We start from the raw sequence: 69,133 nt of genomic DNA, 5'->3' as shown, positions 1-69,133 counted from the left end.
GCTCCTGCCAGCCGGGGTCCCACCGCCGGTCCCACTCAGCGCCCGCTGCTGGCCTGGGTGAAGGAACCCCAGGCTGGCAGCGGGCTGAGACCCCGGCTGGCAGGAGCTGGCAGCCGGGACCCCAGAGCGGTGGCGGGCTGAGCTGCTCACTTGCTGCTCTGGGGTCCCCACTGCAGCCCCACTCCCCTTGCTTCCGGTTGGAGTTCCAGCGCAGGCCCACTGCCAGACAGGGTCCAGGCCTCCGTCCTACCAGCCGCCCGCTCCACTCACCTCAGCTGCCGACCTGGGGTTCCAGCCGCTGACCTCCTGCCAGCCGGTTAACAAGTGATCACTCAGAAGCCTGTGTGCAGCTTAAAGTATCCAAATCGGTGCCAGACATTGGAAAACTCAGCACGGAAAAGCAAGGGCAAGGATCACACTAAACTGATAAGATCCGCATTTTAATTTAATTTTAAATAAAGCTTCTGAAACATTTTGAAAACCTTGTTTACTTTACATATAACAGTAGTTTGGTTATATAATATATAGACTTGTAGAGAGACCTTCTAAAAACGTTAACATGTATGTCTGGCCCGCGAAGCCTTAACTCAGAGTGAATGAATGAAGACTCGGCACCCCACTGCTGAAAAGTTGCCGACCCCTGGTCTGGACATTTACACCTGGCATGGGTCCCAGCATTGCTGGTCACACGTCCCTTTCCCTTTCCCTTTCCCTTTCCCTTTCACTTTCACCCCCTCCCCAAAGCCTGTGATTGCTTCTGGGAAATCAGCTACTAAGGGGAAAAGGAAACAAACAAAAGATGAAAATGACAATCCCACTGATGAGCTGTTCGCGCTGAGTACACAGCTCAGAGGGCCCCCTATCAGCTGTGGGGCCCAGAGCTCACCAGAGAGAGGTACAGCTGACACCTGCAGTCACCTTCCACTCCAGAGATGATAAAGAAGATCAGCTTCCCCGTGGCTCTGGGGCTGGCATCCCTGGGGGCTTTATCAGGGCAGAAGGTTTGTCTGGATGAGGGGCCGAGGGGGTTGGGCGCTGGCTCTGGGGTGTCTCAGGCCGGGGCAGGGTGAGGGGCCCCGGGGGCTGGGCGCTGGCTCTGGGGTGTCTCAAGCCGGGGCAGGGCGAGGGGCTGAGGGGGCTGGGCGCTGGCTCTGGGGTGTCTCAGGCCAGGGCAGGGCGAGGGGCTGAGGGGGCTGGGCGCTGGCTCTGGGGTGTCTCAGGCCGGGGCAGGGTGAGGGGCGGAGGGGGCTGGGCGCTGGCTCTGGGGTGTCTCAGGCCGGAGCAGGGTGAGGGGCGGAGGGGGCTGGGCGCTGGCTCTGGGGTGTCTCAGGCCGGGGCAGGGTGAGGGGCCGAGGGGACTGGGCGCTGGCTCTGGGGTGTCTCAGGCCGGGGCAGGGTGAGGGGCCGAGGGGACTGGGCGCTGGCTCTGGGGTGTCTCAGGCTGGGGCAGGACGAGGGGCTGAGGGGGCTGGGCGCTCACTCTGGAGTGTCTCAGGCCGGGGCAGGGTGAGGGGCCGGGGGGGCTGGGTGCTCGCTCTGGCTCATCTCAGGCTCTTGGTCCCCCAGTGACTGGGATTCACTTTCAGTTGGGGTTTTATCCGGGTTGGGAGGACTTTAGGGAGGCTTCAGACACTGTTTCTTGAGAGAGGGATAGCTCAGTGGTTTGAGCATTGGCCTGATAAACCCAGCGTTATGAGTTCAATCCTTGAGGGGGCCACTTAGGGATCTGGGGCAAAAATCAGTACTTGGTCCTGCTAGTGAAGGCAGGGGGCTGGGCTTGATGTCCTTTCTAGTTCTAGGAGATAGGATATCTCCATTATTATTTTATTTATATTTATTTTAACGAGGCACCAGTGGTGGAGGGAGATGTGCTGGGTTCTTCCCCTCTCTGGGGGCAGGCAGTGGGCTCCTAGTTTGGGCAGGGGGAGTAGGAGTTGGAGGCAGGGGAGTGAGAGGTGATGGGGACAGGCATTGCACTGACACTGGGGGAGGTGAGAACGGGGTGTGTCCCCTGCCCTCCCCCCCGACCCCATGCAGGGATTTTACCCCATGAATATCTTATGCACAAGCTTTAAAATCTTTAGCAATATGTGGGGGCCCTCAACCAAGCAGGATGCTCAGTACAACGGGCCAGAAGCAGCAGGCTTAGTTCTTCACACAACTCACAGTCAACCTGTGGAACTCCTTGCCAGAGGATGTTGTGAAGGCCAAGACTATAACGGGGTTCAAAAAAGACCTAGATACGTTCATGGAGGATAGGTCCATCAATGGCTATTAGCCAGGATGGGCAGGGATGGTGTCCCGAGCCTCTGTTTGCCAGAAGCTGGGAATGGGCAACATGGGATGGATCACTTGATGATTCCCTGTTCTGTTCTGTTCGTTCCCTCTGGGGCACCTGGCACTGGCTACTGTTGGCAGACAGGACACTGGGCTAGATGAACCTTGGTCTGACCCAGTCTGGCCATTCTGATGTTCTTAACCCCCGTGTTACTCAAGTCATCAGCATTAAAAGCAAGACTGAGCAATTCCTTCCAATCTGAAACCCCTTTTCTGTCCTTCAGCAGCTCCCTGGGTCTCAGCCTCCAGCCTGAGAGTCCCTGGCTCTGTGTAGTCTGGGTTTGTTTCTTTTTAGATCCTGCTGCTGAAGCCTCAGGGATGGCCCTGGCTGGAGATGGGACACTGGGCGGGTGGGCCAGGGTTCGGAGGTGGCAGGGAGCATCCTCTCTCGCAGGGGTTTGGCTGGCTGGTTCCTGCTCCCACGCTCAGGGCCTGACTGAGCACCACATGTGGGGTTGGGAAGGCATTTCCCCCAGGTCAGCTTGGCCGGGACCCTGGGCAGTTTCTCTTTCCTCCGCAGTGTGTGGCCTCGGGCCTCAGGCATGGTGCCTCTCGGCGCCGCCTGGCCTCTGCCCATGGCACGTAATAGCCTGGTCTCCTGGGCCTGCCAGACTTTGGTCTCATTTCCGTTGTTGGGTTTAGTGGGCGGTGCTGGGTGGGTTGGTGGCCAGTGAGACCCGGCAGGACCCTTCTGGCCTTAAATGCTGTGTCTCTGTGGGCAAAATATCGGCCCCGGGGGCGTGTCCAGGGTCTGGGCACCCGCTGGCATTTTCAGGAGCAGCAGCACCGGGCGCTGGCTGCGTTCGCTGAGTGTCTGCCCAGGAAGGCAGCTGCTCTTCTCTGCTCTCTTTAACAGCTGCTTTGCCAGGAAGATGAAACTGTCACAGAGGGAAAGAAATGCGCAGAGGAGGAGAGAGCCACAAGGAAAACAAAACCCAGGCCTGGACCGACTCCTGGGCACCAAAGGCAAGCAGCAAACTGCAAGGTAACCTCAGCCTCGGCGCCCGTGCTGCCCAGGCCCCAGCTGGTACCTGGCTGCAGCCCAGGATGCCCGTCTGTCTGGCTAGCTTGAGGCTTTGCAGGAACTGTGGAGGCTGAGATCCTGGTTGGGCTTTGCCTCCCCCACCCCCGCCCGCGGCCAGGCTCAATTCCAGATGGGGGCAGCGTGTGAGACAGGGTGAGGCCAGGGTGGTAGCGATGGTGCACCAGCCTGGTGGCCAATACACTACAGGAAAGGCCCCTAAGGAGCATGTTGCAGAGGAGGGAGCTGGTTCCAGGACACAGGCTGCAGGAGCAGAGCGTGACTGACCTTGGCGACCAAGGCGCGAGGGGCCCAGGTGGCAGCCCAGCCTTGCTTACGGGTGCAGTGACGTTACCCCACGCCATGGGACGCGAGCAGCTGGGCCCTTGCGCAGGCTGGTCACAGCCCGGGGCCGGAGAGAACTGAGCTGGAATTGCAGCTGGCTCCCTCCCCCTTTCCCAGCCGGGTGGGAGGGCAGAAGCCGCTCAGTGCTGTGTGCTTAGTGCTGTGTGTGCAGGCGTCTCTGCTCTCCGCACAGAGCGCTGCTGGGCTGATACGCTGGATAGACGCCTGGCGGCTGAGCTCAGTGCCCTGAGGCCAGGCTCCTGCACGGCGCACAGGTGGTGAGCGGGGGCAGGGGCACCAGTGAGTAGCATCAGTGAGTCAGAAGATGCCCCGTGTGTGCCTGTCCACAGAGCCACCGTGTGGCCTGGGGAATGAGCGCTAATGCCCACGGGGAGACCCTGTTCCCCTCCCTCTCGGGCTCCTTGCTGGCCTGTCTCCCCGTCTGCATTTTCATTTCATCGCCCCGCCTCGTGCCCGCTCTGGGAGCAAGGGTCCGTCACGCCGTACGTTCGCAGTCGGCTCGGTTTGTACGTTGTGACCGTGCTGCCTGTGGGAGCCAGCTGAGGTCACTCAATCAGGGTGAACTGCAAACAAAACGGGGCAGACAAACCCCAAAAGCTGGTGGATATTCCAATACTTAGATTTACCAACCAGCCCAAAACAGCTTCTACAGTACCTCACTGGTTACTCAGAAGTCCAAACAATGCAGTTCCCTTAAAGTGCCCAGCCTCAGGCCTCCGTCCTGACACACCTGTCAGATATGATGATGATTACTGAAAATCTTATCTCATCATATAAAAGAAAAGGTTTTTCCAACCCCAAAGGATCAGCCACACACCCAGGTCCATTATAACTTAGATCTTATCCAAAATACACGCTTATAGCCAATTCTTATTAACTAAGTTAAAATTTATTAAAAAAGAAAAGAGAGAGTGTTGGTTAAAAGATCAATATACAGACAGACTTGAATTCAATTCTTGAGGTTCAGATACATAGCAGAGGTGAGCTTGTAGTTGCCAAAATTCCTTTTAGAAATAGTCCAGAGGTTATAGTCCAATGTCCATATTCAGGGTGACTCCAGTCAGTGACTGGGGATCTCAATCCTTATGGCTTAAGGTTTCCCCCTCTTGAAACCCAAAGCAGATCTGAGATGAAGAAGGATCGTGTCCCAGGGTTCTTATACATTTCCAGCAGCCTTTCGGCCTGAGAAAACAATAGGCCTAACTCTCCTTCTCCCAAACATCCTGGCAATTAGCACAGGGTAATTTATCCATTAAACAGTTCAGATACAGGTTACCACAACCTTCAAAGAGACATAGAGACAATAATACTATTTCCCTCAAGTGTCTTCCTAAATATTAATACTCCTTTTTTGATCTTTGAATTAAAGCTATAGCAATAGACAAAACTTGTTTGCTTATATTACAAGACCTGAGCAAACATCTACCCTTCTACCTCTAACAATGCAGACTTACATTTCAAAGCTCTATTCATTTACCTATCTTCCTAACCAGTCTCTAAAGTTCGACAATGGGTCAGGTCAGTCTGGGAGGTAATTAACTCTTTCTGGCCCTGTCATCTTTCAATGAGTTATCATATTACACTCGTAACGTCACATGTGTTATAGCCCAGCTCACTGCACACCTGGCCCTGGAATATTCTGGCCAGAGGACTGACCCAACCCGTCATAGACAGACGTGGTGCTACAAAAGAGCTAAGCTCCCACAGCTGATGGAAATTATCAATGACATTTATTGGAAAGAAAAAGTTAGACAGAAAAAGGTGAATGAAAGTTCGGAGTTGTTAAAGAAGAGTTTCCTAGCTGGGCAGTAAGTAATGATTTCACAGCTGCAGAAGAGGCAGCTCCTGCTAAGAGCTCAGCCTTCTGACGTGGGAAGTGAAAGCAGCAATTAGAAATGAATATACTGTGTGTATATAACAATGGGGAAAGGGGAAGGAGATAGCAATCACTATTCATTAGAAGTTATGAAGTGAAGAAAATTCATAAGGGAAGCTAAAGACATCAGGGGATAATCCATGTCTGGCAGGACTGAAGCTAATAAGGAGTTATTTAAGTATACACCAGACCTGTTATTGGGTCTTGCGGTATCACCCACACCAAGTGTTCAGCCATCAAGAGCCCCCAGAAATTGTGAGATTGGCATTAAAATCATGAGATTTTTATAAATAAAAAGTTCAGCCGTCTCTGTCCTGCGTTCGGGGCTGTCGAGGGCACAGCCCCGGCTGAGCATCTGACCCCACAGTGCTGTGTACAGGGTGCTGATCCCGCCCACCCACTGACCATGTCCCTCCCCTTTCAGTGCATCCTGACTGGCTTGTGGAGGAATGAGCTGGGCTCCCAGATGCAGATACAGCAAGTGAACAGGGACGGCACCTTCTCTGGCAAGTACCACACGGCCGTGTCGCTCGCTCAGAGACCCATCCAACCCGCGTCCCTCAACGGGTCCCAGCACTTCGACGAGGCGGGGCAGCCGACGTTTGGCTTCACTGTCAACTGGAAAAGCTTCTCAGGTAGGAGGCCCCAGGGGCTCCAGCGCCCGGTGCGGGGCAAGGAGGGGAACTCGGCTCCCTCCCAATTCCTCCTGGGTCGGTCCCTGGCCCCTCCCCACTCGTTGCTCCCTCAGCCTCTTCTTCCCTCTCCCGACTCGGCCCGTTTCTCATACTGCCCTTTGCCTGGCACCGCCTCCTGCTCCCGTGCGTCCGGTAGCCTCCCTCCCTGCCTCCCTTCTTCCCCCTTTTGGGGCTCTTGGCACCAACCCTTGGCCTGGCCTCAGCAGTAACGGCGAGGACGTTGGGAACAAACATGCTTGGCCATCTTCCGCTCCCAGGCCAGGCGTGTTTCTGGACCTGCCTTCTCTAGCGTAACTACAGAGCAACATCGGGTGAGAGGGCAGATGAGTAGTCACGTGGCTCGGTGCGCTATGGGGGCTCAGACACTATGGTGAGGAGCACTAGCCTACCCTGCTGGCACGGGGACTCTCTTACTGGCCCGGACACGAGCTGCGCTGTGCTGACAGGGCCTCGGCGGCGTCTCTCATTTAGACCCTAAGCTGCTTTGGGCTCCGTCTGGGGGCCACACACACACACACACACTGTGGGGGACACAGAGGGCAGCTCTGACTTTCACCCGAACTCCCTGGCAGACTCAACCACCGTCTTCACGGGCCAGTGCTTTGTGGACGAGAACGGGAAGGAAATTCTGGAAACCATGTGGCTGCTGCGAGAGAAGGCCAAAGCCCCAAATGGCTGGGAGGCGACCAGGTGGGTGATGGGACACAGACTGCCCAGGAGTGAAGGTGCTGCCTGCGGAGCCGGGACAGCAGGGCCTGGCCCCGTCCCTGCTCCGAGCCCCCTTACTCTGAGCCCCCGGGAAGTGGTGGGCTGGCAGTGAGGGGGAAGCTGCCCTGGGGAGCTCATCCAGCTGGTAGTGCCTTTCCCGCGTGGTGCTGCTCCATGCCCCTCCCCGCACACAAGCTGGGGTGGCCGCGGAGCCTGCTGGTGCCTTGTCTTTCTCCGCCGGCGCTGCCTGTCTCCTCTTAGTGTGAGCGGGGAGGGGTGGGGGGCTGCAGGGGGGCTGCCTGCCCTGGGGGGCACCAAGGGGAGCTTTGAGCAGGTGGCTGCTGATGGGTCCCTGCCCCCAGTGGCCCTGCTGAGCACCACTGGGACGTGCAGCCTGCGGAGCCCTGCCCACCCCCGGGTGCTGCTGGGTGGCTCTGAGGCCAGGCCAGTGCGGGGTGCCCACAGCCACGCTGCCTCCCTGGGCTGGGTGGCTGGGTGCCCCCGTGAGGTAGCGCCTGTAGGAATTGCCTGCCAGCCCCTTACCTGCCCCTACATGGCGCTGCTGGGACCCCCGTGAGATGGAGCCTGGAGGAGGGGCGTTCCCCAGACAGCGGTGCTCAGCACCCAGGCCGGGCGCCCTGGGGATGGGGTGTCCCTCTTTGGGCTTCTCTCCTCAGGCTCATGCACCTTCTGCCCCTGCCTCCTTCCCCCCTCTAGTGTATGGGGCAGCCCCGAGCGCAGGCCCCTGCTGGGCCAGTAACCACAGCTCTGCGCTTCCCCGCAGGGTCGGCACAAACGTTTTCACCCGGATCAACGGGCAGAACGTGGGAGAATCTGTGAGGAGCGACCTGTGACCTGTGACCCCAGCAGCACCATGACCCCACTCTGCAGCCCCAGGGCTCCTGGCCCTCCCTCCCCCGAATCTCTCGAGAGCGTCTCGCTCGGCCTCAGGGCTGTTTCCTAGGCTGCAGAGGCGCCATCTCTGTCTCCATCTCCCCTCGCTCTCCGGTTACACCCACATCCCAGAATCGCTGCCCGCGCCCCCGACGCTGCAATTTAGTTCCTTTCCCAGTAAAGCTCTAGCGTGGGAGGCAAATGAGTCTCTGGTGTTTTTATCGCTCTTGGGGTGAAGCTGTTGCTGACCCGTGATTCCCACCTGCCCCCTCTGGATTCCCTGGGAGGTGCCGGATTCTCTCTCATTAGCTGGGACCTTCCTGAGACGCCCTTTGGCAGTTTCATCCCCCTGGTTCGCTCCTTTGCTCACTGGACATTCAATAACAGATTTAGAAGTAGCCATCATTCAACAAAAAAACTTCAAAAACAGACTTCAAAGAGAAACTGCAGAGCTAAAATTCATTTGCAAATTTACCACCATTAATTTGGGCTTGAATAGGGACTGGGAGTGGCTGGCTCACTACAAAAGCAATTTTCCCTCTCTTGGTATTGACACCTCCTCATCAGTTATTGGGAGTGGACCACATCCACCCTGACTGAATTGGCCTTGTCAGCACTGGCTCTCCACTGGTAAGGTAACTCCCTTCTCTTCATGTGCCAGTATCTCTATAATTTTCACTCCATGCATCTGAAGAAGTGAGGGTTTTTTACCCACGAAAGCTTATGCCCAAATAAATCTGTTAGTCTTTAAGGTGCCACCAGACTCCTCGTTGTTTTTGTGGATACAGACTAACACGGCTACCCCCTGATACTCCTTTGCTCGCTGCCCGTCCCTCTGCCCAGCAGCACCAGCTATTAGCCTGGACTCAGTTCAGCCTCGACTGTCCTTGGTGCTCTGACCTGGGAGCCCCCAGGCGTCCCTGTTACCCCGACTCCCACCCACTTTGCTAATGAAATTTCCCATCCGAGGCAGAAACTGAGGGAACATCTGGCCCTGCCTGAGTGGCCAGGTCAGAAAGGGGTCAGGCTGCGTCAGGCAGCACCGACAAACGCCCGGGAGACTGGGGCATGGGGATTTCTGACCCCGGTCCGAACCCGCCCAGCTGCAGAGACTGCCCTGTGCTGGCAGCGCCGCAGCCTCCTGGCTGAACGTCCAGCGCAGGGCAAGAGGCTGCAGCGCGCGTGTGAGTCTCTGCACAACCTCGCTCCACAGGCTGCCAGGAGCTGTGCTCCATTTTCCGTCACCGGGGCCAGGGTGTCCACGGCACTGCCAGCCCCCAGCCTTCGGGCTCAGGAGCCACCCCAGCCCCCCCAAAATCATGATTGACTTAAAAATCACGGGGTTTTTAAACATAACACTGTGTTGTTAAAACTGCCGTCCAGTTATTGAGCCATTCGGGGAAGCTGCCAGCTGCCGTCCACATTGTGTGATCATCTCAGGTTCAAAATTCCACTTTAAATGCACACCCAAAATTGCAGGTTGCAAAGAAAACCTTCCAAACGTGAACAGAGTGCAGAGCAGTGCAGCAATGCTTGCCTGAGTCTGCAGGCAGCCTGACACAACAGCTCTGAGGTGTGGACAGCTCCATGCGGCTCATGCGGTGTTAACTCAGGCGGGCAAAGATGATGATGTAAATGTCAACATTATGAAGTATTTCCCTGCATGACAGAAAGGGAGGACCAGAGTGTGAAGAGCGACACACTCCCTTTCTGGAGACTTGTCTATATGGGAAAGTGACAGTGGTCTACACTAAGGTGTGAATTCAAACAGCTCTAGTTTGTATGGCTGTAACGCCTGCGCGGACGCTCATATTTGGACAGGCACGCCTTTCTTCAGTCCCGTTTATTTTGTTTTGAAAGAGGTTTAAGATTAAGTGAAAACAGTCGCTCTTAGTCCGGAATCAGAGTGTCCACACGGGGAGTTATACCGGTATAACAGGCGCATCGGTTTAACGATCATGGTGTAATTACATGGGTAAAATGCTTCCGTGTGGCAAGCCTAACTTGACCTGTAATAACTTGGGTTTCCTGTCATAGCGCCCCCGGGTGCCTGGAGGTGGCATTGCAAGGGGTCCTCAACCCTTGTACCTCTGCAGCCCATCTGCCTCCCGTCAGGTCTTCCATGGCTCAGCCCTCCGTCCAGGCACCTAAAGTCCAAGCCCCTTCCGGGGTGCCCAGAACCCCGAATGAACGCCATCTTGAACAACCGTCCCAAATTAGCCTAAACAAAAGGTCCTTCGCTCCCTCCTGGGCTCTACCCACGTCTTCTTACTCTTACCAGCCCGCTGGCTCCCCAGGCTTTTCCAACTCAGAGTCCACATGCCCCGTACATCACACTGATCATCCACCCCACCGGGCCTCCTCTTCAGGTCCCTGCTCCTGTAGGCCCTGCTCAGGGTCCCGCACCGGAGCCTTCCCTGCTCCCTGTGGGCTCTCCTAGTCCCTGTTCCCTGTCTGGAACAGTGACCCCAGGACAGCCTCCCTGGATCGTCCCCTTCCCCAGGGCCCACCACAGAGATCAGTTCTATCCCCAGGGCTTTCCCCCGTCTGCCCACCCCAGCCTTTCCCTATCTCCTCTCTCCTGGGTCTGCTCCCTTCAGCGGAGATCCCACAGCTCCTTACAAGGCCCAAGTGCCTAATAGGTCTAGCTAGCTCTGGCCTCTCCAGCTGGGAGGCCATTAATTAATCACCCCAGAGGTATGGCCCATGACTCTGTTTCTTCCTTGTCTAGCAGGTGACGGGGGATCCCCCCATCACAGACCCCCACCAGCAGGCAGTGCCTGAACCTCGCTGCAGGTGGCGTCTAGGGGGTGATTCCCAGCTCACATAGATATCCTCGTGCCAGCACTCAGTGAGGTAGCGCACTACCAGTAGCAGTGTAGCCGAAGTACCCCTGGCAGCAGGAGTGGTGGCATGGGCCAGCAGACCTTGTACGAATCTGCCTGGACCCCTGGACGTACTCAGGGGGCTGGCCTGGGCCATGGCTGCCCATGTTACCATGGCTACACTGCTGTTTTTACCACACTAACTCGATGAGGTATGTCTACACAAGTGGGGAATCACCCCAGGTCACAGTGTAGACATAGCCTCAGGGCAGATCTGTCATCGTAGGATTTTATGTTTGTGTTTTATATAATTTAGAACGAAGGATAAAGAATAATAATGTAGCATGTATTAAATGTATTGGTGTATGATTTGATTATATCCTGCCAGCCACCCTTTTTGAATAGCAGAAAGGAATGGCCTAATGGGTAGAGATACCTCAGCCAGATTCTGTGTCTGTGCTGATTTCAAGGCAGTGACAGACCTTTGAGGGTCACCAATTTGTTGTAGGTTTAGCATTTTGAAATAAGTAAAAGAATGCCATGATTGTTATCTCTTGAATTGCAATTTGATGTTCCTGTTCAAAATATTCTGTGTAAATTAATTCTGTTTTGTGTGTGAATGAGGAATGTTGTTAAGAGAGAAGTGTGAAGGCCATCGCTGAGCCAGATGTTCTAGGGAGGAACCGGAGACAGATGCAAGGGCGCCAGGAGGCTGCAACACGCCCCTATTGACATGTCAGAGGAGGGCAGATTGACGACTCTAAAGATGAGACAGGCACCTATCAATGGGGACAAGACAGCTGTGATCAAACCCCAGCCTGGGGTACCTCCCTGAGAGACCTGATGAAAGAACAAGATAAAGGATGAAAAGGACAATTTAAAAAAGCAAGCATTCGTCAAACAACAAATGATTACAGCATGACAATGCAAAACTCATTGGTCCCAATCAGGGCCGGCTCCAGGCACCAGCTTGGCAAGCAGGTGCTTGGGGCGGCCACTCCGGAGGGGGGCGGCACATCCAGCTATTCAGCGGCAATTCAGCGGACGGTCCCTCGCTCCCGCTCGGAGCGAAGGACCTCCCGCCGAATTGCCGCCGCAGATCGCGATCGCGGTTTTGTTGTTTTGTTTTTTTTTGGCTGCTTGGGGCGGCAAAAACCCTGGAGCCGGCCCTGGTCCCAGTGAAGGAAAATCACTATATAAACAGGGGGCCTTGCCATGGAACTTTGGGTTCGTCCTGTCAAGACTTCCCTGGAGCATCGTGTCGCAACCGACAGAACCCGGCTCTTCCCTGGCCACTAGATTGATCTGGCCTGGTAACGATAACATCGACTGGCGGGACAGTGTGTGTGTGTGTGTGTGTGTGTGTGTGTGTGTGTGTGTGATTGAATGCATATGCTAATTGTTGTATCTTCCATAAACGCGGTGTGTTGCCTTTTCCCATGAAAAAGATCCCGCGTGCTTCTTATAAGCGCTCACGTCGCTGTGCCTGAGCCAGCTGTAACCCCCGGGCCAGGAAGCTGCAGCAGCAGGGGCTTGTGATGATGCGGTTCTGGCGGAACCCAACTGAGAGTGCCAACTCAGGACAAATTGCTAAAACAGGGCAGTTACAGCCCAAGGCTGGGGTTTTTTCCACCTCTAAGGCAAACCAAACCAGCCAGACTAAGAGGACTTCGGTCTCACCCCACTGGCTAACCGCAAGTCTCACAAGCAATCTCCTTAGACATTCCAGTTTCCCAGTATTACCACCAGTGCCACTCGTTATGGGGACAAATGGTTATGAAAACCAAGACCCCAGTAAAAGAAAAAGGTTCTCCTGATCCCAAAGGACCAAACCCCAGACCCAGGTCAATATACAAATCAGATCTTACCCACAAATCTCGCTGTTGCCAATCCTTTAGAATCTAAAATCTAAAGGTTTATTCATAAAAGGAAAAAGATAGAGATGAGAGTTAGAATTGGTTAAATGGAATCAATTACATACAGTAATGGCAAAGTTCTTGGTTCAGGCTTGCAGCAGCGATAGAATAAACTGCAGGTTCAAATCAAGTCTCTGGAATACATCCCCCGCTGGGCTGGGTCCTCAGTCCTTTGTTCAAAGCTTCAGCTTGTAGCAAAGTTCCTCCAGAGGTATGAAGCAGGATTGAAGACAAGATGGAGATGAGGCATCAGCCTTTTATAGTCTTTTCCAGGTGTAAGAACACTTCTTTGTTCTTACTGTGGAAAATTACAGCAAAATGGAGTCTGGAGTCACATGGGCAAGTTCCTGCATACTTTGCTGAGTCTCAAGGCATATTTGCCTTCTCTCAATGGGTCCATTGTATAGCTGATGGTCCTTAATGGGCCATCAAGCAGGCTAGGCAGAGCTAACACCAGTTTGTCTGGGATGTCACCCAGCAGCATAGCATAAGTTTGAAATACAGACAGTATAGAGCCAATATTCATAACTTCAACTACAAAACTGACACACACATATAGACAGCATAATCATAACCAGTAAACCATAACCTTGTCTTAGACACCCCATTTGACCCCCTTTATACAAGATCTGGGTGCCACTACAGGACCTTGGTTGCAACAATGATCTATATGGTCCCAGATTATATCAATAACGTCACAGGGCTCCAGCGCGGCTCGCCCTGCGAATGATGACCCGTGGAAAGCCCAGGCCGAAGCGTGCACTAATGCGGCTTCACCGCCCTGTTACCCCAGCTAGTGAGAGAAAAGCTCGCTCAGGCATGACCACGTGAGCTACAGTCACCTCCCAGATTGCAGTGCCGACGTACCCTTAGCTACTGAACATCTCTGTGCTGCCCTTGTGCACCTGATCAGAGCCCCCGTTCCTGAGCCTCCTTGTTCAACGCGCAGCCCGCTGCAGTGAGCGGGGGAATACCAGCTCTTTCTGTGCTGGGGCACGGCCGGCTGCACCTGCAAGGGAAAAGGGACCCCACAGACCTGGGAAGGATTCTCTGAGGTCTGACACTCACTGCTTCCGACAGTCCCTGCCTGGTTCCAGGCTGTGCATGGGGATTGTTAATTGTGGGTGTTGCCGTGACGTCTGCGGGCCCAGCTCCCATGCCCGGGCACCACACACACACCAAAAGGCAGCCCCTGCGGAACGCGCCCACAGCCTGAGTACAAAGCTGAGATTCCTGGGTGTGATGGGCCACTCTGACCATCCAGTCTGAGCTCCTGCACAGGCCAGGCCAGAGACCCCAGCCAGGGGTCCTGCACTCAACCCCCCACAGGGGCAGCTGGCCCCATAAGGGGTGTCAGGCCCCTGTCTACCTGCGACGGGCTTCTTTCAGGAGAACCAGCCCAGCCCAGCCCACCAGTGAACAATTAACCGGCTGCTGGCTGGCAGCTACCTGGCTAACGAGCCCCTGGGCCCGGTACTAGGCTACCGGAGCTCAGCTGGTCGAGGGGCTCGTAGAGAGAAGCTCCGGGAAAGGAATTGGGGTGGGAGCTGCGGTAGGCCCAGGCTGTGAGGAGCCGTGGGCTGCGGGAGAAGGGCTGCAGGTGGCAGGAAGGCCCCAGCTCCAGGGACGGGATCACGGTGGGGGGCGCACGGTGCCTTGAGGGTGCGGCCGAGACGTGGCACTGCCGGACTTGGGGTAACTGATAGACTTAGAGGGCATCGGCCTTCCTGCTGGGAAGCCTGAGTGAGGGGCTTTCTTGTGTCTCTGGGAACTTTCTGTTAATGAATTCAGAACCTTGGGATGGGGGCGGTGCTGTTCGATACGAGGGTTGGACTTAGTGATGGCCTAACTAGAGAAATGAAGGCAGGGCCCAGCTGCAAGGAGGCTTGGGGATGGCACAGGACACCTACACCCACTGACCTGGGGCGGAGCTAGTGCAGATCTCATAGACGGAGACCCCAAACTCAGTGCTGGAGACGGCACCGTGTCCCCGGGGAAGCTGTTCCAATGGTTAAACCCCCGTTGATAAAACTCTGTTCTGCTTGGAGTTTGTCTAGCTCGGGTGGAGTTACAGGAAAGTGGCAGGATCTACCAGAGCTGGAGGGCGGGAGACGAAAGGAGCTAAGCGGGTCGGGCCCGGCCTGGCCTTGCTATGACTGAGGCCGTGTTTACATAACAGCTGATAACGCCAGCAAAGCTGCAGCGCCGTATTGTAAACGCTTCCTACACTGGCGGAAGGAGTTTTCCTGTCAGTGCAGTGACTCCACCGCTGCAAGCCGCTGGCAGCTGGCCAGCGTAGACGTGGCCTAAGTCGCTCAGGGCCGTGAAAACTGTTGCGCGCTGAGCACTGTAGTGCTCTCGCCCTAGCCCCAGTGTAGCTGCAGCTGGGCTGACAGAAGAATTCTCCCTAGTCACATCTACACTGGGGTAGGGCGACATCATTCCAGTGCTCAGCGTGTGACAGTTTTCACGGCCCTCAGTGACTCAGGCCACGTCTACACTGGTGCGCTGAGAGTGGCACAGCAGTGCCGATGCAGCGGCGCGGCTGACAGGTCGCTCGTGTAACTGTTCTCCCGGCGATATAATAAAACCACCCCCCGAGCGGCGGCAGCTGTGTCGGGGGAGAGCGTCTCCCACCAACATAGCGCTGGGCACATGGCCACTTACGCCTTCAAAGCTTATGTCGCTATGGGGAGTGGGTTTTTTAACACCCCTGAGCGACATAAGCTTTGCTGGGCTAAGTGGCCGTGTAGACGTGGCCTTAGATGGGTCCATCTGACTTTAAAGTGTAGGCCTGGCTGGAGAGCAGACAAGCCTGCAGTCATGTCTGCCTTGCAGACAGTCTCCACGTGCCCAGATGCGATTTACCAACTCTCTCTCTCTCCCTCCCTGGCGCTGGGGATGGCGCGGCTGCACCAGGCTCTGTCACTTCCCAGCATCCTGCTACTGTGCAGTCTGGGGGTTCCCTGCCTCACGTTACCGCCTGACATGCTGCTCACGTCCCTCTGCTACAGCCCCCGCTAACTTACGCTAACGATTGCCCCATGAGCCATTACAGGCCTCGGAGCCTGGCACCTTCCGTCAGTCACTGCCCTGTCGTTCTCTGTCCAGTTCTTTGGGGCTCTGGTGTCTGGCTACGTAGCTGGAGTTTCCACCATCCTAGTCACAGCCTCACCCGGCCACACATCCCTTTTCACTTTCACAGCACAGCAGCTGATCGATTCTGAGAACTCACACAGCAAAAAGGAAACAAACAAGAGAGGAACCTGCCCATCCCACCCTGCAAACTGCTCACAGTGTAAATAACATCCCAGCTCCACTTTGCCAGCTACTGACGCTGGTATCCGCTGTGGGGCCCAGAGCCATAAACAATTTCTGCTGGGTTTTTTTTTTTTTTTTTGCGGGTTTAGCATGTCTGGCTTCTCCCTGGCTCTGGGGCTGGCATCGCTCAGGGCCTTTTCAGGGAGGAAGGTACTGGATAGACTGGGGCAGGGTGAGGGGCCAAGGGAGCTAGGTGCTCGCTCTGGGCCATCTCAGACCGGGGAAGGGGCCAAGGGGGCTGGGCACTCACCCTGGGCCATCTCAGGGTGGGACAGGGTGAGGGGCCGAGGGGGCTGGGCGCTGGCTCTGGGGTGTCACAGGCTGGGTAGGGTGAGGGGCCGAGGGGACTGGGCACTGGCTCTGGGGTGTCTCAGGGTGGGGCAGGGTGAGGGGCCGAGGGGGCTGGGCGCTGGCTCTGGGGTGTCTCAGGGTGGGGCAGGGTGATGGGCCGAGGGGGCTGAGCGCTGGCTCTGGGGTGTCTCAGGCTGGCGCAGGGTGAGGGGCCGAGGGGGCTGGGCGCTCGCTCTGGGCCGGGGCAGGCCGGGGCAGGGTGAGGGGCCGAGGGGGCTGGGCGCTGGCTCTGGGGTGTCACAGGCTGGGCAGGGTGAGGGGCCGAGGGGGCTGGGCGCTGGCTCTGGGGTGTCTCAGGGTGGGGCAGGGTGAGGGGCCCCGGGGGCTGGGTGCTGGCTCTGGGGTATCTCAGGCCAGGGCAGGGTGAGGGGCTGAGGGGGCTGGGTGCTGGCTCTGGGGTGTCTCAGGCGGGGGCAGGGTGAGGGGCCGAGGGGGCTGGGTGCTGGCTCTGGGGTGTCTCAGGCCAGGGCAGGGTGAGGGGCTGAGGGGGCTGGGTGCTGGCTCTGGGGTGTCTCAGGCGGGGGCAGGGTGAGGGGCCGAGGGGGCTGGGCGCTGGCTCTGGGGTGTCTCAGAGTGGGGCAGGGTGAGGGGCCAAGAGGGCTGGGCGCTGGCTCTGGGGTGTCTCAGGCTGGGGCAGGATGAGGGTCCGAGGGGGCTGGGCGCTGACTCTGGGGTGTCTCAGGCTGGGGCAGGGAGAGGGGCCGAGGGGGCTGGGCGCTTGCTCTGGGGTGTCTCAGGCCGGGCAGGGCGAGGGGCTGAGGTGGCTGAAGCCTGACCCAGAGTGGGGTATATATAATTGTAACTTGAGGATTAACAGGTTCTTGTCCCAAGATCAGGCCCAGTAATTAATCATCATATAATTTGGGAACCCCGATGTGCACAGTTGCAACACTCGCAACATAGGAACTCTATAACCTTGTAACCTTTAAATCAGCTTTAAATTTGTAATCCTTTAAATCAGCTTCTGTACCCAATGACTGGAAGATAGCTAATGTAATGCCAATATTTAAAAAGGGCTCTAGAGGTGATCCCAGCAATTACTGACCGGTAAGTCTAACATCAGTACCGGGCAAATTAGTTGAAACAATAGTAAAGAATAAAATTGTCAGACACATAGAAGAACATAAATTGTTGGGCAAAAGTCAACATGGTTTCTGTAAAGGGAAATCGTGTCTTACTAATCTATTAGAGTTCTTTGAAGGGGTCAACAAACATGTGGACAAAGGGGATCCAGTGGACATAGTGTACTTAGATTTCCAGAAAGCCTTTGACAAGGTCCTCACCAAAGGCTCTTACATAAATTAAGTTGTCAGGGGATAAGAGGGAAGATACTTTCATGGATTGAGAACTGGTTAAAAGACAGGGAACAAAGGGTAGGAATAAATGCTAAATTTTCAGAATGGAGAGGGGTAACTAGTGGTGTTCCCCAAGGGTCAGTCCTAGGACCAATCCTATTCAACTTATTCATAAATGATCTGGAGAAAGGGGTAAACAGTGAGGTGGCAAAGTTTGCAGATGACACTAAACTACTCAAGATAGTTAAGACCAAAGCAGACTGTGAAGAACTCCAAAAAGATCTCACAAAACTAAGTGATTCGGCAACAAAATGGCAAATGAAATTTAATGTGGATAAATGTAAAGTAATGCACATTGGAAAAAATAACCCTAACTACACATACAATATGATGGGGGCTAATTTAGCTACAACTAATCAGGAAAGAGATCTTGGAGTCATCATGGATAGTTTTCTGTAGACGTCCACGCAGTGTGCAGCAGCAGTCAAAAAAGCAAACAGGATGTTAGGAATCATTCAAAAAGGGATAGAGAATAAGACGGAGAATAGCTTATTGCCCTTATATAAATCCATGGTACGCCCACATCTTGAATACTGCGTACAGATGTGGTCTCCTCATCTCAAAAAAGATATACTGGCATTAGAAAAGGTTCAGAGAAGGGCAACTAAAATGATTAGGGGTTTGGAACGGGTCCCATATGAGGAGAGATTAAAGAGGCTAGGACTTTTCAGCTTGGAAAAGAGGAGACTAAGGGGGGATATGATAGAGGTTTATCAAATCATGAGTGGTGTGGAGAAAGTGAATAAGGAAAAGATATTTACTTGTTCCCATAATATAAGAACTAGGGGCCACCAAATGCAATTAATGGGCAGCAGGTTTAAAACAAATAAAAGGAAGTTCTTCTTCACACAGCGCACAGTCAACCTGTGGAACTCCTTGCCTGAGGAGGTTGTGAAGGCTAGGACTATAACAGGGTTTAAAAAAGAACTAGATAAATTCATGGAGGTTAAGTCCATTAATGGCTATTAGCCAGGATGGGTAAGGAATGGTGTCCCTAGCCTCTGTTCGTCAGAGGGTGGAGATGGATGGCAGGAGCGGCATCACTTGATCATTACCTGTTAGGTTCACCCCTTCTGGGGCACCTGGCATTGGCCACTGTCGGTAGACAGGATACTGGGCTAGATGGACCTTTGATCTGACCCGGTACGGTCTTTCTTATGTTCTGAAGAAGGGCTGGCACACTAGGGGTCTCCCAGGAACGGTGGAAAGCGAAGAGCACAGGCCGGCGAGTGGCCAGCAGGAGGATGTATGCTAAACGCCTTAAGAGCAACCCGCTGGAGCTGTGCAGGCAGAGGGGGCTGCGCATTGGGAGGCCCACCAAAGAACAGCTCATTGCCCAGCTGGAGGAGAGGGATCGCTTGGATGAACCGAGCCCTGTCCCTGAGGGAAGCCGCCCGGCGGATGCAGCGTGGGCCCCGGGGCCTGACATGGCTGGGAGGGGTCAGACTCCTGCCGAGGACATCCCGAGACCCTGCCTACCTATACCTAGGGGAGGGGTTGGGGAAAGCCCAGCGAATACCGAGGGCACCCTGACCCCGGCGGCCAGCCGGGGATCGTCCCGGCGGAGCTCCCCGTCCCGGGAGCAGATGCGGCTGGAATATGACAGGGAAATGAGACTGAAAGAGCTTGAGTTAAAGCAGCAAGAACTGATGCAGGAGCGGGAAGAGAAGGAAAAACAACGTCAGCATGAGCTGGAACTGGGCAGGCTGAGGAGCAGTGGGGCCCCGGCTGCGGTGAGCGAGGGGGGACCCAAGACTGCAAAGAGCTTTGATAAGTGCTTCCTGGCCCAGCGTAAGGAGGGGGAGGACATGGATACCTTCCTGACAGCCTTTGAGAATACCTGCTGTGACGTTATTGATATAATCTGGGACCATATAGATCATTGTTGCAACCAAGGTCCTGTAGTGGCACCCAAATCTTGTATAAAGGGGGTCAAATGGGGTGTCTAAGACAAGGTTATGGATTACTGGTTATAATTATGCTGTCTATATGTGTGTATCAGTGTTATAGTTGAAGTTATGAATATTGGCTCTATACTGTCTGTATTGCAAACTTATGCTATGCTTCTGGGTGACATCCCAGACAAGCTGGTGTTAGCTCTGCCTAGCCTGCTTGATGGCCCATTAAGAACCATCAGCTATACAATGGACTCATTGAGAAAAGGCAAATATGCCTTGAGACTCAGCAAAGTATGCAGGGACTGGCCCATGTGACTTCAGACTCCATTTTGCTGTAATTTTCCACAGTAAGAACAAAGGGGTGTTCTTACACCTGGAAAAGACTATATAAGGCTGATGCCTCATCTCCATTTTGTCTTCAATCCTGCTTCATATCTCTGGAGGAACTTTGCTACAACTGAAGCTTTGAACAAAGGACCGAGGACCCAGCCCAGTGGGGGATGTATTCCAGAGACTTGATTTGAACCTGCAGTTTGTTCTATCGCTGCTGCAAGCCTGAACCAAGAACTTTGCCATTACTGTATGTAATTGATTCCATTTAACCAATTCTAACTCTCATCTCTATCTTTTTCCTTTTATGAATAAACCTTTAGATTTTAGATTCTAAAGGATTGGCAACAGCGTGATTTGTGGGTAAGATCTGATTTGTATATTGACCTGGGTCTGGGGCTTGGTCCTTTGGGATCAGGAGAACCTTTTTCTTTTACTGGGGTCTTGGTTTTCATAACCATTTGTCCCCATAACGAGTGGTACTGGTGGTGATACTGGGAAACTGGAGTGCCTAAGGAGATTGCTTGTGAGACTTGCGGTTAGCCAGTGGGGTGAGACCGAAGTCCTCTTAGTCTGGCTGGTTTGGTTTGCCTTAGAGGTAGAGAAACCCCAGCCTTGGGCTGTAACTGCCCTGTTTTAGCAATTTGTCCTGAGTTGGCACTCTCAGTTGGGTTCCGCCAGAACCGCATTGTCACAGTGGCGTAGTCGTGCTTGGATCCACAGAACCAGGTCAATTAAGCTTTGGGTCAGAACCCCACGCTATCCAAATTTGAATTTTGGGATTGAGAGTTTGGTTGGTTAAAGAACAGTTGCAATGGCTGAGCAAAGAGCATATGAGGGCCTTGACAAAAAAGCCCTGAAAGATTTGTGTTCAGAAAAGGGGATAAGTTTTAGAAAGAAAGCTACAAATCAAGAACTGAGAGATCTGTTAATGGCCAGTAATCAGAAGGCAGGAGATGCCACAGAAGCTGCAGAAGCAATTGGAATGCAAAAGGCAGCAAGTAAACTGCAACTTGAGCATGAACAAAGACTGGCAGAAATTCGATTGCAGGAACTAGAAGCTGAGGCAAAAGTGCAAAGATTTCAGCTCCAAGTCCAAAAAGCAAGGGACGAAAAGCAGAAATTGTATCCTCTTGAAAGTCCAGTTTATAACAGTGTTGGTATGTTGCATAGCTCTGAGCAGTTGTCTGGGTGTAACCAAATGTACCCCAACACTGCCACCTTTTATGTAAATTCTGTTACTGTGTGTTCAGTAGAGGGTGGCTCCATAACTTGTGCCAATGCTCTGTATGGGAGTGGTAGTGAAAAATTCACAGAGAATGTAAAAGTCAATGGTAAAAGCTGTTTAGGGAAAATGATGGCTTCTAACATCACTCTTGTTAAAGCAGATCTTGTCAAAGAGGAAGATTATTTACCAAATCAGAGTGTGAATGTTGTAGTCCTCTATGAGTTTACTGTAAGTGTGCCTTTAGCCAGAATCCACCTTGAATGGAATGGTGCTAAGCATGAGGTTATAGCTGGCGTAAGGAAGTTATTGCCTAAAGATCTTTTGATTGGGGAAAATGTTAAAGCTTTGTTCAGTCCAGGTAGTCAGTCACAGGACAGGAATGATCTTAAACCTCTGTCTATTGTGGGCAATGATTTGCCTGGGGAGGGTTGCTCCAAAGGTTTGTCTGAGAAGAGCTATTTGTCTGTAAATGAAGTTTCTGAATGTCGGTCTAGTGTCTCAGAAGTGAATCTGGAGTTAAATCAAGAGCAGCAAAATCTTACTGGGCAGGAAAATGTTTCTCTGGAGCAGATTAAAGTGGATGGTCAGGTGGAAGCCCTAACTGAGGAAGGAAAGGGTGGATTTTTGATGGGTGATGCATTGGTGGCTAGTACAACTTGTAAAAGTGAACCTGAAAAGGGTAACTGTGATTTGCTGGCCGTGGCTCAGTGTAGTAAGAAGAGCAGTTTATCTGTTGGGAGTGGCAAGGTGCCTGGTAAGGAAGCTGCCCCACTCTCCCAGTCTTTGTCTGTAATCAGCCCTGTGTGCTGGGACAAAGGAGAGGAAGGCAGGAAAAGTTTGGAGGAGCCTGGGCAGCCTTGTGAGCTAATGGCTTTGTCTAGTCAGCAGTTTGGGAAGGCAGGGACAGTGGAAAATGAATGTCCCTATACCTTACCTGTTTCCTGTGTGGAGAATAGTGATAGTGAAGGAAATGTGCCTGTATCTGTCAGGGGTATTGACTTGCCTATGGAGGAAGCTACCTCAGTCTCCAAGCAGTTGTCTGTGAACAGCCCTGTGTGCTGGGACAAGGGAAATGAAATCCCGAGCTGTGTGTCTGGTAAAAAAGGTGTCTCCAGCTCTTCTGTGTCTGTGGAGCAGACAGAAGGTGCCTTTCAGCCTGTGATGGTTGAGAATAGTGCAGTTGTCTCAGAGTTGGTTCTGAATTCAACTAAAGCCCAGGAAGGGAATGGTCCTAAGTCTGTATCTGCTGGGGAGAATGGCACTGTAACTAAGTTGCATCCAGTTAGTGTCTTAGCAAAATCCCAGAGACCAGACAATTCTGGTGCTTATATTTTGCCTATTGCTAATGTGTGGTTGGTAAAGGGTGTAGCAACTCTGTCTGATCAGGGTAATATCCTAGCCAGGGCACAAGGAGAGCATGAAGGTGATTCGGTTGTGTTACCTACTGATGGTGTGGAAACTTGTAGCAAGAAGGAAAAGATTCCTAAACTTGTGTGTGGCAAAGGGAAGGGAAATGTTTCTAACCTTTTATCTAGGAAGTCTATGGGTTGGCCTGAAAGGGGATTGTGTAGAAATCTGCCTGATGGGCCAAAGGTGATCCTGGATGTAAGTAAGACCCAGAAAAAGTCTGTTGTTGCTCAGGGAAGTGTTCCTTTAGAGCAAGCCCTAGGTGAAGAGGGTAAGGGCAAAATTTCTGTGAGGAGTGATTTGCTGCTTAGAAAAGCTCCTGGGGAAAGGAATCCTCATGGTAATCTGTGCAAGCAGTTCCCTGCAACTGAAGGGTGTGAGAGTGATTTAATCAAGGAAGTTTCAGTTCCTAACAGCCAGAAATTTTCTGTTGTGAATGGATCCACTGACTTTCCTTTCGAAAGATCCAGTGTGGGTAGCTTTGAGAAGGTCTCAGATGGAGTAAGAGCTGTTAAGAAAGTTGAGGAGCCCTATAACCGAGTGGCTGTGTGTGGCCAGCTTGTTGGGAAGACAATGGTGTTGGGACAGGACTGTCTCCATGCTAATTCGTTAAGTGAGCAGTCTGTGCTTCAGGGTCTGAGGACAGATTTGGTTACTGGTGTTTCAAAGCAGAACAGTTTTATGGCCGAATGCTTGAGGATGCAGGGGAGAGCAAACACACTCTCACCCTCAGACTCTTTGGATTTGTGTGGTATCTCTTTAAGACAGAGTCCAGCCTTGGAAATGATAGCAGTTAAGCATATGAAAACTGGTGGACTGGCTCCTGTCTGTGGTAATGCAAATTACTTGCCTGGCTGGGAGAGGAAGGACTTGCTAATAGCTGTTAGCACAGAGAGCCCACCCCATCAGCCAGTGAATTCTGTTAAGCAAGAGAAATCAGGGTTTGATCCTGCAGGACAAGGAGGAAAGAGAAAACTGAATTTTGCAAAGGAAAGCCACAGGTTAACCCTAAAATGCCCAAATTCCAATGGTATTGAGCCAAAGCTGTGGCATGACAACCATAATTGTAGACGGACACTTGCAATGGATTTGTTGTTAATGCTAATGGTGATTTTGTAACTAATGTGTTGCTATTACCAAGAACTGTAAGAATGTACAATGTTCCTAATCTGTTGGAAAATCCCTTGAACATGTTAAAAGGAATACATGAGAACACACGTTATGTTAAAAGGCCTTGTTATACTGGTGTTTCACAGGTAATGCCTGTAAACAGTCTTGGAACTTTTCACCAGGGAAAAGACATTCCAGACCTGATGTGCTGTATAAAAAGGGAAACCGAGGCACACTACCATATTGCTTTCACGGCTAAATGCCAAGATTCCTGTACTATGAACATCATTAATATCTACATTGATTTAATGTTAACTGGGTTCCAAACATTTGCCAGAGCTTGTATGGATAAAGTAGCTGTTTTCTTTAGCTCTTGGCAAGATCACATGAGACATACAGGAACCATGCTGCAAGAGCAGATCCAATCCACTATTGTTCTAACCAAGTTTTACCTTGAGTTTGTAAAGAGGTTCAATCATGTTATTGAACATAATTTTGATAAACCATTTCTGTTATACTCTAATATGGCTTCTAACCCCAATACTGTAGTGAGACAAACCCAAGGATGGGGAGCTCTTGGGATGCAGTCAGTGATGTTTGTGTCATCCCTTCCTGCATCAATTTTGCGTTGGGGGTGTGACGTTATTGATATAATCTGGGACCATATAGATCATTGTTGCAACCAAGGTCCTGTAGTGGCACCCAAATCTTGTATAAAGGGGGTCAAATGGGGTGTCTAAGACAAGGTTATGGATTACTGGTTATAATTATGCTGTCTATATGTGTGTATCAGTGTTATAGTTGAAGTTATGAATATTGGCTCTATACTGTCTGTATTGCAAACTTATGCTATGCTTCTGGGTGACATCCCAGACAAGCTGGTGTTAGCTCTGCCTAGCCTGCTTGATGGCCCATTAAGAACCATCAGCTATACAATGGACTCATTGAGAAAAGGCAAATATGCCTTGAGACTCAGCAAAGTATGCAGGGACTGGCCCATGTGACTTCAGACTCCATTTTGCTGTAATTTTCCACAGTAAGAACAAAGGGGTGTTCTTACACCTGGAAAAGACTATATAAGGCTGATGCCTCATCTCCATTTTGTCTTCAATCCTGCTTCATATCTCTGGAGGAACTTTGCTACAACTGAAGCTTTGAACAAAGGACTGAGGACCCAGCCCAGTGGGGGATGTATTCCAGAGACTTGATTTGAACCTGCAGTTTGTTCTATCGCTGCTGCAAGCCTGAACCAAGAACTTTGCCATTACTGTATGTAATTGATTCCATTTAACCAATTCTAACTCTCATCTCTATCTTTTTCCTTTTATGAATAAACCTTTAGATTTTAGATTCTAAAGGATTGGCAACAGCGTGATTTGTGGGTAAGATCTGATTTGTATATTGACCTGGGTCTGGGGCTTGGTCCTTTGGGATCAGGAGAACCTTTTTCTTTTACTGGGGTCTTGGTTTTCATAACCATTTGTCCCCATAACGAGTGGTACTGGTGGTGATACTGGGAAACTGGAGTGCCTAAGGAGATTGCTTGTGAGACTTGCGGTTAGCCAGTGGGGTGAGACCGAAGTCCTCTTAGTCTGGCTGGTTTGGTTTGCCTTAGAGGTAGAGAAACCCCAGCCTTGGGCTGTAACTGCCCTGTTTTAGCAATTTGTCCTGAGTTGGCACTCTCAGTTGGGTTCCGCCAGAACCGCATTGTCACACCTGCGAGCTGCTCCAGGTTGACCCTGCAGACAGGCTCCAGTTTCTCATCCCCTCACTGGACTCCACAGCCAGGGAGGTGTACAGCCAACTGAAAGGGGTGGAGACAGGGGACTACAAACTGTTCAAAAAGGCCCTGCTCCGCGAGTTTGGGCTGACCCCTGAGATGTACCGGAAAAGGTTCCGGAGTCAGCGTAAAACCCGTGAGGTCACATACCTACAACTGGCCAACCGGGCACAGGGGTATGCCCGCAAGTGGATAGCTGGGGCCCAAACTAAAGAAGACCTGCTTGACCTATTCATACTGGAGCACCTGTATGAGCAGTGCCCATCTGACCTGAGGCGATGGTTGATGGACCAAAAGCCAGAGAACCCGCAGCACGCAGGCCAGCTGGCCGATGAGTTTGTGAACAGTCGGGCAGGGGATAACAGGGAGGAGTTTGGGGTTTTGACCCCATTCCTCCCCACCCTGTGGATCCCTCCCGCGGCTCCCACCCTCCATGGGTACCCTTCCTTCTTCCTGCAGGCTACGGCCTCCTGTGCTTCTCCAGCTGACCTCTCCCCGGTAGGCGTTTCTGCCCCTCAGCTCGGCCCCACCCCTACCCCAGCTCGGTCCCCACAGTGCTTGGCATGGCTTTGTCCTGCTCTCGCCCTCTCATCCTGCTGCCGCGGCTGCCCACGTGCTGTCTCCTCACTCGCACCAGTACTGAGGGTGACTAGTTGCCGTCCTGATTCCCCATCCATGAGCCACTCTTCCAGGCCCTGGTATTTAGCGTTGTGTCGCTGGCAGCCTGTGCCGTCGCAGGGTGTAATTCACAGTCGTGTGTGTTCACAGAAACCACCCGGAAATGGGCCCATTTCCCTGCGCTGTGCTGAGCCATGCTGCTGTTCGTACACGTTCCCAGAGCCCCCCAAGCAGCTCTTGGTTCCCAGGGGGCCGTTACTGCCGCCTTCGTCAGTCAATTCTCGCACTGCAACAGCTGCAGAACCTCTGGACTCCAGCGTTGCATCTGGGCCTCAGAGCCCAGCGAGGAGCGAACCTGATGAGCCTCTGCACCAAAGTGCTCTCAGCCAGGCCTGGGCCTGGTTCCATCGCTTCACACGGACTCAACAGATGCTCCGGGCATCAGGGTACCCAGAGAGTGACAGTCCTGGACTCGCGTTCGGTAGGAAGTTGCACATCACTGCCTGGAAGACACGGCCCTTTTCACTTTCTCTTCCTTGAAAATTAAACTTATGCAAACAAAATATCGATTTCTTGGAACTGCTAATCAGTAAACAACCAGCGCTCAACCCAGCCCCGCCTGTGTCAAGGGCTATAAAGAGGGGCCTGACTGGGAGCCCCAGACACCAGTCCCTGGAAGGAGACTCACCTGGCACCTGCGAGCAGCCTCCACTCCCAGTAGCAATGGAGAAAACGGGCTTCTCTCTGGTCCTCGCCTTGGCTCTTGTGACCCTCAGCACCTCTTCACAGCAAAAGGTACTGGGCAGGGTGAGGGGCCGAGGGGGCTGGGAGCTCGCTCTGGCCCTGCTCAGGCCGGGGCAGGGAGCAGTGAGAGCCTGAGGGGAGCGATGGGAGAGGGGTCAGGCGCTGCAATGACCCATGGTGAGGTGAGGGCAGGGTGAGGCCTTTCCGCACACCGGGATCACACTCTGGAGGGAACACAGCACCGTCTGTCACAACGACATGCGGGCTGAGCCCCGCACACCCCACTCAGTCCAGGCGGGTTATTTCCTTGTGGCGAGAATTCTCGTGCCAGACAATAAACGCCCTGAGGTGGTGGCAGGGCCAAGCCAGGGAGCCCCACCGGTTCCCGAGGCACAAGCTCACAAAGCTCTAGCAACCCGCGGGCACCTGGACCGTCTCCCTGACGGAGCGGCCAAGCAGGACACTCGGTGCAACGGGCGGGAAGCAGCAGGCTCAGCTTTTCGCAGCCCAGCGTTATCCCAGCCAGCAGAGTTAAAACAAGACTGAGCAATTCCCTAAAATCTGAAACCCCTTTTCTCCTTCGAGAGCTCCCGGGTCCCAGCTACCAGCTCGGGGGGCCCTGTCTGCCTGAGCCGCCGGGGGTTAGAACCGGGCAGATTCCACTGCTGCTTTGCCTGGGAATTCGCCTTCTCGGAACAGAAATGTCCCAGGCCAGAGTCACTCTGGAGACTGGCCTTTCTGAGCAGACTTGGCAGGGGCAGCTCGGCTGCGGATCCATCACAATAGAAATCACAGATAGAAATGGGGGGGGGTCCCTCAATGGCCAGGAGTCAGAGCACAGACCCCCTTTGTCAATGGTCGTCTTCCGCTTTGTGGGGTCTGTGTCCTGCGTTTAGGGCTCTCAGGGTCACGGCCTCAGCCGGGCGTCTGACCTGCCTGACTCCACCATCCCCCTCCTGCTGACCCCCCCTCCCACTTCAGTGCACCCTGACTGGAACCTGGCGGAACGACCTGGGCTCTAACATGACCATCTCTGCCGTGAACGAGGCCGGGCAGTTCTCAGGGTCGTACCTCACAGCGGTGTCAGCCGCAGGAAAGCCGATCCTCGTGTCGCCCCTGAACGGATCCCAGCACATCGACAACCTGGGGCAGCCGACCTTCGGGTTCACTGTCACGTGGAGCTTCTCAAGTACGTGTCCCAACGGCTTCGGGGAGCGGTGCAGGGGGTTGCGGGGAGAGGAACTCGGTGCTTGATGGATAGGCTGAAATCCCCCCAGCTCCACCCTGGGGCAATGCCTGGCACCCCCCACCCTCCCACCCGGCCTACCCCAGGCCATCTTTTGCAGCCTCCTCCTCCCATTTGTGACCCTGCCTGTCTCAGGCCACTCCTTCAGCCTGCCACTGCCTTCCCGTCTGAGGCACCCAATGGCCAGCAACCTGCTGTGGCTGATCAGGCTCATCACGAAGCAGGATCCTCCCCCGCCCCCCCAACACTGAGTAACTTTGGTTCCTGCGCCAAAGTCCCTGCCATCGTCACACCTCCTCTCTGGGCGGGGAACAGCTGTTTGCCCTGGGACACTTCCGTCCCGCTGGGGCACGTTTTGGCAAAGTGGTTGCATTTGCCACGTTGTCGACATTCTTGCCCATATGCAGGACGGCTCCTTACAGCGCGGCCACGGCCACATTGAGAACAACCCTTCATTGCCTCTGGCTGCTCTTTTTTCACGGGATCCCGGGTTTTTGTTAGCAGCAGGACGGCTTCCAGCCTAGGCGCTCGCCAAAGACAGTCTCAGTGCGATGGGGGCACTTGTCTGCCCGGTTCGCCCAGCCCTCCCAGTTGTTTTTCAATCATTTCATCTGCAGGATATAATACATCCACAGCACGTTCAAGGGTTTGGACAGGCTCGCTCGCACCGCGTTTGACACAATACCACGCACAAGGCGTGCAATTCGCACGGTTCTCAGTATTCACGTGATCGTGCTGCCAGTTTTAAATCCGTCACATATTGATCCCCATCGGTCTGACATCTGGTGAAAAATTGAGCTTCTCATACACGAAGTTGCTTTGCGGTGCACAGAATGCCTCAGACTCACTCTTTGAGACCTGTATTTTTTCTCCATCTGCACCATCATCAAATTGAAACCCCCCCCTCTCGCTCCTTCACCTGCCACAGGAAGAAATGACGCTGTCTGCAGCCATTCCTCTATTGTGTCTGCCCCCAGAGCCGGTGCCAGGCATAAGCAGACTGAGCAATTGCTTAGGGCCCCGAGCAGCTCAAGGGGGCCCCCTTTAATTATTACTGTGTTGTGTCTGCACCACTCACAATGTTGCAAGCAGCTCCATCCGAATGTTCAAGGAACTAGGTAGGGCTGCCAAGTCCAGCACTGGAAAGTGAGCAGAGGCCAGAACTACAGCTGCCCCGTGCACATGCCTCCTGGGCCCATCTGCATGACGCGGCCACAGCCCAGTGGTTCGTTCCATGCTCAGAGAATGGGGCAGCTCGACAGTATCCCTTAGGGTGACCAGGTGTCCGGTTTTCGACCCGAACACCCGGTCAAAAAGGGATCCTGGCAGCCCCGGTCAGCACCACTGACCGGGCTGTTGACTGTCCGGTTCACGGAGCTGCGCAGCGGGGCTGGCAGGCTCCCTGCTAGCCTCCGCGCCACATGGCTCTCGGGAAGCAGCCGGCATGTCCCCCTCCGGCTCCTATGCATAGGGGCAGCCAGGGGGCTTCGCACACTGCCCCCGCCCCAAGCACTGCCCCCACAGCTCCCATTGGCCGGGATCTGCGGCCAACAGGAGCTACAGGGGCAGCGCCTGTGGACGGGGCAGTGCACAGAGCCGCCTGACCGCGCCTCTGCCCCAGCCCTGATCCCCCTCCCACCCGCCAAACCCCTCGATCCCAGGCCGGAGCACCTTCCTGTACCCCAAACCCCTCATCCCCAGCCCCACATCAGAACCCGCAGCCCCAGCCAGAGCTCTCACCACCCCCAGTGCCCCAACTCCCTGCCCGAGCCTGGAGCCCCCCTCAAACACCCGGAACCCCTAATTTCTTGCCCCCCCCCCCCCCCCCCCGGAACCTACACCCCCAGCCCACAGCCCATATCTCTTCCCACACCCCAACCCCGTGCCTCAGCCCGGAGTCCCCTCCCATACTCCAAACTCCTCGGCTCCACCCCCCAGCCTGAAGCCCCCTCCTGCACCCCAAACCCCTCATCCCAGGCCCCACCCTAGAGCCCACACCCCCAGCCGGAGCACTCACCCTCTCTCACATCCCAACCCACTGCCTCAGCATGGAGTCCCCTTCCGCACTTGAATTCCTCATTACTGGCTCCACCTCGGAGCCCGCACCCCCAGCTGGAGCCCTCACCCCCCCCCGCACCCCTGCCCCCCCCCAGTGAAAATGAGTGAGTGAGTGAGTGAGTGAGGTTGGGGAGAGTGAGAGACAGAAGGAGGGCGGATGGAGTGAGTGCGGGTGGGGCCTCAGAGGAGGGGCGGGGCAGGGGCAGGGCAAGGGTGTTCGGTTTTCTGCGAGTCGAAAGTTGGCAACCCTATTTCTCCTCTTTCCGTCCGCAGCCCTGCCTTATTCGCTGCTCACTGTCCGAGCCCGGCACTGGACATACACTCACTCACTGCCGCACGGGCATTTCCATGGCGCTTGGCACCACGGTGTCGGAGCCTGTCAGAGACGTTAACGATCTCACTGCACCCCGGCGGGAGGACAATGGCCTTACCCCAGCGACAGGGGGGAAACTGAGGCACAGAGATTAAGGCCAAAAATTACAGAACTCCCCAGGAATTGGGGTGCCTCAGCGGCTGGGGGCCCAGCGTAGGACACACCGGGCCTGGTTGGTCAGACGTCCTGAGCCCCTGCAGCTCCCACTAACCACGTGCAGCTGTGAGCGCCCAGCACGTCGGCACACCAGGCCCGGGGACCCTGCAGGGGGCCCAGACATGAGGAACGCACAGTGAGTGGCCACGTGATCTGGGGCGCTCAGCTATCTCCGTGGGGCCCTGTCATGGACTCACAGATCGTGCCCACTCTTGGCCCCGTGCGGTCCGTGGGGGGTGCCCCTTTCAGTGAGACAGCCCTTCTCGGGGGTCCAGTCTCTCTCGGGGTCAGGCCCCTCCACCTCCTGGAGCCGCACCTCTCTGAGCCTCAGCACGTCTGTCTCTGCCGTGGGCCCCCTCAGGGAGTCCACTCGCTCTGGACACCCGGGGCCTCCACCCCCGAAGGGGTTGATGCAACCCTGTTCTCTAGACCGGAGTGACTCTCAGCCAGCATGAAACAGGAGGATTTATTGAGAGTTGAACACAGCACAGGAAACTCTCAGGGCCTCAGGCCTGGCCTCCCTCAGCCCAGCACATCCCAGTCTCTCTGCATCCAGGTGGGCTCTGTCTGCTCCCCCTCTCCAGCCCAGAGCCCCCCTGCTTCCCAGCTGGGCATCTGAGATCCCCGGCCCCAAGCCCCGCCTCTGTCCATTGTCTTCTCTCCAGGTAAACAGGGTCGTAAACTGGGGCCTCCTCTCCTTGCTTCTGTCCTCTGGCTGGAACCGGCTGGTTAGGTCACTGGGTCCTCACTCTGCAGCCCATTGTCCTCCCACTGGCCAGAACCGGCTGCGTCTCCTCAGCTGGGCCTCCGGGTCACCAGGTTACCGGTCGCTGGGGTATCCATCCTCCAGGCCATTGGCTGGGGTCCCAAGTTCCCTCTCCGGTCCTCTGTAACAACAAACTCCCTCTCCCCTCCCCTCGTTAAATCAATAACACCCAGGGAAACTGAGTCCCACCCCCTCCGCATGCAAACCATTGAAACCCCACAGAAAACAGGAAAACCCCCCACTTCGTCACAGGCTCAACCTCCAAACTGACCGTGACAATATTAGAACAATCAATTAAATGCACTGTCGCATCTCCCCCTGCACGCCCCCAAATCCTCTGACAGCCGGACGGGTCTGTCTAGCTGGGTCTGCAGCCGCACGGACTCTTTCCAGGAAGTCTCCGCTGTCGCCTTAGCACGAGCTCAGCTCCAGCAAAGGGTGCCCAAGTGCCGGCTCCCTGTGAGTCTGACCCATGCAGCGGTGAAACCCCCGGGGCTGGTGTGCACCAGGCGCTTCCCTGGAAATGGTCCCTGTAGCCAAGACCTGTGAGGTCAGAGCTCCTGGGGTCCATCCTGGGCACTGCCAGTGACTCACTGGGGCCTTGGCCGGTCACTTCCCTTCCGTACGAGATCACTGTCCAGCCCCAGCTCCCAGGCTGGGCGTGGTGCCTGGGACGTGCTTGTGAGAGAGAGGTGCAGGAGCATGAGATCATTACACGACTGGCACTCAGAGCACTCCCTCTCCCTCCCTACGCTCGTGGGCACCGTCCGGGGACACCGGGGCTCTGGGGGTCTCGGGCCGAGTGTTGCTGACGTTCGCTCTAACTCCTGTCGATTCCCCGGCAGACTCGACAACCGTCTTCGTGGGCCAGTGCTTCGTGGATGATCAGGGGAAGGAAACTCTGCAGACCATGTGGCTGCTGCGAGAGAGGGTCGAATCCGCAGAGGATAACTGGAAAGCGACCACGTGAGTGACTGGGAATCCTCATTCCCCGGGAGCAGAGAGGTCTCTGGTGGTCTGGGCTCCCCGTCCCAGCCTGTGTGGAGGAGACTCAGGTGATGGGGTGGGGAACAGTCCTGTGGCCAGAGGAGACAGGCACTGGTCTGCAGTGGGGCAGCAGCGCGGCTTCCCCAGACGCTCCTGCACTGGGCAGTGGGAGCTTCACCCTGCCAGGGAGGAGAAGGAGAGAACCCAGGGACGGGACCATCAGAAAAGCCCCAGAAGTCCTAGGCCTCCTGTAGCGTTTGGCCGAGAGGCCGTGAATTGTGTCTGTCAGCGCCGGAGCACAGCCCGCACTGGGAACAGGAGCAAGGCCTCTGCACGGGGAGCGGCTTCAGCACCAAAACTGTCCCCAAGCCAGGCCCCCGAACAGGCTGTGAGTCTCGCAGAATCCTGGACATGTAGGGCTGGAAGGGACCTCGAGAGGCCACCTGCTCCGTCCTGCCAGGCTGCGGCAGGACCACGTACACCTAGAGCGTCCCAGACAGGGTGTGTCCCACCTGTTTGCTAGAGACCTCCAGGGATGGGCGCTGCACACGCTGCTTGGTAGCCTGTTGCAGTATTGCCTGATCGGTAGAGAGCTTTTCCTAAGAGCTAACCTAACTCCCCCTTGCTGCAGAGTGAGCCCATTGCTTCATGTCCTGCCTTCAGCAGACGTGGAGAACAACTGATCCCCGTCCCCTTCTAACAGCCCTTAACATATCTGCAGACGGCCGTCAGGTCCCCCCTCGCTCTTCTGTTCTCAAGACTAAACATGCCCAGTATTTTTACCCTTTCCTCAGGTTGCCTTTTCTAAACCTTTGATCGTTTTTTGCTCTCCTCTGGCTCCTCTCCAATTTCTCCACATCTTTCCTAAAGTGCAGCACCCACAACTGGCCCAGTCCTCCAGCTGAGGCCTCCCCAGCACTGAGGAGAACAGGACAATCACCTCCCGTGTCGTACATGCCACGCTCCTGTTAACACAGCCCTCGATTCTATCAGCCTTTTCCCCAGCTGCGTCAGGCTGTTGGCTCCTGTTCAGTTTGTGCTCCAATACACCCCCAGCTCGCTTTCAGCAGTGCCATCTCCTAGCCAGAGAATCCCCACTTTGCAGCTGTGCATAGGACTTTTCACTCCTGGCTGAAGTACTTTGCACTTGTCTTCTTTGAATTTCATCCAGGTGAACTCAGACCAATAGTCCAATTTCTCAAGGTCGCTCTGGATTCTAATCCTGCCCCCCAAGTGCTCCCAGCCCCTCCCAGCCTGGTGTCCCCCCCACATTGTGTAAGCCCACTCACCAAGCCATTGTCCAAGTCATTAATGAAAACATTGACTAGCACCGGCCCCAGGACTGACCCCTGGGGAGGGGGCCCAGGCCTCTGGTGCTACTTCGTGCCCTCCCTGCGGCAAGGTAGCTCCTGCCTGGGGAGCCTGTTTGTGCCCAGCCCTCCTCAGACCACCCAGCGTGTGGGCAGCCAGGCAGGGGGGCTGCAGGGGGGCTGCCTGCCCTGGGGGGCACCAAGGGGAGCTTTGAGCAGGTGGCTGCTGATGGGTCCCTGCCCGCAGTGGCCCTGCTGAGCACCACTGGGACGTGCAGCCTGCGGAGCCCTGCCCACCCCCGGGTGCTGCTGGGTGGCTCTGAGGCCAGGCCAGTGCGGGGTGCCCACAGCCACGCTGCCTCCCTGGGCTGGGCGGCTGGGTGCCCCCGTGAGGTAGCGCCTCTAGGAATTGCCTGCCAGCCCCTTACCTGCCCCTGCATGGCGCTGCTGGGACCCCCGTGAGATGGAGCCTGGAGGAGGGGCATTCCCCAGACAGCGGTGCTCAGCACCCAGGCCGGGCGCCTGGGGATGGGGTGTCCCTCTTTGGGCTTCTCTCCTCAGGCTCATGCACCTTCTGCCCCTGCCTCCTTCCCCCCTCTAGTGTATGGGGCAGCCCCGAGCGCAGGCCCCTGCTGGGCCAGTAACCACAGCTCTGCGCTTCCCCGCAGGGTCGGAACAAACGTTTTCACCCGGATCAAGGAGCAAAACGCAGGAGAATCCGTGAAGATCGAAGTGTGATCAGTGACCCCAGCAGCACCGTGACCCCACTCTGCAGCCCCAGGGCTCCTGCCTCCCCCCCACCCCCCGCGTCCGGAATTGTTCTGGGCTCTCTCGAGAGCGTCTCGCCCGGTGTCAGGGCTGTTTGCTGGGCTGCAGAGGCGCCGTCTCTGTCTCCATCTCCCCTCGCTCTCCGGTTACCCCCCCAGAATTGCTGCCTGCGCCCCCCACGCTGCAGTTTAGTTCCTTTCCCAGTAAAGCTCTAGCATGGTAAGCAAATGAGTCTCTGATGTTTTTATCGCTCTTGGCCCTTGGGGTGAAGCTGTTGCTGAGCCGTGATTCCCACCTGCCCCTCTCTGGATTCCCTGGGAGGTGCCGGATTCTCTCCCGTGAGCCGGGCCCTTCCTGGGACGCCCCTTGGCAGGTTCATCCCCCTGGCTCGCTCCTTTGCTCACTGCCCGTCGCTCTGGTGGCTCTAGCCAGGGTCTGTGGGTGCAGCTGCCCCCACACGTACCCTGCCCACGTGTGCACAACCGCGCATGCTGTCACGGAGTGTGGGGGACTCAGGGCCCTGCACCCCCGGCTTCCTGCGATTCACCGTGACTCTCAGCCAGCCAGTAAAGCGGAAGGTTTATTGGACAACAGGAACACAGTCTACAGCAGAGCTCGTAGATACAACCAGGACCCCTCAATCAAGTCCTTTTGGGGAGTGCAGAGAGCTTAGACCCCAGCTTGGGTTCCCTGCGTTGCACCTCCCAGCCCCAAACTGAAAACTCCCAAATCCCTCCAGCAGCTCTCTCCCCCCTCCCCTCTGCTCCTCCTATCCTTTGTTCCGTCTCCCGGGCAGAAGGTGTCACCTCTCCCACCCCACTTCCTGGCTCAGGTTCAGCTCAGGTAGCTCAATGTAACTCCCAGGCTACATTCCCAGGTCAAATCCGCCCTGCTCCCTCACACATGCACCTGACATGGCTGAGACAGCAGGGAGGCATAAGGATTTCAGGGGGTGGGGGACAAGGCAGCCTGTTCACGCCTGCCTGGCAGGGGGCTGCCCACTCCATGATCACAGTCAGGCACAGCTGGGTGAGGGAGTCTGGTTACAAGAGGAAGGGAAGGGAAAGGAGAGGAGAGGAGAGGGGCTTCTACTGTCTTCTGGGAGTACCTGTCTCATGGGGAGGATACTGCTGAGTGTCCTAATTACATGTCTGCCGAGCTGAGCCAAGCCAGCTCTAGAATCGTGAATGATGCAGAGTGTGGGGGCTGTAGAGGTAACAGCTGTAAGCAGGGTGTGAGTGAACCATCCACTGACATCCAAGGGGGACCTGGGGGGAAAGACTCCAGGAGCAGACCGTGTTTGCATAGACGCACCCACTCGGCCTAGGTGTGCGGCAGACAGAGCTGCTTGGCCCCATGATTCCATGGAAAAATTGGAAAGAGTCCAGCGGAGGGCAACAAAAATGATTAGGGGTCTGGAGCACATGACTTATGAGGAGAGGCTGAGGGAACTGGGATTGTTTAGCCTGCAGAAGAGAAGAATGAGTGGGGATTTGATAGCTGCTTTCAACTACCTGAAAGGGGGTTCCAAAGAGGATGATGCGTGACTGTTCTCAGTGGTGGCAGATGACAGAACAAGGAGTAATGGTCTCAAGTTGCAGTGGGGAAGGTCTAGGTTGGATATTAGGAAAAACTTTTTCACTAGGAGGGTGGTGAAGCACTGGAATGGGTTACCTAGGGAGGTGGTAGAATCTCCTTCCTTAGAGGTTTTTAAGGCCCGGCTTGACAAAGCCCTGGCTGGGATTATTTAGTTGGGAATTGGTCCTGCTTTGAGCAGGGGGTTGGACTAGATGACCTCCTGAGGTCCCTTCCAACCCTGATATTCTATGATTCTATGATCCCTTTTGGCTGGGGTTGGGTTACAGATCCCTCTAGGGCTGAGTGCAGGGGCAACAAAATGTGGTTCTGCTCATTGTCTGAGTAAAGGGAAGACGAACTGCGTCCTACATGCACTGATTGAGGGAGTCACCCTCAGCCCAAACTCACTTGCTAAGCAGGGGGGAGGGAGGCCAAAGCCAAGTCATACAAGTGGGTGAGTGTTTGTTCTTGGGTGTTGTTTCTTGTGATTAAAGACAGGGCTGGTTTGTTTTTGAGGGAGAGTTCTTGTTCCTGTTTAATGATTATTAGAATGTATATCAGTGATAAGCAGTGCTTAATTCATGTCAGGGCTGAGCTGGGTACCTTTGGGTTGAAGAACGCATAGGCCTGGCACCTCTGGCCTTGCTGCATTGGACATGAATATTAAAAAATTGTTAAAATCTGTTATTTCTTTCACCACAAATGAGGCACCGGTGCTAAGCAGGTCCAGGGGCTGAGCCTTAGAGCTGGTGTGGGGACAGTATTGCAGAGAAAGACAACACAGAGCCTGCCCTTGCAGCGAGGCAGCAGCAACAGAGGCACTGCTTGACACCCCACCCCAGGGGTGAGCGCCAGGAGGTGAACCCCGTGAAGGCACCTCTGAACTCGGCTTTTGCTAGCTAAGGCCAGCACTGTGAGCAGGGTGTGAAAGGAACAGTCGTTCGTCAGGCTTTCACACCACACGCTGGGGAATTGAGGCACAGGATGCTGCCCAGGGCACTGGGGGTGTATTGGTAAGAGAAACCCCCAGTCACCGAACTCGGCCCCTGCAGCTGCTGACTCCGCCTAGCAGAAGGGATACACAGACATACAAAGGCCTTTGGTTTGGCTTGTATCCACTTTAAAGTGGCCAGGAAATTTTATTCAGTGTTTAATCGGTGCAAAAAATTAACTTCACTGTGACTTGACCCTGGGCTGTGTGTGCCCCAGGCTCTGCAGCTCGCGGTGCCCCCGACTTCCTCCCAACCCTCTGGGGCAACAACCCAGAGCAGGGTGAACCTGGGACCAGGGAGAGATGGGGCCAGGGTGACCCCCACACCTCCCCCCAGCAATAGGCCCCTGCCCGGGGGCCTTGGCTGCAGGGTAATGGGGCCCCAGTGCCAGTACTCGGTGGAGGAAGCCAGGCCTGGGCAGGTGGCCCCTTTCCCTGGGCAGAGCGTCAGGGGCCGGGATCAGGTGGGGGGAGCATGGGGAGGGGCAGCATGGAGGAAGCCAGGATGCTGCAGCCTAACCCTGGAGTCACAGACAGTCCCAGGAGAGCTGCCGTTGTGACAGACGGCCCCTTACACCAAAAATCACAGCACTCTTCAGGTTCCTGCCAGTGCCAAAGGCCAGTCACTCACCCCAGGCCAAATGCACTTCAAATCCTACACCAAAGACAACGCTGGTAGCCAGTCGTGTCACAATTAACTAAAGATTAATTAACTGCAAAAAAGAAATGAGAGTTAAATGTCCTGGGTTCAAGCAGGTAAATGTAGAGACACAGACACGTTACAGTCAGGTTCCAAGCAGCAGCCCTGTGAGCCGGTCCCTCTGGTCCGGGATTTTTATTCCTTTCCCCCAGAGCTCAAACTGGGGTGGGACGCGGGTTTCTGCACATCCCCTCTTCATGGGGTTGGGGGGAGCAAACACAAAGTCCCCTGTCCAATGATGTTCTCCAGCGGTTCATCTGGTGTCTACGGCCTCCTGCTGTTGGGCAGGGGATGACAGCCCTTGTGGTTCACTGGTATGTCCCACTGGGTAACACTCCTCTCCTGACTGGGGGTTTCCAGGGCCAGAGCAAACACTTCTCTAGTTACAGAGTAAACCCTTCCCTGTTCCCTATAGCAGGGGGTGCAGCTATTACCAGTGAGATCAGTGCCGGCAGCAACTTGCACGCAGTTCATAAAGGCCAACCAGCAACCACACTGTAGTTAATCGCTGGCTGCGTGGGTGTCTCTCTGTGTGCTGTCCCCGCTCTGCGCACAGAGCCGACACCGCAGACCTCGATCGAACCGCCCAATGAGACCACAAGACGTGGTTTGTGGCGAAGGCACCCGGCCGGGTTTACTGCCGACAAAGCACGGTATTAGTGCCCTATGCATCTACAGGTACACTTAATACATGTACGCCCGGGACAATGCACCAGCTCAGTGAATGGCAGGACTTTCCATTGCCCCCTCGGCTGGCCAAAGACACCCCCTCTGAGACCCCTTTTTATACACCGATACAAACAAGTTACGTATTGCCCCTGTGACGTGGTTAGCTACCACCCTTTGCCTTGTACATTTTGGTTCAATCAAAACCTCTCTATCCACCCCCCTGTCATGCTGACCTTATCTTTAGGAGAAGTCAGCGGGTCCCTGTTATCTCTGGGGAAGGTGTTTGTACCCACGGGGCATCAGGGTGTTCTGGTACCACCCTTCTGGAATGTGTTTGCGTGAGTGTCCTGTGCCCAGCACTTCTCAGGAATGTGTGTTTGCAATGCCAGCCCTACCCTTGCCAGGTTCTGTGAGCTTGCTCGCAGGCAGGGCCTGACTCCTGCCCACAGCCTGACTGTTGCTAACTTTGCTTTAGATTAGCAGGGCCTGACTAGCACCTTAGTTCAGGCCTCATACCCGGCCTCTTCTACCAGGCCTCATGTCTCCGGCTCTCGCTTTCCACTACACACATCTCTATAAATCTAATACCTAGTTTAACAGCGCTAACACACAGGCGGGACAGACCGCTTTCCAGCTGTGCATTTCTCAGAGCTCGGTGAGGCCTAGGCAGGAGCTGGCACCTGGTCTGCCAGAATCACAATGCGCCTGCCGTGTGTGTGTGTGTGTGTGTGTTTGTGTGTTGTGACAGACTCAGACCAGTGGGGTACAGGAGTCTGGTAGAAGGCAAATATACTGGCCACTGGATGAACAATTTTCTGTTCCCTGAGTGACCAGAGCAGGGGCTGCCCTAGAGCAATCAGGAACCTGCTAGAACCAATTAAGACAGGCAAGCTAATTAAGACACCTGGAGCCAATTAAGAACTTACTAGAATCAATTATGGCAGGCAGGCTAATCAGGACACCTGGTTTAAAAAGGACCTCCCATCAGTTAGTAGGGGTGTGTGCAAGGAGCAGGGAGTGAGAAGGTGTGCTGCTGGAGGAGTGAAGAGTACAAGCGTGATCAGGCTTCAGGAGGAAGATCCTGCAGTGCGGATAAAGAAGGTGCTGGGGGAGGCCATTGGGGAAGTAGCCCAGGGAGTTGTTGCTGTGACACAGCTGATACAGGGAACATTGTAGACAGCTGCTATCCACAGGGCCCTGGGCTGGAACCCGGTGTAGAGGGTGGTCCCGGGTTCCCCCCATTCCCCCAACTCCTGATTGGACACAGGAGGCGTTGACCTGGTCTGTGAGGAAACACCAGAAGGGAAGGTCTAAATTGGAAAGGGATCTGGCCTGTCCCTGACCCACTAGGTGGGATACAGAGACTGTGGGGATTGATCTCCATTTCCCCCACGCTGGCCAGTGATGAGGTGAGCTGAGTGGATGGCAGGTTTGAGCCACTAGCAAAAGTGGCCAAACTGAGGGCTGCCGTGAATCTCTGAGGCAAGCAAATCTGCCTATAAGCGCAGGACCCACCAAGGCAGAGAAGGAACTTTGTCACTGGGTGTGGGGGTGGGTGGGGTTTGCTGCATTGCCATACTTTGAGAGACAGCCTCGCCTTTACAGACTACTGTATTAATAACATCAACATCTCCCTAACGTCAGGCGCTGGCTGGACTTGCTTAGTACAATCGGTATTTTCAGGTACCCGAGTGGCCCAAACATTTGGGTGAAAATTGGTAAAAACCAAATCCTCATTTGTAGACCTGGGAATGTTTTGGTAGCCACCGAAGGGCCTTGGGCAGAGCTGAGCTGGCTTTGGGTGATGGTGGTGAGGTAGTGTGGGCTGAAGCAGCAGAGAGCAGCTGCCTAGCAGAGGGATTCCAGTGCTGGTCTCTGGAGCAAGCAAAGCGAAATCCCCTCAGCAGTGTCAGGAGGCAGAGCCCCGGCGCAGCCCAGGGAGCACTGGCCTGCCAGCATCTTTGGCCTCCCCAAGACAGTGCAGCTGGCTGTGAGCGTGGCGCTGGGCCGAGGGCGATGCTTGGACACGATTGCCCCTCCCCACTGGCAGAGGAGGTCTGAGGCTGGGGCTATCGCACCCTGGGTGAGTGGGGGAGGAGGGAGTCTTACCTAATAGTGTTACTGTATTTGCTGGTTTTCCCAGGCTTATTCTGTGGGTCCTGCCCTCTCCCGACACACGTTTGTCCCCTGATACAGTTCTCTTTGCTTTAAGCCCTGGGACTTGGGGCTTGCGGGTGGGGAAGTACGGCCTGCCAAGGGCACCCACGTGGTGCAGGTAGTTTCTTGGCAGGGTTCGAGCTGATGTTATTTCAGGCTTTAAAAGGAGCCCCTAGAAAACTGAACCTGGCCCTAGTAGCTGCCAGCAACACTTGTCAGAAGGGCTACAGGGCATGGCTGGGCCATTGCTGTGCTGGTGGGAACCGGCCGAAACGCCCTGCTCAAAGGGTTACGGGGAATTCTCGCCTTGTGGGCTGCTAGGACCGTAGCTCAGCAAACGCACACGAGGAAGTTCTTGAGATGCAAAGAAGATTTCAATGGTGCTGCTGTGTGGTGCCCTCCCTGGCAAACGGTGAAACACCAGGCACAGGATCCTGCCTTTCAGAGAGATTTTAGCTAAAAAGAAAAAGGCAACAGGAAGCCACACAGAGGCTGACTTGCTATTTATCTGGAGTTCTAAGTAAGTTGCTAACAGCAAGTAAAATACAATAGAATCATAGAATATCAGGGTTGGAAGGGACCTCAGGAGGTCATCTAGTCCAACCCCCTGCTCAAAGCAGGACCAATTCCCAACTAAATCATCCCAGCCAGGGCTTTGTCAAGCCGGGCCTTAAAAACCTCCAAGGAAGGAGACTCCACCACCTCCCTAGGTAACCCATTCCAGTGCTTCACCACCCTCCTAGTGAAATAGTTGTCACGGACTCACAGACCGTGCCCACTCTTGGCCCCGTGCGGTCCGTGGGGGGTGCCCCTTTTAGTGAGACAGCCCTTCTCGGGGGTCCACTCTCTCTCGGGGTCCGGCCCCTCCACTTCCTGGATCCGCACCTCTCTGAGCCTTAGCACGTCTGTCTCTGCCGTGGGCCCCCTCAGGGAGTCCACTCGCTCTGGACCCCCGGGGCCTCCACCCCCGAAGGGGTTGATGCAACCCTGTTCTCTAGACCGGAGTGACTCTCCTCCAGCATGAAACAGGAGGATTTATTGAGAGGTGAACACAGCACAGGAAACTCTCTGACCCTCAGGCCTGGCCTCTCTCAGCCCAGCACAACCCAGTCTCTCTGCCTCCAGGTGGGCTCTCCCTGCTTCCCCTCTCCAGCCCCGAGCCCCCTTGCTAGCAGCTGGGCATCTGAGATCCCCGGCCCCAAGCCCCGCCTCTGTCCATTGTCTTCTCTCCAGGTAAACAGGGTCGTAAACCGGGGCCTCCTCTCCTGCTTCTGTCCTCTGGCTGGAACCGGCTGGTTAGGTCACTGGGTCCTCACTCTGCAGCCCATTGTCCTCCCACTGGCCAGAACCGGCTGCATCCCCTCAGCTGGGCCTCTGGGTCACCAGGTCACCGGTCGCTGGGGTATCCATCCTCCTGGCCATCGGCTGGGTCCCCACATCCTCTCTCCGGTCCTCTGCAAAACACACTCCCTCTCCCCTCACCTCGTTAAACCAGTAACACCCAGGGAAACTGAGTCCCACCCCCTCCGCATGCAAACCATTGAAACTCCACAGAAAACAAGAAAACCCCCCACTTCGTCACAATAGTGTTTCCTAATATCCAACCTAGACCTCCCCCACTGCAACTTGAGACCATTGCTCCTTGTTCTGTCATCTGTCACCACTGAGAACAGCCGAGCTCCATCCTCTTTGGAACCCCCCTTCAGGTAGTTGAAAGCAGCTATCAAATCCCCCCCTCATTCTTCTCTTCTGGAGACTAAACAATCCCAGTTCCCTCAGCCTCTCCTCATAAGTCATGTGCTCCAGCCCCCTAATCATTTTTGTTGTCCTCCGCTGGACTCTTTCCAATTTTTCCACATCCTTCTTGTAGTGTGGGGCCCAAAACTGGACACAGTACTCCAGATGAGGCCTCACCAATGTCGAATAGAGGGGAATGATCACGTCCCTCGATCTGCTGGCAATGCGCCTACTTATACAGCCCAAAATGCTGTTAGCCTTCTTGGCAACAAGGGCACACTGTTGTTAGCCAAATGGGCTCGTTTCCCCCTGGAGCTGCCCAATTACCCCAAGGAGGCACGGGAGTCTAGAAGACGGCTTCAAGTTCTTTATTGATCAGTCAGCTGAGTGGGTGCTCTCCTCGGCTAGTGCCAGAGAGAGAGACACACCTTACAAGCGCAAAGCAGGCCTTTTTATATCCAGTAACAAACAACTTAGCGTGCATACATTCTGCTAACCTATGGAATTTTTAAATTCCTTTCTAGGGGTAAATAGGATACATCTGTTGGACCTCCTTGATTGATTATTCTTCTGGGGGTCTTCAGGATGCATATGTCCGACTTCCTTGATTGATTGTCTTGCTATACATATATCCGGGAAACGGGGCTACGTGCATGTGGGAACAGCTGGGATAATAGGCGAGTAATTGACCTTTGCTCTAACACTGTTGACTCATATCCAGCTTCTCGTCCACTGTGACCCCTAGGTCCTTTTCTGCAGAACTGCTTCCTAGCCATTCGGTCCCTAGTCTGTAGCAGTGCATGGGATTCTTCCGTCCTAAGTGCAGGACTCTGCACTTGTCCTTGTTGAACCTCATCAGGGGTTTTTTTTTTTTTTTTTTTGGCCCAATCCTCTAATTTGTCTAGGTCCCTCTGTATCCGATCCCTACCCTCTAGTGTATCTACCACGCCTCCCAGTTTAGTGTCATCTGCAAACTTGCTGAAAGTGCAGTCCACACCATCCTCCAGATCATTAATAAAAATATTAAACAAAACCGGCCCCAGGACCGACCCTTGGGGCACGCCGCTTGAAACCGGCTGCCAACTAGACATGGAGCCATTGATCACTACCCGTTGAGCCCGACGATCTAGCCAGCTTTCTATCCACCTTACAGTCCATTCATCCAGCCCATATTTCTTTAACTTGGCGGCAAGAATACTGTGGGAGACAGTATCAAAAGCTTTGCTAAAGTCAAGGAATAACACATCCACTGCTTTCCCCTCATCCACAGAGCCAGTTATCTCATCATAGAAGGCAATTAGGTTAGTCAGGCACGACTTCCCCTTGGTGAATCCATGCTGACTGTTCCTGATCACTTTCCTCTCCTCTAAGTGTTTCATAATTGATTCCTTGAGGACCTGCTCCATGATTTTTCCAATAGAACCTCAGCGTTCTGAACACCTCTGGGATGGAGGTTGTACGTAACTCTGAAATGTTCATAACTCGGGGCAAAATGTTCTAGTTCTTTCAAAAGTTTATAACTGAACAGTGACTTAATACAGCTTTGAAACTTTACTAGGTAGAAGAAAAATGCTGCATTTAACCATCTGCATGTAAATGACAGAAGCACAGAAACCGTTTCCTTCCCTTGTCAAATCTTTGTTTTTAACTTCCCCTTCATTTTTTTTAGTAGTTTACGTTTAACACAATGCTATACCGGGGCCCCCTGAGGTTCCCAGCTGCCACAGGCCGCAGGGCTGCAGCTCCTGGCTGCCGCAGGCGGTGGGCCCCTCCAGAGCTCCTTGCTGCTGCGGGGGACGGGGGTCCACTGGAGCTCCGAGACACCAAGGGTGCCAGGAATCCTTCAAAGCTCCTGGCCATAGTGGATGGAGGGGGTACCCTGGAGCACCAAGCTGGAGGACCCTGCAGCTCCGAGACCCCCTAGGTGGTGGGGGGCCCCAAGAACTCATAGAAGTTCCCACAGCTGCCCAACCTCTGCAGGGGGTGTGGGGACCCCACACCTGGGCTCCCCACTTTGTCAGGTGTATTTTTAGTAAAAGTCAGGAACAGGTCACAGGCTTTTGTTATTTTTTTCTTTATTGCCTGTGACCTGCCCGTGACTTTTACTAAAAATACCCGTGACAAAATCTTAGTCTTAGTTATAATTATGTGTGATATACCAGCAGCTCCAACCTGTGCTGTGTTTCTACGTGGCACCCTGTCACGGACTCACAGATCGTGCCCACTCGTGGCCCCGTGCGGTCCGTGGGGGGTGCCCCTTTCAGTGAGACAGCCCTTCTCAGGGGTCCACTCTCTCTCGTGGTCAGGCCCCTCCACCTCCTGGAGCCGCACCTCTCTGAGCCTTAGCACGTCTGTCTCTGCTGTGGGCCCCCTCAGGGAGTCCACTCGCTCTGGGCCCCCAGGGCCTCCACCCCCAAAGGGGACGATGCCCCCCCCCGCCCTGTTCTCTAGATCGGAGTGACTCTCAGCCAGCATAAAACAGGAGGGTTTATTGAGCATTGAAAACAGCACAGGAAACTCTGATCCTCAGCAGGGCCGGTGCTACCATTAAGGCAAACTAGGCGGTTGCCTAGGGCACCAAGATTTGGGGGTGCCAAAAAGTGGTGCCCCCAATTTCCCCCCCACAGCAGCTCCCCACCTCCCCGGCTGGGGGGGGGTGGAGAGCTGCCATGGGGTGGAGGCCTCAGGGCAGAGGGGGGGGGGGAAGCTGCTGCGGAGGGGGGGCAGGGAGCTGCCGCAGGGCTGGCGGGGGGGCGCAAGGTGGAAGTTTTGCCTAGGGCGTGAAACTTCCTTGCACTGGCCCTGCCCTCGGGCCTGGCCTCCCTCCACACAGCCCATCCAAGTGGGCTCTGCCTGCTCCCTCTCTCCAGCCCCGAGCCCCCCTGCTTCTCAGCTCGGCATCTGATATCACCGGCCCCAGGCCCCGCCTCTGTCCATTGTCTTCTCTCCAGGTAAACAGGCTTGCCTCGGCCTCCTGTCCTCTGGCCCCTTCTGGCTGGAACCGGCTGGTCAGGTCACCGGGGTCCTGTCTCTGCAGCCCATTGTCCTCCCACTGGCCAGAACCAGCTGCTGGGTCTCCGGGTCATCAGGTCACCAGTCGCTGGGGTGTCCCTCCTCCAGGCCATCAGCTGGGGTCCCAAGTTCCCTCTCCGGTCCTCTGTAACAACAAACTCCCTCTCCCCTCACGTTGTTAAACCAGTAACACCCAGGGAAACTGAGTCCCACCCCGTCTGCATGCAAACCAGTGGAAAACCAGGAAAAAACAAGAAAATCCCCCACTTCGTCACACCCCCCCAGACAGATTGGCATCAGCACTACCCAGCCTGCTTGACGGCCCATCAAGGGCAATCAGCTGTACAACAATCCCCTTGAGAGACGCCAGGGGCTAGGCCTATGAGTCAGCAGGACACGTAGGGACAAGGACGTGCCTATGGACAGGGACTCCAGGAGCTTTTCCATGCCCATGTGCTGGGAGCTTGTGTTGGGACAGAGGATGTACAAGCCATGTGGCAAAGGATATAAAAAGGCAGCTGCAGCTCCTCCATTTTGTCTTCAGTCCTGCTTCCCACCTCTGGAGTCGCGTCTCTACAAACTGACGCTTTGAAAAAAGCTCTGAATGACCCGTCCAGGCTTTGGTTGTGTTCCAGAGGGACTCTACAAGCCAGCAAACTCGCCAATGCTGCCAAGAATGGACTCTGAAGTCACATGTATGTATCTGATTGCTTTGACCATTTAACAACTCTCTTCTCGTTCTTTTCTTTCCTTTTATAATAAACCTTTAGTTATCGATACTAAAGGATTGGCTGGCAGCGTGATCTTTTGGGTAAGATCCACACTAGTATTGATCTGGGAATGTGGCTGGCCCTTTGCGGATTACAAGAACATTTTGTATAGTGAATAGAGTTTTAAATAACTTCTCACTGTACTGGACCTAGGTGCTGACTGGGAGGCAGAGGCTGGGATGCAATAAAGGGGGCTGGGTGATTTCTGTTTTTGGCTTCTTGATAACGAGTGTGGTGGGGATCAGGAGCAGAGTTGTGACTGGATGGTGAGTCGAACTTCAGTGTTACTCACCGGTTTGGGGGGAATCGGCTCTGCTTTTGCAGCCTGCCCTGGCTTTGGCGGTGTCAGTGAGGGCTGCCCCAGGCTCCTTGGGTCACAGGAGCACTCTCAGGAATTGGGCTCCCAGCAGAAAGCACCAAGGGGACCTCACTTTTTGGACGGCCAGTGGAAAGGGATACATGTTCAGACGCGTTTGACGCTGTGTGGGGCTGGTGACAGAAACCTTCTATCCCAGGAGCCACTGTAGGAGTTATCCCAGCCTGGGGGTGCCAGCAAACCCGGGAAGGCCTCTGGCCCGTCAGCACCTTAACGCTCAATGAGCAGCACTTCAGCTTACCTCTCCCACCTGCTGCTGCCCTGGCTAAGGTGCCCTCACATGGTCCTCTCGCTCCGCCTCTCCCATCTGCTGGGATCTATCTATAGCTGATCACTGAGCGCACTCCTCACATCACTGCCCAGGTCACACGTCCCTTCTTTTCATTTTGTCTTGCTGGCCCTGCCAGCGGCTTGGGCTGCAGATTGAATGTCAGTGAGACATAAACAAAATAACCGAGGTGCCCGCTCACTTCTGGGAACTGCCAGCGAGGAGAGAACCAACACAGCTCAGGTTGCAGCCCCGGCCCTCTGCGAGGGGATATAAAGACGGGGCCTGACTGGTGGCCCCAGACTAAGTGCTGGGGAGACTCAATTGGCTTTTGCAGGTGGCTTCTAATCCAAGAAATGATGGGGAAAATCGGCTTCTCCCTGATCTTCACCCTGGCTCTGGTGACCCTCAGCACCTCTTCAGAGAGAAAGGTATGGGGCAGGGTGAGGGGCCGAGGGGGCTGGGCGCTGGCTCTGGGCCGTCTCAGGCCGGGGCAGGGTGTGGGGCTGAGGGGACTGGGTGCTGGCTCTGGGACGGGGCAGGGTGAGGGGCCGAGGGGGCCGGGCGCTGGCTCTGGGGTGGCTCGGGGCAGGGCGAGGGGCCGAGGGGGCCGGGCGCTGGCTCTGGGGTGGCTCGGGGCAGGGCGAGGGGCCGAGGGGGCCGGGCGCTGGCTCTGGGGTGGCTCGGGGCAGGGCGAGGGGCCGAGGGGGCCGGGCGCTGGCTCGGGGCAGGGCGAGGGGCCAAGGGGGCCGGGCGCTGGCTCTGGGGTGGCTCGGGGCAGGGCAGGGAGAGGGGCCGAGGGGGTTGTTTCAGTGATAGCTTCTGCAGCAGGGGCCAGAATCCCTTTGCTCCATCTCTCTGGTGAAATGGCAGCAGGCGGTGGCCATGCAGGTGCTGGGGCAGGGGGCAGCCGGAGCTTGACAGGACAAAATCCACAATATCTTTTTTAAACCCCTCTGTTTTGGGGCCTGACTTGGGCATGTTTAGTGTAGGGGAGACCAGCGGAGCAGGGTCCAGTCTGTAACAGGCTGCCATGAAGAGGAAGTTCCCAGCTGCTATCCCTGTCCACTGAGGGGGGGCAGGAGGGGTTCAGCTCAGTTTGCACCAAGGGAGATTTAAGTTAGATACTCAGAGAAACTTTCCAGCCATCAGGGCGTTAAGCGCTGGGGTAGGTTCCCAGGGGAGGCTGTGCAATCCCCGTCACTGGAGGGGTTTTAAGAGCAGGTTAAATAAGTCCCTCTCCGAGATGGTCTAGGTACAACGTAGCCCTGCAGCAGCACGCAGCTGGACCAGATGGCCTCTCCAGGTCCTGTCCAGCCCCACATTCACAGGGTCGGATTCACGTTCTGAACTGGTGGTGTTGGCCGTTCTCTGCTTCACGCTGTGTAAGGTCGGACTCCAGCTCCTCATGTCTGGGCTCGGCAGTGCCTGTCCCTGACCTGGGGGCAGGAAGCTCCATAGTGCAGGCTGCTCCAGTGTGGGAGCGAGCACAAGGAATGCAGTGCTTGGATTCCAGTAAAAGCACACGCTGACCATGGCGAGACACAGGGGAATCTGCAAAGCCATCCCTCTGGTGCGCTGGGACCCTGCCTAGAGGGTTCTTTGCTGGCCAAGCCAGGAGCTCACTAATCTTCCATCAGAAATTATGGCCACTAGAAACGCAACCTCCATGCCCGCAAAGAACAGGGCCAGAGGTTCTTCTCGTGACCAGCTGTCCCGTGGGATCTCAGGAACCAGAGCACAGGCGAGGCACTTGGGTTTATTTCCTAGTTTGCAGAGTCTCTTTTGCGTTCGGGGCTCTTGGGGTCACAGCCTCAGCTAAGTGTCCGACTGTGCAGCGTTGGGCGTGTGACCACGTCTGTTCCCCTTTCAGTGTGACCTGTCCGGACTGTGGCGGAACGAGCTGGGCTCGCTGATGGAAATAAATAAAGTTAATGATGCAGGAGAATTCTCCGGCAAGTACCTCACAGCTGTGACGGCCACCGGCAACTGTATCCACAGCTCGCCCCTGAAGGGAGCCCAGCATGACAGGACACAGAGGAGCCAGCCGACCTTCGGCTTCACTGTGAACTGGGAGAAGTTCTCAAGTACGTACCACGTGCTGCTTTGGGGCCGGGGGGGGAGGGGGTTACTATCAGCATGAATGGGGGGGGGGCGCCAGGGGCACCTGGAGGATTATTTTGGTTTGTTGGCGTGCCAGAAATGGTCGTGGGAAATATGTGACTCAGTGCAGTAATTGTGTTCAATACTGGGAGGTTAAAATGAATTGTGTATGGCACCAGCAAGCCCGTTACTGGCTACTGTGTCCGTTTCTGCTGTCCGCATTTCAAAGGGATATTACAGCCTTGGAAAGGGGTCAGAAAACAGCTAGCAGGATGGTTCGAGCTCTGGGAAACCAGCTGCCTGGGGAGAAACTAGAGCGGCTCAGTCTATTTAGTTGATACAAGAGAAGGTTATGGGGGTGTCTGATCATGGCCTATGGGTGTGCACAGCAGTTATAATTTGAGTCACCCCGAACTCACCTCCTGGCCACCCACACACATGTCTAGCTTGTGTAACGAGGTGCCCTAAATCCCAGATAGCTGGCTCGTTGGGGGGTTGTGTGGGGGTTGAAGCCTGGGTGATGCTGAGGCTCTAGCTAGTAATGCAGGGGGATGGGGGGTGCAACAGCTCCTGTTACAACAACTCAGCAGCAGCTAATTCAATCGTCCTGCTAATCCAGCCGCTCGTGTAACTCCAGTGCGGCCGCTCTCACGACAGCTCGGCTAGTGCTGTAACACAGGGGTGCTCACGTCAGCTAGCGCAGTGACGATAAACCCTGCAAGAACCTGCCTGTGGAGAGCTTCCTGACAGCCGATGACTCTTTAATCTAGCAGACAAAGGTGACTGGAAACTGAACCCAGACGTATCCAAATTAGAAATGAAGTGGAACTTTTTACCGGTGCAGGTGATTAGCCAATGGGACAGCTGAGCTGGGCACGTGGTGGATCCTCCATCGCTTGGAATCTTTAAGTCAAGACGGAGTCTGTTTCCGAAAGCTCCCTCTGGCTCGACCAGCCGTGGCGGGCTGGACGCTGGGATACCTGGGGGAGGTCCCAGGGCTGGGTTACGCGGGACGCCAGATTGCGGCTGATCACAGGGAGGACGATGACATGATCAAATGACCAGGGGTGGAAGATATCAGCTGCACTTTGTATGGGCTGCCGTGGGGCGCGGGTGGGTTGGGGACGCCAGAGGAGCCTGCGCACAGCTGAGCGGGTCGAACCAGGGCCCGAAGGAGCCCTGCCCCTGCCCCTGGTGCATGGACAGAAAAGCGCAGATCTGGTGATGGTGAGGAGGAAGCCAGCAGACTTTGGAAATGGCCTTGGCATGTGGGGCCTGGGAGACAGCGGAGTCCAAGTGTCCCCCAGCCTGCAGGCCTCTCCCCTTCCCGACCCTGCCCCGTCTCATGTAGCCGCCCAGAAAATGGAGTCATTGTGCTGCTCTGCCGTCTGGGCCGGTGCCGGGGAAAGCGCGTCAGCGGGGAGAGATGCTGCGGAGGCAGAGAGGGGCTCTTTATATGCCTGTGGCACGGGAGTCGTGTCATCGCCACAGCGCGCCCTCTCCCTCCACCCTGAGCTCTGGGCCCGGTGTCTGCGGGACGCAGAGCGTGTGGCACTGTCTCTCCCTCTGGTTCCCTCGCAGACTCGACAACCGTCTTCGTAGGCCAGTGCTTCGTTGGTGATAAAGGGAAGGAAACTCTGAAGACCATGTGGCTGCTGCGTGAGGAGGTCGGATCCCCTGGAGACGGCTGGAGAGCGACCAGGTGGGTGACTGGGCACAGACTGGCCTGCGGAGCTGGGGCTGCCGGGCCTGGCCCCGTCTCTGCTCAGCGCTGTGCCAAGGGCTGGGATCCCGACCCGGCTCTGAGCCCGTGCGGGATGAGCCGGGATGAGCTGGTGAAGGGCAGGGTGGGGCTCTCAGCCCCAAATCCCAAACCCTTGCGCCCCCCCCCTGTATCTGGCTGGAGGAGAAGGAGGTGGTGTGAACATGAATGAAGGTTTATTCCTCAAATGTGCTGAGTTATAGAATCATAGAATATCAGGGTTGGAAGGGACCTCAGGAGGTCATCTAGTCCAACCCCCTGCTCAAAGCAGGACCAATCCCCAGACAGATTTTTGCCCCACATCCCTAAATGGCCCCCTCAAGGACTGAACTCACAACCCTGGGTTTAGCAGGCCAATGCTCAATCCACTGAGCTATCCCTGGGCCCTGCCATACCCCAGGGCTGTGTGTGATCCCCGGCGGGTCAGGCCGGGGCCAGGGCCATGTCCTCCCACAGCTCTTCTCCGAGAACTCGCTAATGGGTGAGCAGCCCGCCGGGGGGTGTGGGCATCCTGTGGGGGGGCATCCCCTGGGGGCCGAGTCAGTGGCCAGGGAAAAGCACAAAGGGTGGCCTTGTTGACCTACCCAGGAGGGGATGGCTGGATGGGCAGCCCCCAGAGTCCCTGCCCACCCCCGGGTGCTGCTGGGTGGCTCTGAGGCCAGGTCACTGCGGGGTGCCCACAGCCACGCTGCTTCCCTGGGCTGGCGGCTGGGTGCCCCTGTGAGGTGGCATCTGGAGGAGGGGCGTTCCCCAGACAGCAGTGCTCAGCACCCAGGTGGGGGCCCTGGGGATGGGGTGTCCCTCTCTGGGCTTCTCTCCTCAGCCTGATACACTGAAGAGCCCTTTAAGAGTGCAACAGCAAAGCTATAACTAGAGCCAGTGGCTGGAAGTTGAAATTAGGCAAATTCAAATTAGAAATAAATCACAATTTTTAAACAGTGAGGGTAACACTGGAAACGCTTAGCAAGAGCCGTGGTGGATTCTCTATCACGGGCAGCTTTTAAATCAAGATGGGATGTTTGTCTAAATGATTTGTTCTCCTTCAGTCCCTGCTTCTGGACTTGACGCAGGATTTAATTCAGGGCAGTTCTCTGCCCTGTGCCGGGCAGGGGGTCGGACCGGTCTTGGGGCCCTGTGCCAGGCAGGGGGTCAGACTAGATGATCACACTGGTCCCTTCTGGCCTTGGAATTTATGAATCACTTGGTGCTCCTGCCTCTCCTTGTATGGGGCAGCCCCGAGCGCAGGCCCGTGCTAGGCCAGTAACACCAGCTCTCTGCTTCCCTGCAGGGTCGGCGCAAACATTTTCACCCGGAAACGAAATCTAGAGCCAGGGAAAATCCTTCAGCAGCAGTCTCCACTCTGTGATACTCCAGCTCCAACAGCACAATGAACACGCCCTCCAGCTCCACGGCTCCGGTGCCCACCCGGTCTGGAATTGTCCTGGCCTCTCTCGAGAGCGTCTCACCCAGCGGTTTGCTGAGCTGCAGTCGCCCGTCTCTGCCTCCATCTCCCCCTCGCTCTCTAGTTACCCTCCAGAATCGCTGCCCGCGCCCCCAACGCTGCAGTTTAGTTCATTTCTCAGCAATGCTCCAGCGCTGGAAGCAAATGAGTCTCTTGTGGTTTTATCGCTCTTGGCTTTTGTGACGCCTACCTGCCCCTCTCTGACTTCCCTGGATGGTCCTGAAACCTCTCCTGTTAGCTGGGGTCTTTCCGGGACACTCCTGGCAGCTTTATTGCCCCTGGTTCACTCCTTTCCTCGCTCTCCATCAGTCTATGGTAGCGATTGCACCAGCCTCACTAAAGTCACAGAGAAATGGTGCTCCCCTTCCAAATGGCCTTGACGTTAGCTCAGGGCTAGCCACTGCTCCCAGCTCAAAGCTTCAGTTCTCTTAGAATGTTTCAGCCCTTCATGAGTTCTCGACTCGAGGTACCAAATAAACTTTGTTCCAATGGAAAAATATTGTGCCATTCTGTGTTCTAGTTATTTGAAACTAGATCTTAGTTCACCATCTGCAGCAGGCTACTTAATACTGCCCAGTGACCTGGGACAAGGAGTGTGATGGGGAAACTGCTTAATGTACAGGGGTCACACTCCATCGGTGGGGAGTGCTGGGTTGCAAATATATTTCCCCATCTCTCTCCCTCTCAGCAATTCAATCCCCCCCTCAACTGCCCATCATGCTGACTAATATGGTCTCGTAGTTTCCTTGTACTCCCCTGTTGGTTTATCTGTATCATAGAAATGGAAGGGAGCTTGATAGGTCATCTAGTCCAAGTCCTGCCTCAGTGCAGGGATTGGACTAGATGACCTAAGTATTATCTAGAGCAGGGGTGGGCAAATCTTTTGGCCCAAGGGCCACATCTGGGTGGGGACATTGTATGCAGGGCCATGAATGTAGGGCTGGGGCAGGGGTTGGGGTGCAGGATGTTGTTAGTAACCACCTGACAAGACCAAAGTGATATCGGCTGCGGTGTCCCTCCATGCCATACACCTCACTCCATTCCCTTCTGCACTGCTAATAAACTCTGCATTATTTTTCCCATATTTAGCTTTAAGAGTTTTAAGGTCAAAGTCTTCAGAGACCACAGAAACAGCATTTGCACACAGGGCACTAGTGCTGGGCTCTGTGTAGCTTGCCTGTGAGTTTATAGTAGCAGGATTAGCATTTGCCGTGGCATTTGGGGTTGCTGGTTTTGGGCTGCCCTTCCGTGTCGGGCAGTCTGGTCTCATGTGGCCCAGCACACCACAGTGATAGCATTTAACCTGTTTATTCTTGGGGTGAGAGTTCCTATCCTCTGGGCCCCCATGAGCTCCTCTAGAAGAGTCAGGGCCAGGTTTACCTTTAAATCCTTCCCTCTTGAACTGGGGAGAATGGTGATTAGTTTTCCCCTGGGGTTTATACCCTTCTCGAGCCCTGTTTTGGGTGTGGGCATCCGCAATCTCTGCTGCCCGTAGGACTGACTCAGGGTCCCTATCACACACAGCTGCTCTCACATGGTCAGGCACAATGTCTAAGAACTGTTCCAAAGTTAGTAAATCCAGCAGTTTTTCAAAACTCCCATGTGCCTTGGCTCCCACAACCCACTTTTTAACAAAACCCATCAGCTTATGAGCACATTCTACAAAAGTACAATCCTTAGACATTTTAAACTTTCTAAACTTAACTCTGTAAGAATCAGGAGTAACCTTGAACTGCCTTAACACAGAATCTTTAAACCACCCATAATCCAAGGCTTCTTGTTCCCCCAATTCATTAAATACCTCCCTGGCTTTTCCAGTCAGTCTGGTCAGCAAGACAGGCATTCGCTGATCATCGGGGATCTGGTACAGATTGCAGAGGTGTTCAAAGGTAGCCAAAAACAACTCTATATCCTCAGTATCATTGTAAATGGGACACATCCTTTCCCAGTTTTTCTCATGGCGGGGGGGAAGTGGAGCACCAGGTGGGGATGACTTTCTCCGCTCTTCCATTACTTGGAGCTGAAGTTTGGCCGTCTCCTGTTCCATCTGTTGAGCTTTCTCCTCAGCAGCAAGCAGCTCCAGATGCCCCTTACAAGCTCTTTCTTCTCTCTCATCAGCCTCTCTTTCTAATTCAGCTATTTTTTGCTTCTCTAGCAATCGAAGATCTGCTAGCTTCTGTTCATGCTCAAATTGCAGTTTACTTGTTGCCTTTTGCACTCTAATTTTTTCTGCATCTTCTGTAGCCTCAGGTAAGGGCTGTGCTCCTGTCTCCTGATCACTGGCCATTAACAAATTTCTCAGTTCTTGATTTGTAGCTTTCTTTCTAAAGCTTATCCCCTTTTCTGAACACCAATCTTCCAGGGCTTTTTTGCCAAGGCCCTTATATGCTCTTTACTCATCCATTGCAACTGCTCTTTAACCAACAAAACTCTCAATACCAAAATTCAAATTTGGATAGCGTGGGGTTCTGACCCAAAGCTTAATTGACCTGGTTGTGTGGATCCTTGCACGACTACACCACTGTGACGTTGCTGCCCGTGGGACCCAGCTGAGGTCACTCAATTAGGGTGAACTGCAAACAGAACAGGGCAGACCAACCCCAAACGCTGGTGGATATTCCAATACTTAGATTTACCAACCAGCACAAAACAGCTTCTGTAGTACCTCACTGGTTACTCAGAAGTCCAAACAACGCAGTTCCCTTAAAGTGCCCAGCCTCCGGCCTCCGTCCAGACACACCTGTCAGATATGATGATGATTACTGAAAATCTTATCTCCTCATATAAAATAAAAGGTTCTCCTGATCCCAAAGGACCAAGCCCCAGACCCAGGTCAAATGACAACTTAGATCTTACCCAAAATACATGCTTATAGCCAATTCTTATTAACTAAGCTAAAATTTATTAAGAAAGAAAAGAGAGTGTGTGCTGGTTAAAAGATCAATATACAGACAGACTTGAATTCAATTTTTGAGGTTCAGATACATAGCAGAGATGAGCTTGTAGCTGCCAAAAGTCCTTTTAGAAATAGTCCATAGGTTATAGTCCAAAGTCCATATTCAGGGTGACTCCAGTCAATGACTGGGGATCTCAATCCTTATGGCTTAAGGTTTCCCCCTCTTGAAACCCAAAGCAGATCTGAGATGAAGCAGGATCGTGTCCCAGGGTTCTTATACATTTCCAGCAGCCTTTTGGCCTGAGAAAACCATAGGCTTAACTCTCCTTCTCCCAAACATCCTGGCAATTAGCACAGGGTAATTTATCCATTAAACAGTTCAGCTACAGGTTACCACAACCTTCAAAGAGACATAGAGACAATAATACTATTTCCCTCAAGTGTCCTCCTAAATGTTAATATTCCTTTTTTGATCTTCAAATCAAAGCTATAGCAATAGACAAGACTTGTTGCTTATATTACAAGACCCGAGTAAACACCTCCCCTTCTACCTCTAACAATGCAGACTTGCATTTCAAAGCTCTGTTCATTTACAGATCTTCCTAACCAGTCTCTAAAGTTCGGCCATGAGTCAGGTCAGTCTGGGAGGTAATTAACTCTTTCTGGCCCTGTCCCCTTTCAATGAGATATTATATTACACTCATAACATCACAATACTATGATGTGTGTAGATGTTTGTTGTAAATATAGGATCTGGCTGTGCTGGTGTGAGCACTCTAGCAATGGCAGGATTTTAGCAAGGGGGCTGCTGGCCCCTTAATGAAACTTAGTGTGTGGGGGGGGAGGTTGGTTGCCTTTCTCCCAATACCAGGAGAAAAGGGAAGGGCTGAAGAGGAGTCAGGACCCTGAGACTGACAGTCCCCATGGCCAATTGGGAGAGGCCAGCGCTCCAAGTCAGCTGGACTGACAGGGTGGGCAGGGTAGGGAGGGAGTCCAGATCCCGGGGCCCATCCTCCAAGTGAGCTGGGGGCGAGGATTGCAGGGCAAAGCTGCAGCCCAGAGCCAGGTAGTGCAGACCAGCCGCTGCAGTGGGGAACCGTGGGGCCAGAGCCAGGAGAGCAGAGGCTGGCCATGCTGCAAATAACCTGGAGCTGAGCAAGGTGAGCGCCTGGGAAGAGCGAGGGAGACTCTGGGCAGAGGCCCAGTGGAGGGAGATGTTGCTGGACAAGATGTGACCCCCATGGGAGGGCCAATGCTGGGGTGAGGTGTCATGGCACCTGGAGCCTGAGGACGTGTAGCCACCACCAGAACAGGTGTCTGCCCCACGGTATCACCACAGCCAGGGCCTGGGGAAGAGGCCTGGGGCCGGTAAGGAAGAGACTGTGAATTTTCTTGAGCCCCAAAGACTGTTGTAGCCTCTGTTTAAAATAGGCTTGATAGTTCGGTGTTAAACAATGTGACATTATTGACATTAACTGTGACCGTATAGATCATTGTTGCAACCACTGTTATATATTTGCAGCAAATATTGTACAAAGGTTGTCGTGTGAGGTGTCTATGGGAAGGTTAGGATTTGCTGGTTATGATGATGCTGTCTGTATGTATCATTTTTGTAGCTGAAGTTATGAATATTGGCTCTGTACTTGTATCTCAATGTGTTTGATTCTAAAGTAGCCTTAGGGCTTGGCTACACTTGCGAGTCACAGCGCAATAAAGGAGCCCGGGCGCCCTAGCTCACTCCCCGTCCATACTGGCATGGCACGTAGAGCGCTCTGACTCCACGGCTACAGCGCTGCTGGTTCTGCACCTCGGCGAGAGGAATAACGTTTGCTGTGCCTTGGCTACATCGCCCGGGCTTCAGTGTGGACGAGGTGTTACGTTACTGCGCTCTGATCGGCCTCCGGAAACATCCCATAATCCCCTTAAGTCCAGTGGCCACTCTTGTCACTGTTTTGAATCACTGTAGGAATGTGGATATGCCCTTTGAAAGCTCAGTTTCTGACAGCCGGCTGCTTATCTGCTCCGAGACAAAGCAACCATTAGTGTGGAATGCTGTGTGAGAGAGAGAGGCTGGGGTGGGGAAGGGCGGTCTGCTGCTGTCTGAGCTTACAAGACAGTATGCTGACATACCGTACTCAGAGAGTTGTTATTAATGGTTCCCAATCCTGCTGGAAAGGCATAACGAGTGGGGTTCCGCAGGGGTCTGTTTTGGGACCGGCTCTGTTCAATATCTTCATCAACGACTTAGATATTGGCATAGAAAGTAAGCTTATTAAGTTTGCGGATGATACCAAACTGGGAGGGATTGCAACTGCTTTGGAGGACAGGGTCATAATTCAAAATGATCTGGACAAATTGGAGAAATGGTCTGAGTTAAACAGGATGAAGTTTAACAAAGACAAATGCAAAGTGCTCCACTTAGGAAGAAAAAATCAGTTTCACACATACAGAATGGGAAGAGACTGTCTAGGAAGGAGTACGGCAGAAAGGGATCTAGGGGTTATAGTGGACCACAAGCTAAATATGAGTCAACAGTGTGATGCTGTTGCAAAAAAAGCAAACATGATTCTGGGATGTATTAACAGGTGTGTTGTGAGCAAGACACGAGAAGTCATTCTTCCGCTCTACTCTGCTCTGGTTAGGCCTCAGCTGGAGTATTGTGTCCAGTTCTGGGCACCGCATTTCAAAAAAGATGTGGAGAAATTGGAAAGGGTCCAGAGAAGAGCAACAAGAATGATTAAAGGTCTTGAGAACATGACCTATGAAGGAAGGCTGAAAGAATTGGGTTTGTTTAGTTTGGAAAAGAGAAGACTGAGAGGGGACATGATAGCAGTTTTCAGGTATTTAAAAGGGTGTCATAAGGAGGAGGGAGAAAACTTGTTCACCTTAGCCTCTAAGGATAGAACAAGAAGCAATGGGTTTAAACTGCAGCAAGGGAGGTCTAGGTTGGACATTAGGAAAAAGTTCCTAACTGTCAGGGTGGTTAAACACTGGAATAGATTGCCTAGGGAGGTTGTGGAATCTCCATCTCTGGAGATATTTAAGAGTAGGTTAGATAAATGTCTATCAGGGATGGTCTAGACAGTATTTGGTCCTGCCATGCGGGCAGGGGACTGGACTCGATGACCTCTCGAGGTCCCTTCCAGTCCTAGAATCTATGAATCTATGCTCTCAGCCCCCTAAAACCCACTCTCTCAGCCCCCACATACACACAACACACTCCCTGTTACACTCCACCACCCCCCTTTGAAAAGCATGTTGCAGTCACTTGCATGCTGGGATAGCTGCCCATAATGCACCGCTCCCAATGCCACTGCAAATGCCGCAAATGTGGCCACGCCAGTGCGCTGGCAGCTGGCCGTGTGGACAGACTGCAGCGCTTTCTGTAGTGCACTCTATGAAGGCTGGTTTAACTCACAGCGCTCTACATCTGCAAGTGTAGCCATGCCCTTAGTGAAACATTGGGTTAGCTTCTTGAGAAAGGAATTTTCAGATTAAGTGCCCAGTCAATAATAATAAATTAATGGAGATATCCTATCTCCTAGAACTGGAAGGGAGCTTGAAAGGTCATTGAGTCCAGCCCCCTGCTTTCACTAGCAGGACCAAGTACTGATTTTGCCCCAGATCCTTAAGTGGCCCCCTCAAGGATTGAACTCACAACCCTGGGTTTAGCAGGCCAATGCTTAAACCACTGAGCTATCCCTCTCCTCATCAAGAAACACTTAACTGACAATGGACCTTGGGAGACTCCAATCCACATATGAGGAACCTTCCTGGGAACGTTCAAGGCAGCATGTGAGCAACGGCCACTCCACCTGTAAAGAACTGAGTCATGCATGGACATGTGACTTGACCATGTGACTCCAAATTCCACCTGGCTGCTGTGATTTTCCACAGTAAGAACAAAGGGGTCCTTCCACATGGCAGAGGATATAAAAGGCCCTGGAAACCCTTCCATTTTGTCTTCAATCCAGCTTCTGACCTCTGGAGGAACTTTGCTAGAAACTGAAGTTCTGAACAAAGGACTGAATGACCCATCCAAGCTGGGATGTTTGTACTCCAGAGACTTGATTGGCTTAAATCAGCAGTAATCCCATCAAGCCTGAACTAAGAACTTTGAAATTGTATGTATTTGATTCCATTTAACCAATTTTAACACTCGTCTATATTTCTTTCTTTTTATGCATAAACCTTTAGATTTTAGATTCTAAAGGATTGGCAACAGTGTGATTTGTGGGTAAGATCTGACTTGTATATTGACCTGGGTCTGGGTCCTTTGGGATCGGGAGAACCTTTTTTCTTTTACTGGGGTATTGGTTTTCATAACCATCTGTCCCCATAATGAGTGGCCTTGGTGGTGATACTGGAAAACTGGAGTGTCTAAGGGAATTGCTTGTGTGACTTCTGGTTAGCCAGTGGGGTGAGACCGAAGTCCTCTCTGTTTGGCTGGTTTGGTGCCTTAATAGTAAAGGACCCCGAGCCCTGGGCTGTGACTGCCCGGCTCTTAGCAATTTGTCCTGAATTGATACTCTCAGTTGTGTCCCGCCAGAGGCAGCTTCATTACAAACGACAGCGTCCCTCCGGAGTGAGTTTGTCTCCCATGGCGCCAGTGTTCAGATCAATAGGGTGAACATTACCTTGGCGATTCTCTTACAGTGGGAGACGCTGAGCAGCATGCACAGAGCGAATGCAGCGACCACGCACGGCTACAAGTGAACAGTTTGTTTGTATGATAGGTTATACTCAGCAAATGACTAAGGTTGCAATCACACTTGGGTACACACAACCTGAGCTACTGCTGTATCCATACTCCTCTGCTCCGATGGACCTCTCAACAGGCGGTCATCAATAGCGGGCTGGTTCCTGCTGGGGTCTTCCCACACTGTCCATGCCAGGGACCCCTTTTATCTTGTGGTTTGGCCACGCCTAACACAATATGCATATGCATAAGGGTTCTAACCACCTTGTCCTTATCTGTACTTCCACACCCCATACTTTGTCTGGTGCCCCACTTTTCATACGGTGTTCTCTTAATTCACCTTATTCTCATTGGCAGCTACGTAAACATGTTTTCGTGGGAGCCTGCGGTCAAAGCAGGCTTTCCATGATGTTACTATCAGGAACCTTGCCGTCTAGATGGGTACCCGGCGGTCTGTTTTCCCAGAACATCACCGGCAGGCACGTCCGTTACCGTAATCTGGTTACCTTACTGGCACCGGGTCACTTCTGGTCATCTACCTGTGTCAGGCCTCCTGAAGTCTGGTGAGGCTAATCTGAAATCTTACAGGCCTCAGCCTGTAGGCCTTGAACTAAGTCGTGCTCCACTTCTATACCTAATGCACACTCATCCCTCCTACATACTTGTCCGTCTGACAGTCCTATCCTACTTCTAGCACACGGGCATCAAACATTAACTCTACATGAAATAACATAGGAGGTTACAACACGGTCACAACACAACTAAATGATAGCATGAACTAATTGGCTACAGGTATCACCGCAGAGAATCCAGCTGCTGGGAAGGAGGCCTGGGACCGGTAAGGAAAAGGCTGTGAATTGTTCTTAACTTAGAGAGACCGCACAAAAGCATGGAGCTGGTTTTGCCAGATGTGGCATTGCTAAACTAACAAAGACTGGAACTGGCCCTCAGTTTGCTAGCAAAGATTCTAAGATCTTCACAGTGGATTATGGATTTTAACATATTCTGCCTAGACCTGAATAGCCGCAGAGTAATGGTTATAACTGCAAAGCGCTGGCTAAGAGAGGCTGGCCCCAGATCACTCATTGCCACCTGTCTGGGAGGCAGGGGTGGTTGCTGGCTAATATGAAATGTCATTATTTCCGCTAGAGTTAGTGACCATTCAGAGGCTCAGGATCTTGACTGCTAATGGACTCCAGTTCCCGCCTTGCCCCTGCTCTGTCGTGCATGGCACACGGAGAACCTTTGTCCTGCCATCACCTCTCTCACCGGCCCGGGGTAACGTGCCCTCGCACACCCCATGAGCCATGGCAGGGCATAGCCCTCAGAGCCAGGCACCTTTCCACCTGTCACTGCAGGCCAATGGCCCTGCTGGTCTCTGTCCAGCTCTCCCATCTGCTGGGATCTATCTATAGCTGGTCACTGAGCGCACTCCTCACATCACTGCCCAGGTCACACGTCCCTTCTTTTCATTTTGTCTTGCTGGCCCTGCCAGCGGCTTGGGCTGCAGATTGAATGTCAGTGAGACATAAACAAAATAACCGAGGTGCCCGCTCACTTCTGGGAACTGCCAGCGAGGAGAGAACCAACACAGCTCAGGTTGCAGCCCCGGCCCTCTGCGAGGGGATATAAAGACGGGGCCTGACTGGTGGCCCCAGACTAAGTGCTGGGGAGACTCAATTGGCTTTTGCAGGTGGCTTCTAATCCAAGAAATGATGGGGAAAATCGGCTTCTCCCTGATCTTCACCCTGGCTCTGGTGACCCTCAGCACCTCTTCAGAGAGAAAGGTATGGGGCAGACTGGGCAGGGTGAGGGGCCGAGGGGGCCGGGCACTGGCTCTGGGCCGTCTCAGGCTGGGGCAGGATGTGGGGCTGAGGGGACTGGGTGCTGGCTCTGGGACGGGCAGGGCGAGGGGCCGAGGGGGCTGGGCGCTGGCTCTGGGTTGTCTCAGGCTGGGGCAGGGCGAGGGGCCGAGGGGGCTGGGCGCTGGCTCTGGGGTGTCTCGGGGCAGGGCGAGGGGCCAAGGGGGCTTGGCGCTGGCTCTGGGGTGTCTCAGGCTGGGGCAGGGTGAGGGACCGAGGGGGCTGGATGCTCGCTCTGGGGTATCTCAGGCTGGGGCAGGGTGAGGGGCCGAGGGGGCTTGGCGCTGGCTCTGGGGTGTCGCAGGCTGGGGCAGGGTGAGGGGCCGAGGGGGCTGGGCGCTGGCTCTGGGGTGTCTCAGGCTGGGGCAGGGTGAGGGGCCGAGGGGGCCGGGCATTTCCCCCCATCCACAAGACTTATTACCCTGTTGAAGAAAGCTATCAGGTTAGTATGACATGATTTGTTCTTGACTGATACACGCTGACTGTTACTTATCACCTTATTATCTATTAGGTGTTTGCAAACTGATTGCTTAATTATTTGCTCCATTATCTTTCTGGATGCTGAAGTTAAGCTGACTGGTCTGTAATCCCCCGGGTTGTCCTTATTCCTCTTTTTATAGGTGGGCACTAGATTTGCCCTTTACCAGTCCTCTGGAATTTCTCCCATCTTCCATGACTTTTCAAAGATAATTGCTAATGGATCAGATATCTCCTCAGTCAGCTGCTTGAGTATTCTAGGATGTATTTCATCAGGCCCTGGTGACATGAAGACATCTAACTTTTCTAAGTAACTTTTAACTTTTTCTCTCCCTATTTTAGCCTCTGATCCTATCCCATTTTCACTTGCATTCACTGTGTTACATGTTGAATCACTACTAACCTTTTTGGTGAAAACTGAAACAAAAAAGTCATTTAGCACTTCTGCCATTTCCACATTTTCTGTTATTGTTTTCTTTCCCCTCATTGAGTAATGGGCCTACCCTGTCCTTGGTCTTCCTCTTGCTTCTAATGTATTTGTGGAATGTTTGTTTGTTTTTTGTTACCCTTTATGTCTCTAGGTAGTTTAATCTGGTTTTGTCCTTGGCTTTTCTAATTCTGTCCCTACATACTTGTATTATTTGTTTATATTCATCCTTTGTAATTTGACCAAGTTTCCACTTTTTGTAGGACTGTTTTTTGAGTTTCAGGTCATTGAAGATCTCCTAGTTAAACCAGGGTGGCCTCTTGCTATACTTCCTATCTTTCCTATGCAATGGGATAGTTTTCTCTTGTGCCCTTAATAATGTCTCCTAGAAAAACTGCCAACTGTCTTCAATTGTTTTTGCCCTTAGATTTGCTTCCCATAGGATCATACCTACCAACTCTGAGTTTGCTAAAGTCGCCTTCTTGGAATCCATGATCTTTATTTTGCTGTTCTCCCTCCTACCATTCCTTAGAATCACAAACTCTCTCATTTCTTGATCACTTTCACCCAAGCTGCCTTCCACTTTCAAATTCTCAACCCGTTCCTCCCTGTTTGTCAAAATCAAATCTAGAACAGCCTCTCCCCTAGTAGCTGTCTCTACCTTCTGAACTAAAAAATTGTCTCCAATACATTCCAAGAACTTGTTGGATAATCTGTGCCTTGCGGTGTTATTTTCCCCACAGGTCTCTGCGTAGTTGAAGTCCCCCATCACCACCAAGATGGCAGATTACAAAGCAGGATGCCGAGCGTGGCTGTGCTACATGCACCCAGCTCAGCTTTCCCCGCCCCTCCGGTTACCCAAGTTATACCAGCCGACTGGCAGGACCCAGCAATATCTCACAGGGTGACAATCCCTTGTCTGCCCTCGGGAAGGAAGGGCCCGATGGTTCTAGGGATTGGACTAGGAAAAGGGCAGGTTCTCGAAAACAGGTTGCTAATGTTTTAAGTAACATTTTTAAAACCCAGCTGTAAGCAAGATGAGCTGTATTTTAACACGTGTTAGCTGGTTATGTTGCAGCCTAGGCTCTCACATAGGGTTCACCTTGACCAACCAATACTTAACCTACTACTGGCCTTGTCTACATTAGGGTTCTAAGACTTGTCAGGTAAAACATGTCAGCCAACCTGTTTTTGTCTAGCGTAAGTGTTGTGATTGTGGGTCAGTTTGTATTTTGCAGCTCCTTCAATGGTCTGCCAGCGATGGCCCACGATGGCTTAAATAAAGTGTGGGCCGCACAGCGCCACCTCGTGGCCGAACAGCGCGATACGGCTTAGCATTCCATTACAGTACGAGCCCCATGGGGCCTGTCATCTCTCCAGGACCCTCACCCAGCCTGGGCCCCACTGCTCTCGGGTGTAGAGACCTGCAGCTGCCTCAGTAAACTCCTCTGCCTGTGGGGAGAGGGAGCGGGTGGCGAGGGAATGGAGGACAGCTCCCCGCACCCTATGGGTTAGGAAGGAGAAAGCAGAGGGGCCCCCCCCAGGAGCAGAGGAGGCCCCCAGTTCTGTGTTTATGGTTTAGGATTTATTCAATTAGTTGCATTTCTGGTGGAATCCCCAGCCTGAAAGACCCAGAGACAGGTGGGGAGGGAAGGGCTCCGCTGGAGAGCTCAGGAAGCAGAGCGCACACCAAGACTTCATTTTCATCTCCGGTTTGAGCGGGCTGTGCCCTCGTTCCGGGCTGGCAGGGCCATCGCCTCAGCCGAGCATCGGGCCCTGCAGTGCTGGGTGGGACCCTGGTCCTGCTGACCGCGTCCCTCCCTTTCCAGTGTGTCCTGTCCGGATCGTGGAGGAGCAGCTTGGGCTGCAAGATGGTTGTATCCGAACTCAGCGAGGCGGGAGCGTTCTCAGGTTCATACCGCTCTGCAGCAATGGCCCCCAGGGCTGATCTCCTGTCGTCGCGTCTGCATGGAATCCAGCACAGCGCCAGCCAGAAGGAGCAGCCAACCTTCGGGTTCACCGTGAAGTGGCAGTTCTCAGGTGTGTAGCCTGCACTGCCTCGGTGCCGGCCAGGCGGAGCCAGGGGTAAGCGTGGTCTGAGGGGGGGCTGACAAAGCTGGGGGTCTCATTCCCCACTCTTGGGGAGGGCTGGCCTCTTTAAGGGAAGGGGCTGTCAGCCCTGTGAGGCGATGGGATGCTGGGAATTGTCGTCCGGGGGCTCAGTGACTCGGGGTACATGGGACTGAGGTCAGCTGGGAGTAGGACAGTGTATAAGGCAAGCCTGTTCCTCAGTCAGTGAGAGGCTTGTGGTGGTCTCTGGAGGTAGCCCTGGAAGCCCAGTGCCTGGCGGTCCAGGCTTAGGCTGGGAGGAGGTGAGTGATGGTCGAATCAAACTTTAAGCGAAGGCGGAGAGAGTGGAAGCAAACTGGTCTGGGGAGAAGGACCCGCCGGCAGGGCTGGCTCTGGCTTTTTTGCCGCCCCAGGCAAAAAAGCCTCCGGCTGCCCCCCCCCCCCCCAGCGCCACAGGGGAGGGCACGGGGGGGGGGGGAGGGCGGCCAGAGCGCCGGGAGGAGGGCGCCGGGGGGGAGGGCGGCCGGAGCCCTGGGAGGAGGGCGGAGTGCCCGGCTGGGGCTCCGCTCTCCCCGGCGGCCGGCGCCCTGGGAGGAGGGCGGAGTGCCCCAGCCGGGGCTCCGCTCTCCCCGGCGGCGGGAGCCGGAGCGCCGCGCCGCGCCGCCCCCCTCCAGGTGCCGCCCCAAGCACAAGCTTGGTGGGCTGGTGCCTGTAGCCGGCCCTGCCCGCCGGGAAGGCTCATGGTGGGGATCTCTGTCTCCATGGAATTCCCTGCCATGCCAGACACATCCAGCTACAGCTCGCAATGGAAAATACTCGTTGATGGAAACTTCGTGATGCTCATGTAATCCACTGACCAGTGTGTTACGCGTCCTCGTCGATGCTCGAGCCACGGAGGATGTGAGTCCGTTACAGACACTAGCTTTGCAGCTCACACTGTAGGGCAGGGGTAGGCAACCTATGGCACGTGTGCCAAAGGCGGCACGCAAGCTGATTTTCAGTGGCACTCACATTGCCCAGGTCCTGGCCACCGGTCCGGGGGGCTCTGCATTTTAATTTAATTTTAAATGAAGGGTCTTAAACATTTTAAAAACCGTATTTACTTTACATACAACAGTAGTTTAGTTATATATTATAGACTTATAGAAAGAGACCTTCTAAAAACGTTAAAATGTATGACTGGCACATGAAACCTTAAATTAGAGTGAATAAATGAAGACTCGGCATACTACTTCTGAAACGTTGCCGACTCCTGCTGTAGGGTGTTGGGGGGAGGGATAGCTCAGTGGTTTGAGCATTGGCCTGCTAAACCCAGGGTTGTGAGCTCAATCCTTGAGGGGGCCATTTAGGGATCTGGGGCAAAATCAGTACTTGGTTCTGCTAGTGAAGACAGGGGGCTGGACTCAACTCAATGACCTTTCAAGGTCCCTTCCAGTTCTAGGAGATAGGATATCTCCATTAATTTAAAATTTATTTAATTTTAAAATTTTAAAATTTAAGTTGTGCTTTAGCTGGGGAGATCCTGGGTCCGGTGCCCAGAGGGTGGCTGTCACACTTACTTTCCACAACAACTTGGAAGTTGTCTTCAGGTGGCCCAGCGCAAAACCTCCTTCCCCCAGCCCTGAAATCCAGTTGACTCCTCCTGGGGGAGCAGGAGGATGCTGCAGGCAGGGCAGGGAGACAGGAAACGTGTTGGTGTAGCACAATAGTGAATTTCCACGGCAAAAGTATCAACTTCTGCAGCTGCAAAGCCATGGACTCCGTGAACCCCTGACTGGGACGGTCCCATCGTTCAGGGAGTGCTGCAGGCGTTCTGCAGATTTGCTCTATGCACAGGCCAGGTTTTCAAGGTTCTCTCGCTACCAGAAGGGCTAGAAACATGATTTTAATATTAAACATAATAATAATTCAGGAGCCAGGGGAGAACTCCATGTTGTGGAATTGTGGAAGACAGATGATCCTGATTTAAACCATGCTTCTAATGTCACTTCCTTTAATAAACAAAATAGTGACTTAAATCTCTCTTCTGTAATACACACTGAAGCTGGGAATGGGCGACAGGGGCTGGATCACTCGATGATTCCGTTCTGTTCTTTCCCTCTGGGGCACCTGGCACTGGCCACTGTCGTCAGACAGGATACTGGGCTGGATGGATCTTGGTCTGACCCAGTCTGGCCGTTCTAATGCTCTTATATTTTTATATGGTGTATCCTTACTGCAGGGGCTTATACCAAAAGCCCCATGCTCTTACACTGGAGAGACCCAGGTTCAGGGACTCTCAGCAAGGCAGTATGGGGGCGATGCGGTTTTTGCATCTGCTCAGTGAAGATGTTTAATGTATTTTTGTTTACGCCAGAGCCCATGTGCATGTCTGGGGACTCGTCAGGTGTGCAAGGCAGGTGGTCCTGCCCCAAAGAGCTCCCAGAGGAAGGAAAGACAGACCCGGAGGCAGCGGTTTGGGGAAGGGGAGCAGCAGGTCATCTGGATGCTGGGTTTTAATGGGGACTGAAATGTGGAGATCAGGGGCCCCAGGCCCAGGGGCCGTGTGGGTGAGCGTGGGGCAGGGGGCCCCAGGCCCAGGGGGCCATGGGGGGAGGCACGGTGGTGACTGCACAAGGAGCAGGAGGGAGTGACACATCATGGCAAGGGGGGGCTACACTGGGGCAGAGCACTGAAGGCAGGGAGGGGAAGGGGCATCAGTGCAGGGATCCGAGAGGACAGGGAGGAGGCAGGGGGCAGGTGCCGTCAGTGGCTGCCCTTGTAGATGTCTGTGTGGGAGGCCAGTGGAGCCCGGTGAAGGCAGGGTGCAGTGAGGGGCTGAGTGAGGTTTGGCTGTGGGGCACGGAAGGAAACGCACAGATCCTGGACACAGGTGCGACGCCGTGGGTGCTCTGGGGCTGAATAGTGGGTGCTCAGCCCCCACCAGCCACACAGCTCCAGGAGGGTTTGGAGGAGGGCAGGCAGTGGCAGGGGAGCGGGGGCCTTGGGGAGGGGCAGAGTGGGGGCGGGAAGAGGTGGAGCGAGGGCGGGGCCGCAGGGGAGGCTGGAGCCAGCCTTGGGGAACCGCTGCAGAGGACCCAGGGGGTCGCTCTGGGTGACTATAGCCGGTGAGCAGCACCACCCCAGCGACACGCAGCAAACTCCCTGAGGCTCTGGGCTCCGTCTGGGGGCCCGGTGGGGGGTCTCAGAGCCAGCAGCCCTGACCCTGTCACTCTATCACCTGTCAGAGTCTCCGCCAGACTCCATGAGCGTCTTCGTGGGCCAGTGCTTCATGGATGACCAGGGAGAGGAGACCCTGCAGACCACGTGGCTGCTGCGTGAGGAGGTCGGATCCCCCGGCGCCAACTGGGAAGCGACCAGGTGGGTGACTGGGCACAGACTGGCCAGGAGCGAAGGTGCCGCCTGCGGAGCTGGGGCTGCAGGGCCTGGCCCCGTCTCTGCTCAACGTTGTGCCAAGGGCAGGGATCCCGACCCGGCTCTTAGACTGTGGTGCTGGAGATGCAGGGAACCCCGTGTGGGATGAGGTGGGGCAGGGCGGGGCTCTCAGCACCGAATCACAAACTCTTGGGGGACCCCCCATGTGCTCTAGGAATTTTAGGGGGGAAGCTCTAAGGCCTGTGCAGGGGGTCGGACCGGTCCTAGGCCCTGTGCCGTGCAGGGGTCAGACACAGATCACAATGGTCCCTTCTGGCCTAGGACTCTAGGAACCTGTGACACTTGCTAGGGGAGGATGAAGGTTTGCTGAGTTCCCTGGGCCCTGCCACACCTCAGGGCTGTGTGTGATCCCCGGCGGGTCAGGCCGGGGCCAGGGCCATGTCCTCCCACAGCTCTTCTCCGAGAACTCGCTAATGGGTGAGCAGCCCGCCGGGGGGTGTGGGCATCCTGTGGGGGGGTATCCCCTGGGGGCCGAGTCAGTGGCCAGGGAAAAGCACAAAGGGTGGCCTTGTTGACCTACCCAGGAGGGGATGGCTGGATGAGCAGCCCCAGAGTCCCTGCCCACCCCCGGGTACTGCTGGGTGGCTCTGAGGCCAGGCCAGTGCAGGGTGCCCACAGCCACGCTGCTTCCCTGGGCTGGCGGCTGGGTGCCCCCCTGAGGCAGCGCCTGTAGGAGGTGCCTCTTAGGGCTTCTATCTGTCTCAGATTAATGCACCTTGTGCCCTGCTCCCTCTCCCCCCGTGTATGGGGCAGCCCCGAGCGCAGGCCCGTGCTGGGCCAGTAACCTCAGCTCTGCGCTTCCCTGCAGGGTCGGCACAAACGTTTTCACCCGGATCAAGTGACGGAACGTGGGCAAAGCCGTGAGGAGCGACGATGTCCGGTGACCCAGCAGCACCGTGACCCCACTCTGCAGCCCCAGGGCTCCTGGTGCCCCCGTCCGGAATCTCTCGAGAGCGTCTCGCCCGGCCTCAGGGCTGTTTGCTGGGCTGCAGAGGCGCCGTCTCTGTCTCCATCTCCCCTCGCTCTCCGGTTACACCCACATCCCAGAATCGCTGCCTGCGCCCCCGACGCTGCAATTTAGTTCCTTTCCCAGTAAAGCTCTAGAGCTGGAGGCAAATGAGTCTCTTGTGTTTTTATCGCTCTTGGCCCTTGGGGTGAAGCTGTTGCTGAGCCGTGATTCCCACTTGCCACTCTCTGGATTCCCTGGGAGGTGCCGGATTCTCTCCCATGAGCCGGGC

General features: G+C 54.4%; 3 protein-coding genes across 3 annotated transcripts; all 3 read left to right on the top strand.

Moving 5' to 3' along the window:
- Positions 1-828: 828 nt before the first annotated feature.
- Positions 829-8,583, top strand: LOC135880031 (avidin-like). Its single transcript, XM_065406115.1, has 5 exons — positions 829-1,001; positions 3,194-3,322; positions 6,025-6,235; positions 6,868-6,985; positions 7,788-8,583. The coding sequence occupies exons 1-5, from the start codon at positions 933-935 to the stop codon at positions 7,855-7,857; spliced, it is 597 nt and encodes a 198-aa protein (XP_065262187.1). The 5' UTR covers positions 829-932; the 3' UTR covers positions 7,858-8,583.
- An 18,099-nt stretch (positions 8,584-26,682) lies between these two features.
- On the top strand, positions 26,683-68,767 carry LOC135880032 (avidin-like). The gene is made up of 4 exons (XM_065406116.1): positions 26,683-26,831; positions 27,762-27,969; positions 32,225-32,345; positions 68,704-68,767. The coding sequence occupies exons 1-4, from the start codon at positions 26,760-26,762 to the stop codon at positions 68,735-68,737; spliced, it is 435 nt and encodes a 144-aa protein (XP_065262188.1). The 5' UTR covers positions 26,683-26,759; the 3' UTR covers positions 68,738-68,767.
- On the top strand, positions 46,969-51,958 carry LOC135880548 (avidin-like). The gene is made up of 4 exons (XM_065406875.1): positions 46,969-47,133; positions 48,576-48,789; positions 50,387-50,507; positions 51,856-51,958. The coding sequence occupies exons 1-4, from the start codon at positions 47,059-47,061 to the stop codon at positions 51,956-51,958; spliced, it is 513 nt and encodes a 170-aa protein (XP_065262947.1). The 5' UTR covers positions 46,969-47,058.
- Positions 68,768-69,133: the final 366 nt, after the last annotated feature.

Source organism: Emys orbicularis, chromosome 6 (genome assembly GCF_028017835.1).
Source record: "Emys orbicularis isolate rEmyOrb1 chromosome 6, rEmyOrb1.hap1, whole genome shotgun sequence".
Lineage (NCBI taxonomy): Eukaryota > Metazoa > Chordata > Testudines > Emydidae > Emys > Emys orbicularis.
Note: the sequence above shows the minus strand (reverse complement) of the source record. Positions and strands in the feature narration are given on the sequence as shown.

Bases quoted from the DNA above. Each gene is read 5' to 3' on its own strand.
- LOC135880031 (XM_065406115.1), top strand. From the start codon at position 933: ATGATAAAGAAGATCAGCTTCCCCGTGGCTCTGGGGCTGGCATCCCTG. The intron at 1,002-3,193 runs GTTTGTCTGGAT...TCTCTTTAACAG, and splicing joins GGGCTTTATCAGGGCAGAAG to CTGCTTTGCCAGGAAGATGA. The intron at 6,236-6,867 runs GTAGGAGGCCCC...ACTCCCTGGCAG, and splicing joins CAACTGGAAAAGCTTCTCAG to ACTCAACCACCGTCTTCACG.
- LOC135880548 (XM_065406875.1), top strand. From the start codon at position 47,059: ATGATGGGGAAAATCGGCTTCTCCCTGATCTTCACCCTGGCTCTGGTG. The intron at 47,134-48,575 runs GTATGGGGCAGG...TTCCCCTTTCAG, and splicing joins GCACCTCTTCAGAGAGAAAG to TGTGACCTGTCCGGACTGTG. The intron at 48,790-50,386 runs GTACGTACCACG...GTTCCCTCGCAG, and splicing joins GAACTGGGAGAAGTTCTCAA to ACTCGACAACCGTCTTCGTA.
- LOC135880032 (XM_065406116.1), top strand. From the start codon at position 26,760: ATGGAGAAAACGGGCTTCTCTCTGGTCCTCGCCTTGGCTCTTGTGACC. The intron at 26,832-27,761 runs GTACTGGGCAGG...CTCCCACTTCAG, and splicing joins GCACCTCTTCACAGCAAAAG to TGCACCCTGACTGGAACCTG. The intron at 27,970-32,224 runs GTACGTGTCCCA...ATTCCCCGGCAG, and splicing joins TGTCACGTGGAGCTTCTCAA to ACTCGACAACCGTCTTCGTG.